This window comes from Arachis hypogaea, chromosome 3 (genome assembly GCF_003086295.3).
Source record: "Arachis hypogaea cultivar Tifrunner chromosome 3, arahy.Tifrunner.gnm2.J5K5, whole genome shotgun sequence".
In the NCBI taxonomy this organism is placed as follows: Eukaryota; Viridiplantae; Streptophyta; class Magnoliopsida; order Fabales; family Fabaceae; genus Arachis; species Arachis hypogaea.
In genome coordinates, this window is record NC_092038.1 from 133,096,166 (window position 1) to 133,162,721 (window position 66,556).

At 36.2% G+C, this 66,556-nt stretch overlaps 5 protein-coding genes and 1 long non-coding RNA gene across 6 annotated transcripts; 4 read left to right on the top strand and 2 right to left on the bottom strand.

Annotated features, from left to right (window-relative positions):
- Window positions 1-6,152: 6,152 nt before the first annotated feature.
- On the top strand, window positions 6,153-10,642 carry LOC112733916 (polygalacturonase-1 non-catalytic subunit beta). The gene is made up of 3 exons (XM_025783031.3): window positions 6,153-6,377; window positions 6,699-7,712; window positions 9,597-10,642. The coding sequence occupies exons 1-3, from the start codon at window positions 6,330-6,332 to the stop codon at window positions 10,380-10,382; spliced, it is 1,848 nt and encodes a 615-aa protein (XP_025638816.1). The 5' UTR covers window positions 6,153-6,329; the 3' UTR covers window positions 10,383-10,642.
- A 1,166-nt stretch (window positions 10,643-11,808) lies between these two features.
- LOC112735521 (uncharacterized) lies at window positions 11,809-13,980 on the top strand. Its single transcript, XM_072232087.1, has 2 exons — window positions 11,809-11,986; window positions 12,875-13,980. Exons 1-2 carry the CDS (start codon window positions 11,809-11,811, stop codon window positions 13,978-13,980), a joined length of 1,284 nt encoding a protein of 427 aa, XP_072088188.1.
- Window positions 13,981-18,575: 4,595 nt separating this feature from the next.
- LOC112735522 (uncharacterized) lies at window positions 18,576-26,029 on the top strand. Its single transcript, XM_025785056.2, has 3 exons — window positions 18,576-18,636; window positions 24,171-25,304; window positions 25,413-26,029. Exons 1-3 carry the CDS (start codon window positions 18,576-18,578, stop codon window positions 26,027-26,029), a joined length of 1,812 nt encoding a protein of 603 aa, XP_025640841.2.
- An 18,640-nt stretch (window positions 26,030-44,669) lies between these two features.
- LOC140181939 (uncharacterized) lies at window positions 44,670-45,347 on the bottom strand. The gene is made up of 2 exons (XR_011877610.1): window positions 45,303-45,347; window positions 44,670-45,198 (listed from the first exon to the last, which is right to left on the bottom strand). It is a non-coding gene; the product is annotated as an uncharacterized lncRNA (long non-coding RNA).
- Window positions 45,348-46,854: 1,507 nt separating this feature from the next.
- LOC112733919 (polygalacturonase-1 non-catalytic subunit beta) lies at window positions 46,855-49,833 on the top strand. Its single transcript, XM_025783034.3, has 3 exons — window positions 46,855-47,034; window positions 47,413-48,432; window positions 48,709-49,833. The coding sequence occupies exons 1-3, from the start codon at window positions 46,981-46,983 to the stop codon at window positions 49,492-49,494; spliced, it is 1,860 nt and encodes a 619-aa protein (XP_025638819.1). The 5' UTR covers window positions 46,855-46,980; the 3' UTR covers window positions 49,495-49,833.
- Window positions 49,834-56,425: 6,592 nt separating this feature from the next.
- LOC140183624 (uncharacterized) lies at window positions 56,426-61,551 on the bottom strand. The gene is made up of 3 exons (XM_072232088.1): window positions 59,240-61,551; window positions 57,390-59,134; window positions 56,426-56,985 (listed from the first exon to the last, which is right to left on the bottom strand). Exons 1-3 carry the CDS (start codon window positions 61,549-61,551, stop codon window positions 56,426-56,428), a joined length of 4,617 nt encoding a protein of 1,538 aa, XP_072088189.1.
- Window positions 61,552-66,556: the final 5,005 nt, after the last annotated feature.

Below are 66,556 nucleotides of genomic sequence, written 5' to 3' on the forward strand. Positions count from 1 at the left end.
CATGCATTATTATTACATCAATTTTAGTGGAGTTTAACTATAGTCTTTTAGTTTTCAATCTAGCATAGTGTATGTACTAGGTTACCTGGCTTAACTGACAACATTATCTAGTTCATTCAATTTAGACTTAGTAGTCGTTGGTTGGAGGATGATAAAGATAATCATTTGGGAAGTGTTTCAAGTATACCAGAAACACCGCTATTTCAATTGTTTTAACTGTTGATTTAAATTATAAAAAATATATATAATATATATTAATTAAAATTAACGAATAAAATAAATAGAACACCGGTGTTCTCAATACATTTAAAATTTTTCCAATCATTTGATACATACATACATTTATATAGTCACCATCTCCTTGGAATCCCATGTGAAGACCCTTCTTTTTTGTTGCATTTATATATTTATACTCATCATGATTAAGAACTTTAGTTGGCCAAAGACTGATGAATTAAAGTTTAACTGACAAAGTTCTTACAATACTATTGAAAAAAGACAATATATAAAAGAAAAAAAAGAAAGCTAAAGCGAATTTTCCATGAAAAGAAGAGATTATTTTTATACATGCTCATTGTTTCATTTTCTTTTTAAATAATTAAAGAAGTACTTAATAGAAAAATATTAGCAGGTTAACATTTTTTTATCGTTATTAGTTAATACTTAAAATTTAGTATTTGTTGGACTTTAATACAAAATAATTAATAAACTTTATTAATCATATAACATTATTAGTACGCACAAATAATAATAATGTCTCTTATATATATATATATATATATATGACTTTCCGGGTGGTGTGTGATTGCAGAAAAAGCATTGTACGTACAAAAACTAAAGCATGAATTATTTGTGTTCTGGTACTAATGCAAATAAAGCATGCATTGTGCATGATGAATAGAGTAACAAGAGAAAGAAAAAGAAAGCACAGAGATTTTATAGGCGAACCTTTGCTTTATTTTTTCTTGCCTCCTCACAGATGAGCATATAGATTTTATATTCTTTGGCCGGTTGTGATTTTCTTGTCACAAAATGTTTGTTTTAATTTAATTATTGCCATCCATTCTCCGGTTTTAACCCACCATGATCTATGGTGTTTGTAATAATTCGTGTGACGATCTCTTATATTAAACACGAATTTAAAAAACTTATAAGAAAATAAATTTGTATCACTTACTAATAATGTTTATAATTCTGAAAATTGATATTGTCAATTCTATTTTAATAATGAAGATATCCATTTATATATATATATATATATATATATATATATATATATATATATGTGTGTGTGTGTGTGGGCGCGCGCAATTGTAAAAAAAATTCTAAAAATCCAATATAAAATGAGTTCGTAGCGAATTTTTATTCAATTTGTGTAATGATTATGCATCAGTAACATTGTGTGGCTAAAAGCGGTGTCTTTCGAAAATTCAGCTACCAAAAATGTCATAGTTATCTCCTTAAAGTACTACCTTAAATTCAACGTCGGTGTAAAAAACCAAACTTAATTAGTCGTTGAACTTTTCACCCCTCGCAAGAATTACCCCTAATTTTAACACTACCAAAAAAAGAAAGAACGAGATTGTGAGATAAATGACTGAAATAGTACGTTAGAGATATATCCATTAGTGTTATCTTCTTCTATCAGCTTAAGTTTATAGAATGAGTAGTTTCATGACATGGTATCAAAACTTTATGTCCAAAAAATCAAGAATTCGATCATAAAAAAATAACAAATCAAGCCCATCAGCTTAACGAAAAGAAATTGTCATATGAAAATACTCTAATTTAGGCTAAATCACTTTTTTTTTTATATAGTAGAGATCGATGAGTACTCGATAGATATATAATTGTATATGTTTTTCTATCAAACAATTTAATTATTAGTTTTTAGAACAAGTTATTTTATATATATAATATTAGAGTTTATATGATTAAAGTTTAAACTTGAATCCTTTAATTATTATTTCTGTAAATAATGCTCCTTAAACTTGAAAATATGTCTGTAATTTGATTATTTTACGTAGCTGGACTTTTTACCCAAAAACATTGTGGTGGCCACCGGTTGAATAAATTAAATGAAGTGTATTGAAACCCAACCAACCACTTTAAAAGCTGTCCTTCTCTAATTTGTGTAAATGTGTGTTCACGTTAGCGTCGTCGTCATTATCTTATCAACTAACATCATAATAATTGTAGCCTTTCATTCTCATTATACATAAACTAATACCCTTCCATTACAATATATATATAATATTTGCAATCTTATCTGTGATTGTGGATTGAAGTTGAACTATATGGAAGATAGTGATGATTGATTTATGATGGATGATGTGCCATAAAAGGAAGACTCATCCATGATATAATTCATGGTGACTTTCTTAAGGTATAGTAGTATTGTTGATTATATTATAAATTATTTTTTAAAAAAAATTAAACTAATAAATAACAATATAAGAATAATTATTATTGAATCAATAACCACCTTCAAGAGTCGACGAAGAAGTTTAAATTTCAAAAATTATATCTATAATATACCATACGATTTTACTATGGTAGCGTTTGGTGAAGAGACAGAAACTGAAAAACTAAGATTGAGAGACAGAAATTAAGAGACAGAGACAGAAATAAATTTTAGTATTCTGTTTGGTACAAAGTAGGAGACAGAAATTAAAATAAGAATGAAACTCTAATTTAATTTGTACAAAAGCTAAAATTAAAATTAATTAATTCAAATGAGGATATTTTAGGTATAAAATGTTATTAAAGTTTCAGTCTCTGTCTCTGAAAATTTCAGTCCCCTATGTCCTCACTTTTTGGAAGTACTGAAATATTGAAATTTTAGGAATAAAGACAGAAATTTAATACTAGTCTCTGAACGAACAAACATGATACTGAGTTTCAATCTCTCAATCTCTGTCCCAATACCTCAAAAAAACGCTACCTATACGACGAGTTAATTAACTAGACAAATAATTAAATAATGTCATATAGGAATGTTCCCTTATAGTCTTAGATATGGAGAGATCGACATACTATTGATATGAGTAGTTTTATAATTTTTTCAACATGAAAAATGATTTACTATAGTTATAAGTACGTACGCTGTCATTTCGGTTTTATCATGAGAACCGAATCAAATTTGTTCATTTCAATTGGATTAATCAAACTAAAAAATTCAATTGCCAAATTTAGTAAGCTGATGAGTGACAAAAATATCAGTGAATTATTGAATTGATTTATTTTTTTTATTGAAAAGCCCATTAAAATTTATAAAATTTTTGAATATATATTATATCTAATTAATTCTGATTGAAATTATTTTAGTTAAACTTTTAAATTTTAAAATTATTATTATTGTGCCAGCTATATATCCATGTATTTTTACCCATATAATGCAAGGCATAATGTTCCATTGTTATGTATAGCAGTAGATGTCAATCAACTATAAATGTTTAACAGTAATAATAATTAATATATTATTTTAATTTCCTTCATATATACGTTCCTTGCTTTATCGTCCAACATGTGTGCTTTTACCCGGCTTTCGGCTAATAAATATCATACATCTATTATATATTATTAATTTTATAATTAAAATATATTATATATTATTTTTTATTATAATTAAAATTATTTTTTTTTAAATTAAAAAATTATCTCTTCTTTTTTTCTTTATCTTTCTTATTCTTTCGATCATTTTACTTTTATATATTATTATTAATAACTAATTATAAATTTAACAACTAAAATATACAACGTTACATTCTCTAATTATATTAAAATTAAACTAAAATTAAAATATTAATATAGTTATATTATATATTATATATTTATATATTACTAACTAAATTTGATAACTAAAATATTTTACATAGTATTTTTTTATTAAAATTAAAAAATATATATTTTTTTTAAAATTAATAAATTCTCTTCTTATATTCTCTCTTCTATCTTTCTTCCTTTTTATATTTCTCTTTATTTTTTTCATTCAATATATAATTTATATTTTATATTTTATATTAATAATTTGACAAATTAAAATATGTCACTAAATATTTTGTTATTATAATTAAAATATTTTTTTTTAAACTAACAAACTCCCTCTCTCATTCTTCTACTTTATCTTTCTCTCTCTTTTTTTATTCTCTATTTTTCTTTACCTTTCTGTTCTACAAAAAATAAAATTAACAAAATAATATAATTAAAATAAAAAATTATTATTATATATATATTTTTTTATTTTTTATTTAATTTTAAATGTTCAACACTTATCTTTTAAATTTTTATTTTTTAAATATTTATTACATATAATTTAAAAAATATTAATATTGTGATTAAAAGTTAGAATCAAGATTTAGTTATTTAAAAAAAATTATTTTAAATTAATTTTATAATTATCAATATAAATATTTTTATACTAATATCTAATTATATTTTTATATACTTAGAGAGATAAAATATAATTTTTAAATAATAAATATAAAAATTAATTATTTATATTTGTATAACATACTTAATATCTAGTCAAATGTAAAAGTGTACACGTTAAATTATTTCAAATTTTAGATAACAAATATTAATAATAAAAAATTAAACTTTTTTCACATGAAAATAATAACTAAAAGTCTTATTATTTGATTTTTTATCTAAAGAGACGCGGGTCATTTCAATCGACGGAAATTTTTATCCTCTATAATCTTTTTGTAAAAATAATTTGATTTTATAAATTTTTTATGTCATAATCTATAATGTGAAGACAAAACTAACATAATTTTAAAAAATTTATATTTTTATAATATTATTATAAATAAAAATACTAATTCTAATTAAATACGTTATTCAAAATATATGTCGTTGTTTAAGACAATTAATAAAATAAAAGCCATTGGCTATTAGCGACTAATTGCGTGTTGTCAACGCTGTTTTATTATTGAGTGAATGTAATTATTAAGGTTGGTCACAACTTTGATATTCTATCCTTAAATTTTGAGCACACAGGGTTTCACAATTGAGTTTTATTACTTAAAACTTTCTTCTTATAATCAGGATTGTTGTATACATAATATATTGAGATCTCGGCCAGTATTTAATAATGTAGGCCACCTTTTGGTTTAATTTCGTGTGCCATAATTTTTTTGGTTTTCGATGCTACTATGCCAATCTTAGGATATCATAGTTTAAGAGGTTAGTAACGGCGAAAAACAGTCATATATATATGAGGCACGTGCAGCAATTACTCGATCGAATTCTTATAGATCTGAAAAAAATTATGAAAAGTAAAAGTTACTATTTTTATATATACTAATACATTATGTATGTTTTGTATTCATATGTGTTAGTTTATTTAAAAATATATACTATATACTAGTCAAACTGTATATTACTATATATTATATTAATAAAATGTTTCTTTTCAGTTCACAATATTTTTATTTATTGTTCTCCTATTTTGATAAAATAAAGTATTCTTCAATTACCTTATCTTTTACACAATTCTAAATTTAAATAAATAATAAGATAACAATACAAAAAAAATTAGTTAATTATTATTAGTGTATTAAATTACCAAAGTGATGGATACTATAAAGAATAGCATAGTATTAATAACAAAAGATCCAATGGGTAATCTAACTAGATTATTATTACTCTCTTTAGTGATAATCATTCTGCTATAAGAAATTATAGGTAACTAATATTTTTCATTGATTTTATTTTATTTTTTATACTAAAAGTGTGGACCTTCTAGTATTATCTCTTTATACTTACTATCTCTATAATAGAATATATTTAAGAAGATTTTTCTTATTAATAATGTGCCATTTTTTAAAAATTAATTATTTAAATACCACTTTTTTTTAAGATGGCAGATGATTTATTATATTATAATTAATTATAATAACATAAAAAGGGTGATAAGTAGATAACTAATTTTAAAAGAGAAGTATTTTAATATTAAGTTTCAAAAAAAATAACATATTAATTAAAAAAATTTATTTAAGATATTATACATTAATATAGTATCTAAGTATATTTACTATTAGTTATTTTATATTTAATAAAGAGATATTAAAATATTATATTAATATAATATCCACATATATTTCTTACTAATTTGATATAAACACTTCTTATTATTATTATATATTTTTATCTAAAATCAGTATAAAATATATCCTAGATACTATATAAAATATATAAAATGTAAATAGATTATAAGCTTATTATAACACTCCACAGTCCACACTCCCTCCTATAAATTCCTTGATACAATAACCAAACCAAACCACCAATTTGAAAACACTCTCTTCCGCCCCAATCTGGGCAACATGATGAGCCCCCTTTTTCTCCTCATCCTCCTCTTCTCATCCCTCACTGTAAGCTTCTCTACGTCATAATTTTACATATCCACTTTCATCTTTACATAATTTAGGCTATTATCATTTCTCCATTATAATTATTATTTTGTAGCTCACGTCATATATATTTTGTAGCTAGTCTTATTAAATTCCTAACTTCATTTACCAACATAATTGTTATGCATCATAATTAATTAGTAGAAAATGTTTATATTAATTTGCAGTCTAACACATTATTTGATGAAAATTCAAAAGTGAGAATGAAACTAATAATAAAAAAGATAAAATGATAAACACATTTCTAATAACATCCTTCTCATGAAACGGATTACCACGCAGGTTGGTTTCTCCGGCAGCAGCGGAGATCAAAATCCGTTCACGCCAAAGGCGTACGCGTTGCGGTACTGGGACAAAGCCATTCAAAACACGCTTCCAAAGCCATCCTTCCTCACCTCCAAGGCCTCACCACTAACCGCCATTCAAGCCGCTAAGTACGCCAAACTCGCCGCCACCAACGCCCTCACCACGCGCCTTCCCGAGTTCTGCTCCGCTGCGCACCTCCTCTGCTTTCCTGACATCACGCCCAATCTCTCCAAGCGAGACAAGAGCCAAAGCTTCACCGGCTACGAAGACGGCCAGAACTTCACCAGCTACGGAATCGGCGGTGCTGGAAGCGTCAACAACTTCAAGAACTATTCCGACGGCTTTTTCAACCCCGGGGTGAACGAGTTCCGCTCCTACAGCCGAAGCTCCGGTGGCGGCAGCGAGACCTTTACGGGTTATGGAGAAGACACAAACGTCGTCGAGGAAGGCTTCAACACCTACGGCAAAGGTTCCGGAGGCGGCACCGGAGAATTCACACAGTACGGAACCAACTCAAACGTCCCAACCCTCCGGTTCTCGTCGTACGGCGAGGCAACCGGCGGCAGGCAAGAAAGTTTCTCCAAGTACAGCGACGACAGCAATGCCGGAGATCAGACGTTCTCGAATTACGGCAAAAACTCTGCGGGAGCCGTGAGCGAGTTCGACAGCTATGGTAACAACTCGAACGTGGCGTCGTCGACCTTTGGTAGCTACGGCGCCGGTGGCGCGGGACAGAACGAGACGTTCACGAACTACGGGATAAACATGAACGTGCCTGAAGAGAATTTCAATAACTATGGGGCTGGAACCACCGGAGGAACTCAAACATTCACGAACTATAGAGATCAGGCGAACGTCGGTGATACCTCGTTTTCTTCGTACGATAAGGGATCGAACCAAGGAGAGGCCACTTTCACCAACTACGGCCACTCCTTCAACGAAGGCACCGATACCTTTAAAGGCTACGCCCTCAACTCTACGGCGGGCAAGGTTAGTTCTATTATTTCTTTTCTACCTTGCTAAGGATTTTTTTATTTTAATAAATAAATGAATTATAATAGTTATCTAAATAAATAATTTACATATATATATATATTTAAAAAAATTAAAAATAATAAAAATATTAATATTATCAATAATTTAAACTTTTAAGTATGCAACTAATATATAAAAAGATTAGTAGAAGAGATTAAAGTAGATATATTTGATCAATTAGTACTCAAAAAAATTGGTAAAATAGTGGGAAGAGAATTGAAACGGTTATCTCTAGAGATAACCGTTTCAATTCTTTTCCTACTATCTCATAATCTCTCATAATAATTGGCAAACGGTTATTTTTATTTTTTAAATTTAAATCAATCCAATTGAATCATAATTTAATTTAAAAATTTTTTAAAATGGATATCTTTGATCAAAATTACATAAAAAATTTTAGTTTAAATTATGATCCAATTGGATTAATTTAAATTTGAAAAATAAAAATAACCGTCTGCCAATTACTAAGAGAAATTGACGGGGATACTAGGAAGAGAATTGAAACAATTATCTCTTCTACTATTCTCGTCAATCTCTCTTAATAATTAGCACACAGTTATTTTTATTTTTAAATTTAAATCAATTCAATTGGATCATAATTTAAACTAAAATTTTTTATATACTCTTTTGATCAAATATATATCCATTATAAAAAATTTTAAATTAAATTATGATCCAATTTGAATGATTTAAATTTGAAAAATAAAAATAACCGTTCTTCAATTATTATGAGAGATGAATGGATAATGGGGAGAGAATTGAAACGGTTATCTCTCACGTGGATAATGGAAGATAACGTGAGAGATAACCGTTTCAATTCTCTTCTGTTATTCCATCAATTTTTTTGAGTATTAATTGATCAAATATATCTATTTTAATCTCTTCAACCAATTTTTTATATACTGCATGCTAAAAATTTAGATTATTAATAATATTAATATTTTTTAATATTTTTAAATTTTAAAAAAAATATGTACTAAACGAGATATGATAAAAGAAGAATATTTATTTCGATAATTATTTTTTAAATTATTTATTTTGATAATTATTATATTTATTAAATTTATAAAAATAAAAAATCCTACTAACATCACTTACAAAATTACTTGCAAATAAAAATTTAACTATTTTTAATATATATATTTTATATCATTAATTTATTAATTAATTTTTAATATATACGTAGAATTATTATATTTGTGTTATATTTAACCTTTTATATTGTCAACTTTTTTTATAATGAAATTCTATCATGGTTTTTTTATTTATATTTATGTAAATTTGTAAGTAAATTTTTTAATAAAAACTAATTAAGTTTATCGTTAATTTTTTACAATTAGCATAGTTAATTGATTTAATATGATATCTTAATAATATGAAATTATTATATAATTATCTAATCACGTTAATTGTTTTGATAACTATTTTAACTTTTTTTATATATACGGTATTGTCAAATATAATTATATGTGTCAGATTCTCTACGTGTGTGTAAAATACTAAAATACTAAATATTTTAAAAAATATTAAAATTATTTGATATTTAAAAATTATAAAAATGTACATACAAATTATCTTTGTATAAAATTAATAAAAAAATAATTAAATAATTTAATAAATTTAAATTAAATTATCATCTAATAATTATTAACTATTACTTTGATATAAAATTAATCACGTATAAATTTTTATCTTTAAAAATTTAGCCTATAAAAATTAGTTATTTATTTAATTTTGAGCGGGCATATATTCTTTCTAATATTTTTTACTTTGTTACTTTGAACGCACGTAAGAATATTTCAGTATTTTGAGTATTATTAATTGTTGGTTGCATAAAAGGCTGGGTTCAAAGAATACGGTGTGAACACGACCTTCAAGGAGTACAACAAAGACGGTGTCTCCTTCTCCGGCTACACCAACGCCACCACTTCTTCCGCCCACATTAGTGGCAGTCTGGCCAAAAAATGGGTGGAACCAGGCAAATTCTTCCGCGAAAGCATGCTAAAGGAAGGCACTATTATGCCCATGCCAGACATCAAGGACAAGATGCCAAAAAGATCATTCTTGCCCCGCTCCATTTTGACCAAATTACCCTTCTCCACCTCCGAGCTCAAGCGCATCTTCAAGGCCTCCGATGAATCCTCCATGGACAAGATGATAAAAGACTCCATGGGAGAGTGCACCCGAGCTCCCAGCGCGGGGGAGACAAAACGATGCGTTGGATCTGTGGAGGACATGATCGACTTTGCAACTTCCGTTTTGGGGCGTGACATTACCGTTAGAAGCACCGAGAACGTTAACGGGTCAAAGAAGAATGTGATGGTGAGTAAGGTCAAAGGGATCAACGGTGGGAAAGTAACCAAATCTGTTTCTTGCCATCAGAGCTTGTTCCCTTACTTATTGTATTACTGCCACTCGGTTCCTAAGGTTCGGGTTTACGAAGCGGATCTTTTGGACCCGAATACGAAAGCTAAGATTAACCACGGTGTTGCCATCTGTCACTTGGACACCACTGCATGGAGCCCAACCCATGGTGCATTCTTGGCCCTTGGATCGGGTCCTGGTAAGATTGAGGTTTGCCATTGGATCTTTGAGAATGATATGACTTGGACCATTGCTAATTGAGGAACGACGGATAATAATTGATCCGATCAAAGCAACCTCCATCATCAGTTATTAAGATTTTAGTGGTGCTTTATTATTAGTTTTTTTTTTTTCCTTCCTGTCATGCATTCAGGGTTTCGGTCCCGATATGGTTTATATAGTTGTTAAAAAATAACGAAGAGATTGCCTTTTTAAGTGTGTATTTTATGGCTTCTATCTCATGGTAGCTGTAAGCCAATGCAACGAATCAATCAATCAATCAAATGTGCATTTTGAATTTACATAACAGCAGTAATAAGTATTACCCAACATCTATTCAATAAAAATTGAATTTTATGGTGACTATACGAATCGTTGACAATATTTTAAAAAAAATGTAATTCACATTAAAGTTATATTTGTATCGTACCCTGTAAACTCGGAATCTTACGACTTATATCTCGGTTATATTGAGCAATTTAAACCTGTAGTTGAACAAAATCTTATCACGTAAACGTCACTCTCAAACTAACTCCTAAACAAAATCAAAACTCAAGACTATAAAAACGGTAACAACGTCAGGAAGTACACACAAGTTACAGAGCAATAATTCGATTATACTCATAAGCTTTTAGAATATATTCTTAACTGACTTGGGCGTTGGAACCATTTTTGCAGGTACCATGCTCGAGTTCACGTTCAAGGCAGATACTCCCTGTAACAGACAAGGTCATCTCCTCTGGAACTAGGGGTGGAAACAGGCCAGGCCAGGCCAGACTTTGCTCTTAACAGGCCTGGCCTGTCATACAGTTGATTGGCCTGAGCCTGGCCTGCAGCCTGTTATAGGCTCTTTATAAAGTACTAGGCCTGGCCTGTTATTCAGCCTGACCTGGCCTGAAGTCTGTTAAAAGGCCTGCTAATTTTTTTTACAAAAATAAAAATATTATTTAAAAAAATTATTTTTTAATAAAAATAGTTATATGTAATATGTCATATATTTAATATTTGTAAAAAATTTTAAATTTTTAAGATATTTAAAATATACAAAAATATATATAATAAAATATAATAAATTTAAAATATCTCATAATTTAATTAATAATAAATAATTATTTATATATTTAATTATATTTTAACAGGCCCAGGCAGGCCTGACAGGCCTATAAGGCTAATTAGTGAGCCTGGGCCTGGCCTATTAATGTATTAAGGCTTTTAAAAGAGCCTGAGCCTGTACCTATTTTATAACAGGCCAGGCCAGGCCAGGCCAAACACAGGCCAGGCTGCAGGCCCCTGGCAGGCCGCCTGGCCTTTTTCCACCCCAATCTGGAACCGACGTATAACGCGGAGAAGAGTATCCTTGCTAGAACATTTGGCGCCCACCGTGGGCTCCACCCTCACTTTCTTAGTATTAACTTAACAAGAATTTTCTTGTGCAGTTCTCTTGTCTTTGCAGGAACGCCGCCGAATCATGACGGATCACTCAGTGACCCCACAACACAATCTCTCCAATGCCGAACTCTTGGCGGCTAATGCTGCCTTATTAGCAGAAGATCAGCGTATGGCGGAATTATTGGCGGCAAAACAAAATGATGATCAAGAGGGTAAGGACAAGAAGAAGGTCAACAGTCATCCTCATGAAGACAACTGTTCTTGCTGAGATTGGCCAGTGTATAACTCGTTTGCCGGTGAATACTTGTAAACTCTCCGTCAAGATGAGGTATACGTCGGCAATGAGAGAACAAGGGGGTGGGTACCTGCAAAAGACACTCCGACGCTCAAGTCAATAAATGTTTAAGAGGTATAAGAATAATTCTATGAATATAGAATGTAAGACATGAAATAGAAGTTATCATGTGTTGTGTGTAATAACTAATAATTCTATAAATATAGAATGTAAGACATGATATAGAACTTATAGAACTTATCATGTTGCCTCTTGAGATTAGATATAGAAGGTTCCTTTTATAGGCATAGAATTGATGGTATGACTGTTGATCATTAAGTCAGAATAATGGTCATTAAGTCGATAATGAAGGTGTCAGTTACAGAATGAATGATAATTAAAGCCGAGTTATAACTCATAATTCACAATAAAGACCGAGTTATAAGGTGACGGATCATATGTTATCATGTGTTGTGTATAATAATTCTATGAATATAAAATGTAAGACATGATATAGAACTTATAGAATTTATCAACAACCAAGCGGAATCAAACGTAAAAACAGGAGAAACGCCTCCGAAGGGGGAAAGACGACAAGGTCCTTTTTCCAAAGAGATCATGGATTTCGAAATGCCTAAAAATTTTACTCTCCCGACGATCTTAAAATCGTACAAGGGGATTGGAAATCCCAAGATTCATGTTACAAAATTCGAATCCATGATGTTTCTCAACAGTGACTCCAATCCCATCTTGTGCCGATCTTTCCCTACTTTTCTGGATGGCGCCGTATTATTGTGGTTCTCTAATTTACCTAAAGGATGCATCTCGAGCTTTGACGAATTTGCAAAGCTATTTACTAACCATTTTGCAGCTTCAAAAATCTATGTGCGGGATTCAGATTACCTCAGCACAATTAAACAAGGGCAACACGAAAGTTTAAAGGAGTATATGACGCGTTTCACAGAGGTAGCCATGCAGATCCCCAATCTTAACCCAGAGGTGCAGCTACATGCCATAAAAAGCGGACTGTGTCCTGGAAAATTCCAAGAGGCGATAGCGGTGGCAAAACCAAAAACGTTGGAAAAATTCCGAGAAAAAGCTACAGGCCAGATAGAAATCAAAGAACTCAGAGAAGCTCGGAAGAATGAAAAGCCGACTAAAAAAGAAGACGAAAGGCATCACCGACCCTTGAACAGAGATCATAGGAAATCATTCAAGTTGGCACCGAAGTTCGATTCATATACGAAATTTAACACAAAGAGGGAAGACATAAATAAAGAAATTCTGCACAACAAGCTGATAAAACCGCCGAGCAGAGCAGGTTCGTACCAAGATCAAAAGTACGTGGACAGAAGCAAACACACAACAGATGAGTGCGTGGTGGCGAAAGATTTGCTAGAAAGATTAGCAAGACAAGGCCTTCTAGACAAGTACATTGCCTCCAGAAAGCATAGAGAGTCAGCAAGGGATGCAGAGAAAGAAAAAGAGTCCTGGCAGAAGCAGGTGGAAACACCCCCGTCCAAAGGGGTAATCAACTACATTTCAGGTGGCTTTGCAGGTGGCGGAGCAACCACCTCTACAAGGAAAAGAAGCTATCGAGCAATGATGACGATGGAAGGATCTCGTCCAGAACCACATACCTCGGCCCCGACATCCCGCATCGATTTCAGCATGGCCGACTTCAAAACACCATGCCCAAATTTAGATGACCCAGTTGTCATCTCAATCCACATGGGAGAGTTAACGGTAAAAAATGTCCTACTCGACTCGAGAAGTAGCGCCGACGTCTTGTTCTACTCAACATTCAAAAAAATGCACTTCAGTGACAACGCATTACAGCCATCACCTGGGGAATTGGTAGGGTTCTCCGGAAAAAAATGTATCAGTATCTGGATATATTTGGCTGAGAACAACAATTGGAGAAGCTCCAAACTTCAAAACATTGGATATTCAATTCCTGGTGGTGGATTGTCCTAGTCCTTACAACATTATCCTAGGACGACCATCACTAAACGCGTTTGGGGCCATCATTTCGACGGTCCACCTTTGTGTAAAATTTTCATTGCAGGATAACAGGGTGGGGACGGTATATACCAATCACAAGGAGGCTAGACAGTGCTACAACGCATGACTCAAAGCAGTAAAAAAGGAGAGCACACCTCGGATTCACTCAGTATACAATTTGGAAAACATTCCAACTATGGTCGATCTGGACCCTCGAAGTGAAAACAGTCGTCCTACACCCACTGACGACCTAGAAAAGGTACAGTTAGGACAAGATGAGCAATTCACTAACATCAGATCCGCTTTCCGTGCAGGAAACAAAGAAGACCTTATCAGAATATTAAGGACCAACGCCGATCTTTTTGCATGGACACCGGCAGGCGGCGGATATGCCAGGAATCGACCCGAGCTTTATCTGCCACAAACTGGCAGTCAATCCCAACATTAGACCTGTATGACAAAAGAAAAGAAATATGGGGCGGGAAAGAAGAAAAGTAGCCGAAGCAAAAACACAAAAGCTTCTGGAGGCAGGATTTGATGCGTGAGCATCTTTCCTATATTTCCCTAGCGAATTTGCATTTAATTTATCGAGTTTAATCAGGAATTAATTATCTTTTAGCCACTATAGATGCTACTTTAAATCATGTATAATTCTGTTTATTTTAGGTAGCATTTGGCTGGATTTGATGGAGTTTCCGCAGAAAAAAAGAAGAAGGCGAATGATGTTGTCAACCCCGACCTTCTTGCACTCAAACAGAAATAACTTGAGCTACAGAAGTCCAATTGACATGATTTTAGTGGCATTGGAAAGCTAACTTTCAGGACTTTCCAACGATATATAATAGTCTACCCTTTCTCTTCATCCTGTATGGTCAAGGTGGCGCCTAACTTGGATTTCACCAAGTTAGGCGCCAAAGGAAAGCTCCACACGCCAGATGCACATCAAGTGACGAGTTATTTGCTGCCTCAACAGCGTCATGAAGTTAGGCGCCAAACCTAGCCAATTAACAAGGGAAGAAGTGGTCCCGTATCCAAATTTATGATGGCAGCGAAGATATTATTTATTTTTTGATCAAAACCTTATTTTAATTACAAATAGGAAAATACATTATTTGGTTTTAGAAACTATATTTTACATTAATTAGGATTAGATATAAAAGGGAAAAGAATAAGCCCTTCAGGCTCTTCTCTTATCTTCAACCTCATTTCGCACTTTACAGTTTTTAGAATCCTAGTTTTCTCTCTGAACCATGAGCAACTAAACCTCCTCTGTTAAGGTTAGAAGCTCTGTCTATTGTATGGATTGATAATATTATTTTTCTATTTTAATTCATGTGCTGATTTATATTTCAAGAATTGTTTTCGTTCTTTATCTTATGAATCTGGGTGGAACGGAAGTATGACCCTTATTCTAATTGAGTTCTTGTATAACTTGGAAAAGCTCTTTACTTGAACAACAGCTTGAAAACATATTCTCCTAAATTTCTAATTATCTGGACTTAACGGGATACGTGACATATAATCCTCTTATATTTGGGTAATTAGAATTTTTGTGGCATATAACTGGAATTGACCTTCACCCTCTAATTGGAATTAAGTGACCAAGGAATTGGCAGTTGATGAATTTTAGAGGAGACTAAAAAGGTCTAAGGAATTAGAGTTTAGTCACATATAGTTTGTCATGAATTAAATCTTGCATGATTAAAATAGTTAGTAAGAAAAGTCAATCTAGAAAATAGATAACTCTAAAGCCTTAACTGTTTCTCCATACATATTTCACAACCTGTTTACTGCGTGCTTTTCTGATTCTCTGAATTACTGTTTAATGTAATTGAACTCTCAACACTCTTTTCTATTTGTCTAACTAAGCCAATCACTCAATCATTGTTGCTTGATCCATCAATCCTCGTGGGATCGACCCTCATTCACTTGAGGTACTACTTAGTACGACCCGATGTACTTGCCGGTTAGTTTGTGATCATAAATTCCGCACCAAGTTTTTGGCGCCGTTGCCGAGAATTGATTGTGATTGACAACTACTCATTGTTTGATTGCTTAGATTAGATAATTTTTTCTTTTAATTTGTTTAATTTTAGTGTTATTAATTTTTATTTTTCATTTTTTCTTTAATTTTTTGTTTTTCTTTTCGTTTCCCATCCCCCTCCTGTCCCTGTCTTATCTTTTTTACTTCATTTAACTTTTGAATTTTTTTTCAAAACCTTCGTCGTTTTTTTTTATTTTATTTTATTTTTTATTTTTATTTTCTTTTATTTTCATTCTGTTTCTTTTCATTATTTTTTATCTTTCTATATTTTATTAGTTTTATTTTACTTTTGTCTTTAATTTCCAATAAAAAAAATATTTGCATCATATATTTTTTTTAATTCCTGAAATTAAGTTTGGTGTTACCTAGCTAATTTTATTTTAATTTTGCTTTATATATTTCGAATTTTTTGCTTAAGTTTAGTTATAATTTTTGAAAATTTCTATAGTTAAGTGTTTAGTATTTTTATTTTATTATTTTACACAGGTTATCTCACTGGAAACTCTCTACACTCTGACGTAGAGAATCCCATCTTTTCTTGTCTTATGTCTGTTCATGAGGAGGAATAGGGATAGGGAACCTCTTTTAGACTTTGATCCTGAACTCGAAAGGACTTTTAGGCAGTGTTTGCAACAAGCAAGACTTTACAAGGCTGAAGAATCCACTATGGATCATAACAATGCTGCTAATACCAATGTGGCAAATCCGAATGGGAATGAGCCTAGAAGAGTGCTTGGCTCTTACACTGCTCCTAATGCAGATCTTTATGTTAAAAGTATTGTGGTGCCTCCTATAGCTACAAACAACTTTGAACTGAAACCACAACTAGTTACTCTTGTTCAGCAGAATTGTCAATATCATGGACTCCCTCAAGAAGATCCAAATCAGTTTATTTCTGATTTTCTGCAGATTTGTGACACTGTGAAGACCAATGGAGTGAATCCTGAGGTATACAAAATCATGCTCTTCCCATTTGCTGTGAGGGATAGAGCAAAGCTATGGTTAGATTCTCAACCCAAGGAGAGTCTGGATATTTGGGATAAAGTTGTCACTGAATTTCTGACTAAATTTTTTCCACCTCAAAAGATGATTAAGCTAAGGGTGGAGGTTCAGACTTTCAGACAGAAATATGGTGAGACCCTTTATGAAGCTTGAGAGAGATTCAAGCTACTGACTAGGCAATGCCCTCCAGACATGTTCTCTAGATGGACTCAGCTGGATATCTTTTATAAGGGCTTATGTGAAATGTCCAAGATGCGCTTAGATAATTCTGTAGGTGGTTCTTTGCACATGAAGAAGACACCAATAGGAATCCTTTGCACTCTGAAACCTCTCAGAAGAGAGGCGTGTTGGAAGTGGAAGCTGTTAATGCTCTTCTTGCTCAGAACAAGCTTATGTCTCAGCAAATAAATCTACTTACTCAACAGTTGAGTGGAATGCAAGTTTCAGCTGTCAACACCCAAAATCCACCTCAAGAGGCCCCTAATGACATGACAGGTAATTTTATGCAAAATAAAAATTATGATTATGCTCAATCTTCTTCTGAACAGGTCAATTACATAGGGAGTGCTCCTAAAAATCCCAATAATGATCCCTACTCTAAGACCTACAATCAAGGATGGAGAGATCACTTAAATTTTGGGTAGAGAGAGCAATCTCAGAGGCCAAAAAAATTTAATAATAATTCTCAGGGTGGTTTTCAATAGAATAATTTTAATAACCATCAGTTTCAGTCATCTCAGTAAGCAACTTCTTAGCCCCAACAGAACAATGATTTGGAAGCAATATTGGCAAGTTTTAGACAGAAAACCAGAGCATCAATCAAGAACTTGGAGATTCAGATGGGTCAATTAGCCACAAAAGTTAATGAAATTGATCAGAGGACCACTAATAGCCTTCCTGGTAACAAAATTCCAAATCCAAGAGAGGAATGCAAGGCTATCACCTTGATAAGTGGACAAGTGGCAAGTACGGAAGCACAAGTTAATGAGGAGCCAGTTGAAAAAGAAGCTCCAGAGGAGAAGAAGGAAGAAGTAGAGCACGTCCCTTCAAAGCGTGCGGACAACCCATTCCCAGACTCTCTTGACACTTATCCTACATTGCCAAAGGCTCCTGAGTACAAGCTTAAAATGCCATATCCTCAAAGACTTAAAAAGGAGACCAAGGACAAGTAGTTTTCAAAGTTCTTAAAAGTATTTAGAAAGTTGCAAATCAATATTCATTTTGTTGAGGTTTTGGAGCAAATGCCTCTCTATGTCAAATTCATGAAGGAGTTGTTATCAAAGAAGAAGCCTTTAAAGGGAGATGAGATAGTGGTCCTAACTAAGGAATATAGTGCCATCATTCAGAATAACTTGCCAAGGAAGATGTCAGACCAGGGAGCTTTAAAATCCCATGTACCATTGGGAGCACCACCTTTGAGAAAGCGTTATGTGATTTGGGAGCAAGCATCAATTTAATGCCCTTGTTTGTGATGAAGAAGTTGCAAATCCAAGAGTCACAACCCACAAAGATAACATTACAGATGGCAGACAAATCTATAAAGCCTGCATATGGATTGGTGGAGAATGTCTTGGTCAAAGTGGGTAAGTTCTTCCTCCCAGGAGATTTTGTAATTCTTGACACAGGGGAGGATGCAAATACCTCTATAATTCTAGAAAGACCATTTCTAGCCACTGGAAGAGCTCTGATTAATGTGGAAGAAGGTGAATTAGTGCTTAGAGTGCATAATGAGCAACTATTCTTTCATGTTTTCAAAGATATACATTCAGCAGGTGAAGAAGAGAGATGCATGCAGACCGAGATAATTAATCCAAACCTTCAAGAACCCCCTGATGAATTCAATATTCCTTTTGCTGAGATTTTGGAGCAAATGCCTCTCTATGTCAAATTCATGAAGGAGTTGTTGTCAAAGAAGAAACCTTTAAAGGGAGATGAGACAGTGGTCCTAACTAAGGAATGTAGTGCCATCATTCAGAATAACTTGCCAAGGAAGATGTCAGACCCAGGGAGCTTTCAAATCCCATGTACCATTGGGAGCACCACCTTTGAGAAAGCGTTATGTGATGATTTGGGAGCAAGCATCAATTTAATGCCCTTGTCTGTGATGAAGAAGTTGCAAATCCAAGAGTCACAACCCACAAGGATAGCATTACAGATGGCAGACAAATCTATAAAGTCTACATATGGATTGGTGGAGAATGTCTTAGTCAAAGTGGGTAAGTTCTTCCTCCCAGCAGATTTTGTAATTCTTGACACAGGGGAGGATGCGAATGCCTCTATAATTTTAGAAAGACCATTCCTAGCACTGGAAGAGCTCTGATTGATGTGGAAGAAGGTGAATTAGTGCTTAGAGTGCATAATGAGAAACTAGTCTTTCATGTTTTCAAAGATATACATTCAGCAGGTGAAGAAGAGAGATGCATGCAGATCGAGCTTATTAATCCAAACCTTCAAGAACCCCCTGATGATGCACAGTAGAATTTGCAACTCAAACCTCCCTTGGTAACAATCCATAAAATTCCTCCTGACATCAAACCTAAGTTTGGTGTCGGGAATGCATCATCCACCAAGGCGGAGGTTCCCAAAAAGAAGAAAGTACCCAGGGAATGGAGAAACAAAAAGATCGCCACTGAAGGTTTCTCCCCAGGAATGAAGCTGGTGTTGACTAGCAATCCAGTGTGGACTTATACAGTAAACAGAATCCTCTCTCTGGAGCATATTGAGCTACTTTATGGAGACACAGGAAAGAAGTTCAAGGTGAGGGGTGAAGAACTGAGCCCCTATGATCCTCCTCCTTAGAGGAGCTGACCGTCAAGCTAGTGACGGTAAAGAAGCGCTTGTTGGGAGGCAACCCGATGTTTTCGTATCCTTAGTTTACTGTTGCTTTAATTTTATTATTTATTTGAATTTCATTGAGTTTTTACTGTTTTTTCTTTGTTTTATGTGTATTTTGATCATGCTGAATATTAAAAAAAAAAAATAGAAACAGGTTCCTAAATACAAAGTTTCGAACACCCGGGAGGATATTGATTCAAATTTGGGTGACGCCTAACTTGAAAATCTCAAGTCAAGCACCACATACTACGTATAGAGGAGAATTTTGCACTGGAGGGTCTACGCCTAACTTGAGAATTTTCAAGTTAAGCGCCGCATATTACGTACAAGGGAACGATTCTTTCTGTAGGGTCTGCGCCTAACTTGAGAATTTTTAAGTTAGGGCAAGCTGTGAAGACACACCTCAAATTAGGCGCAATCGAATTCAAATTAGGCGCAGGTGTTTGGACTCTCGGGAGGCCTCAAATTAGGCGCAACTTCTTTCAAGTTGGACGCAGCGGTAGCTGGCACTCACAGGTGGTCTCAAGTTAGGCGCGTTGAAATTCACGTTAAGCGCCAGGTTTGGGGTCTTCACTCCAAGTTGGGCGCAACAAAGCCTTAAGTTGGGCACCATTAGTGAAGAAAGCATAGAAGTTAGGCGCCCGGGTTTACAAGTTAGGCGCCAGGCCATATGTCCAACCATCAAGTTAGGCGCCGTATAAAACTATAAATAAAGTTAGGCGCCAGTGTTTTTTGTCTTTTTATTATTTTCTTGTTCTTTTGTATTAATATTTATTTTTATTCTTCCATACCTTTTTTTTTATGTCTCTCTATTTTCAGTTCTTCTTTACTTAAAAACAAGTAAACTTTTAAGTTTGGTGTTGTCGCTTCGCTTGTAGATTTTCTGTTTATTTTAATGGCATTAAAGGGAGGCAAATCATCTTCACGGAGGAGCACAGCCTGAAGAATGAAACGGCCACTAGGATAACTGAGGTAGTTGAGTTCCTTTCATTCTATATTTCTTCCCGTTCTTACTATGTTATGTTCATGTTTTCCATTGTTTTGTCTTAGTTATTGCGTGATCCTTTGTTACTTCAATTCCTAGGTTCTAGTTTAATCTGCTATTTTTTTCTATTATTTGCTTTAATTCTGAAAGGTGTCTCATGTATTGCTCACTGAACTTGAATTCAAAAGAAAATGAAGAAGAAAAAGATGTATTGCATGAGAAATAGAGTTTATGACAAAGAGTAGTCTTATTTACTTAATTGTGGTGGTATTCTCTTTGATTCTAAATGCATGACATGAACCGTGAATATTTGAATTTGAATCAAATAATGTTAATGTATAAGGAATAGGAATTTAGAGAACTATTATGAATTCTCTGAAGTTAGTGAAAGCTTAATCCTTGAAGCAAAAGAAACAGCAAAAGAAAAATAAAAGCAAGGTCCAAGGCTCTGAGCATCAATGACTAGGGAGGTCAAACATGATTAAAAGCTCAAAGAGTTGTTTTCCTAGTCATCTGCTTGTGGTGTGAATGTGTCAAGTAATCCTTGAGACAGAGCACTAAGAGTTGAGATCAAATGCATTTAACAGAGTATGCCAAAGGCTTTGAGCACCACTGTCTGGAAGTAACTGAAAGAAAATTTAGAACTTAAAGGGAGTTCCCCAGTTAAGTGCTTGTGGTGTTTTTTGTGTCAAGTAACCCTTGAGACAAAGCATTTAAAGTCACGGCTAGGCTCGAAGTGCAAAGCACCAAAAAAAATTTGCTGTGTTCAAGGATTAAACTGAAGTATAAAAAAAATAGAAAATTCATAATATTATCCGGATTCTAATTTCGAATGACAGTGACATCCTTCTGATTCAAAGAATAGTAAGATGCCAAAACTATTCAGGATTGCAGTCGTAAATCCCACTTCAAGAAGAGACATGAGCTTAATGGAACTCTCACTCTCATGCAAATTCACATCCTAAGCCTATGTTAGTTTTGGTTGCTTGAGGACAAGCAACAATTCAAGTTTGGTGTTGTGATGCGTGAGCATCTTTCCTATCTTTCTCTTGTGAATTTGCATTTAATTTGTCAAGTTTAATCAAGAATTAATTATCTTTTAGCCACTATAGATGCTACTTTGAATTGGGTGCAATTCTGTTTATTTTAGGTAGCATTTTTGGCTGGATTTGATGGAGTTTCCGCAGAAAAAGAGAAGAAGGCGAATGATGCTGTCAACCCCGACCTCCTTGCACTCAAACAAGAATAACTTGTGCTACAGAAGTCTAATTAACGTGATTTTAGTGGCATTGGAAAGCTAACTTCTAGAGCTTTCCAACGATATATAATAGTCTATCCTTTCTTTTCATCCTGTATGGTCAAGGTGGCGCCTAAAGGAAAGCTTCACACGCCAAATGCACATCAAATGACGAGTTATTTGCTGCCTCAATAGCGTCATGAAGTTAGGCGCCAAATCCAGCCAATTAACAAGGGAAGAAGTGGTCCCGCGTCCAAATTTATGATGGCAGCGAAGATATTTTTTATTTTTTAATCAAAACTTTATTTTAATTACAAATAGGAAAATATATTATTTGGTTTTAGAAAATATATTTTACATTAATTAGGATTAGATATAAAAGAGAAAAGAATCAGCCTTTCAGGCTCTTCTCTTCTCTTCAACCTCATTTCGCACTTTACAGTTTTTAGAATCCTAGTTTTTTCTCTTAACCATGAGCAACTAAACCTCCTCTATTAAGGTTAGGAGCTCTGTCTATTGTATGGATTGATAATATTATTTTTCTATTTTAATTCATGTACAGATTTATATTTCAAGAATTGTTTTCGTTCTTTATCTTATGAATCTGGGTGGAACGGAAGTATGACCCTTATTCTAATTGAGTTCTTGTATAACTTGGAAAAGCTCTTTACTTGAACAACAGCTTGAAAATATATTCTCTTAAATTTCTAATTATCTGGACTTAACGGGATACGTCATATATAATCCTCTTATATTTGGGTAATTAGAATTTTTGTGGCATATAACTGGAATTGAACTTCACCCTCTAATTGGAATTAAGTGACCAAGAAATTGGCGGTTGATGAATTTTAGAGGAGACTAAAAAGGTCTAAGGAATTAGGGTTTAGTCACATATAGTTTGCCATGAATTAAATCTTGCATGATTAAAATAGTTAGTAAGAAAAGTCAATCCATAAAATAGATAACTCTAAAGCCTTAACTGTTTCTCCATACATATTTCACAACCTGTTTACTGCGTGCTTTTCTGATTCTTTGAATTACTGTTTAATGCAATTGAACTCTCAACACTCTTTTCTGTTTGTCTAACTAAGCCAATCACTAATCATTGTTGCTTGATCCATCAATCCTCGTGGGATCGACCCTCATTCACTTGAGGTACTACTTGGTACGACCCGGTGCACTTGCCGGTTAGTTTGTGGTCATAAATTCCGCACCAGGATTCATCCGGGAGCTTTGATTTTTTGAATGGTTAGCCAACGTGGTAATGGTGCGAAAAAGCTCAGGGAAGTGGTGCATGTGTGTGGACTTTACCGACTTAAACAAGGCATGTCCGAATGATTGCTACCCACACCCTAACATAGATAGATTGGTGGATGATACCTCAGGATTCCCAGTACTCGGCTTCATGGACACTTATTTAGGGTATAATCAAATACTGATGCATCCAGGAGACAAAGAGAAAACATTATTTGTGACTGACCAAGGGAATTTTTGTTACAAAGTCATGTCCTTTGGGCTTAAAAACGCAGGAGCAACATATCAACGACTAATGGACAAAGTTTTCAAAGAACAAATTGGCATAAACATAGAAATATATGTAGATGACATGGTAGTCAAATAATGCTCGGAAGAACAACACAAGCACGACCTCAATGAGATCTTTAAACAACTCAGGAGACACAATATGAGGTTAAATCCGGAGAAATACGCGTTCAGAGTACAGGGAGGAAAATTCCTCGGATTCCTACTGACTAACAGGGGGATAGAAGCCAACCCAGACAAATGCCTTGCAGTAATCAACATGTAATCTCCTCGGACCAAAAAAGAAGTCCAGCAGCTAACAGGTCGGCTAGCAGCCCTATCCCGCTTCTTGCCAGCAGTAGCAGAAAAATCTTACCACTTCTTCAACACCCTAAGAAAGATAGACAAATTTACCTGGATAGAGGAGTGCGAAGAAGCATTCACAAAATTCAAAAACACCTTAGGGTCGCCACCTATATTGAGGAAACCAGAACAAGGTAAGCCGTTAAACCTATTTCTTTCCATTTCAACTAACACAGTTAGTTCAGTGCTTGTAACAGACAATGGGAAAGAACAACACCCAGTATACTTCGTAAGTAAGGTATTACAAGGTGCCGAAACGAGATATCCAATGATTGAAAAATTGGCATTTGGGCTTATCATTACAGCTCGGCGGCTGCGACATTATTTTCAAGGATACCGAATTATAGTTCGGACCAATCAACTACTTCGCCAAATTTTAACAAAACCAGACCCAGTAGGAAGACTTACAAAATGGTCCATTGAACTCTCAAAATTCGATATTACCTATCAATCCAGAGGATCTCCTAAAGCCCAAGCCCTAGCTGACTTTGTCTCTGAATTCACCGGCGAAACGGAGGAGGCCGAACAATGGGAACTATATAAGGACGGTGCATCAAATGACAACGGATGTGGGGTAGGAATACTACTAAAATACAAAACAGGGGTGCACGCAGAACAATCAATCAAATTCCTATTCCAGACAATAAATAACCAGGCCGAGTATGAAGCATTATTAGCAGGGCTCAGACATGCAAAGGAAATCGAGGTGTCGAAGTTGTGGGTGTACTGCGATTCCTTACTCGTAGTACAACAGGTAACTGGTAATTTTCAAACTAAAGATCCCCTTCTAGAAAAATACTTGAATCTTGTTAAAAACATGATAACGGACTTTCAAACATTTGAAATAAAGTATATACCCCAAGAACAGAATTGTAGGGCAGATATCTTATCAAAGTTTGTCACATACAGAGATGATCAACACTCAGAAAACCTAGTACATCTCACACTGACAAAACATAGTCTAGATATGCAATATGTTTTAAGTATGACACACGAACAAGATTGGCGAACTCCAATAGTCCATTACTTGAAGACAGGAACAATACCGGAATGGGAACCGAGGTCTTTCAAAAGGAAAGCACACAACTTCACACTGATAGGAGATAACTTGTATAGACGAGGGTTCTCCCGACCATTACTCCGATGCCTCGAAGAAAACGATGCCAAGGCAGCTATTGCCGAGATACATGAAGGAATTTGCGGACACCATGTGGGAGGACGAAGTCTAGCCATAAAAATACTGAGAGCAGGTTACTATTGGCCGACTATAAGATCGAATTGTGCAACAAAGGTGCAACAGTGCGACGCATGTAAAAAATGCTCGCCCCTAATTCACAGCCCGGCCGAAACATTACATACAACCAACGTCAGCTGGCCATTCCACAAATGAGGATTAGATATCCTCGGCCCTTTTCCAGTATCACCGGGACAGGTAAAATTTCTTTTGGTAGCCGTTGATTACTTTACAAAATGGATAGAAGCACAGCCACTGGCGAGGATAACCTCGGACAAGGCCCTAAAGAAAAATCTGACTAAGGCTAAAGGTCGGTGGGCAAAACTTATACCCGAAATACTGTGGAGCTACAACACAACTCCCCAGACGACAACAAAAGGAAGTCCTTTCAGACTGGTTTATGGATCTGAATGCATGATTCTCTTAGAGCTTAACCAAGGCTCGATGAGAACCGAACACTTCGATGGAGATAGCAATGAACAAACAAGGCGCGTCGAGCTTGACCTTATTCAAAAAGGACACTACGTTACAGAGCTAAGGCAAAAGTCAATGCAATTGGCTATGAAACAACAATATGACAAGATAGTTCGACCAAGAACCCTTAAAGAAGGAGACCTGGTGCTCATACAACTCGAAGACATCCAAAAACCTCCAAGACATGGGAAGTTGGCAACAACCTGGGAAGGACCTTTTCGGATCGCTAAAGTTATCGGCGAAGGGGCTTACTGCTTAGAAACATTAAGCAGAACAACCATACTAAACACATGGAACATCTCATCACTCAAATATTATTATAGCTGATCATACTGATGTAACAAGCAGGATCGCCAGGTACTCTTTTTCCAAACCACAAGGTTTTTTCCCTAAGGAGGGTTTTACTCGGGTAGGTTTTAACGAGGCCGACCATCCCGCAAACCTCAAACACGAGGATCATTCAAATACGAAACAAAGTATACATACTCTATACTACTCAGTTATATTCTACAATATTACGAACCAACGATATCAAAGTTGGAGTCATAAATAACAAAATAGTCATATCATAGTCAAATTCTGAAATCAGAATTCGGAAAAACAGTCAATAAAACCGGAACAAACACCGGCTACAGTACTTCAAAACATACAAACTTTTATCTACTTATAAAGGCATAAAAATTCAAAAAGGCGGCGGCACATTCTCGTCATGATCTTCGCCCGCCTCATCTTGCACTAGCTTTCCATCAATAACAATTTTTGTCACATCAAGATGACGAACATCAAACTCAGGAGCAAACAACGACACTTGAGAAACAGCTCGGTCGAAGCCCGAGGTAAACATCTCTATACCTTGTTTCTCCAGCTCATGAATTTGAGCAGTCATCTCACCTTTCGTCTTATCACTATCCCTTATCTCGCTTTGAAGTAAACGAATATGATCTTGAAGACAAGTGATTTCATCCTTTTTCTCCCCCAACTTAGCAGTAACATCAGTAACAGCCTCTTCCTTTTCCTTCATCTTCGCAGTAATATCAATAATAACCTTTTCTTTCTCTTTCACTGAACGTTCCAAAGCAACAAACTTTTCCAAATCAACTTGCTGCTCGGAACCAAGTAATTCCGTAGTGCAACCAACGCACAACAGGCGAGCAGCAACCACCTGGTACACAAAACAAAATAGTAATGAGAACAAATAAGTCCGACCAACAGTAGCACAAACGACACAATGATTACAAACCTGAACGTATTTGCCTAAAGCTTCCACACCAGCACGACGAGCAAGGAGCATGTCCCCAGGGTACTGAGAAACCCTATCTGAGAGTTCAGCCAAAGGAAACTGATCATTCTAGAGAGAATGCGGACTCGTTCCAGGAATAAAACCATGAAGCTTACGTTGACGATCAAAAATAGACTGAGATTTCGGTAGTATTCTTATCCCTCTCAGACAACACCTCTAAAGAGTTGCCTGAGACATCTCTTTTCCTCTTTGAAGAGGCCGGCTGTGCAGCAGACAAAGCAGCATCCCCATCACCAATCTTCGGAAACGCAGAAGTGCTCACACCTTTCTCCTTTTTCTTGTCAAGAAAGGACTGAAGCCTCGACGAACTTAAATGCGGCACTCGTCCTCCTGAGAAAACAAAGAAACAAACTTCAGTAATCAGCAGTATACTAACAGTAAAGGTACACAGGTGCATTACCTAGATAAATTTTTAATCCTTCCCTATCATTTTCTTTTTAAAACTGCAATATCTCAGAAATTGATAAGCACTCGCCAGAAGCAAAATTCCCAACCAAAAAATCAATAACCAAATCCTCCTCCTCAGTCCTATAAGCCTCAAGAATTTGCACAGGCTCGGAACACCAGAAAAGTGGATACCTCTCTATTAACTCATCATCAAGGTAAAATGGATATTCAGTCTCCACGGACTGGACCTTTACAAATAGAGATTTGAAGTTTTTGAAAGAAGATTTGTAGAGAAAAGAAAACGCTAAGAGAAGGAGAATATTCAAGGAAATCCATTAAACATTGGAAAGCTTTCAGGAACGCCCAAGAATTTGGGTGTAGCTGAGAAGGAGCACAGTTTAATTGGGTTACCACATCACATTCAAAAGAAGAAAAAGGAAACCTAACATGCAACTCCAAAAGGCAAGGAGTATACATGTAAAAATATCCCCAATCTCCTCTACGCTCACAAACCCTATCATCACTGGAGCAGGGGAGAAGTTCAATAGCAACATTAGAACAATCCTTAGTCAATTTCAGACTACGAAGCTCCCGAAGAAACTCATAAGTACAATAAGAAGAAGCACGAGTCTTGACATCATCGTTCACCCAGTGATAAGGGTTATCTTGATCATCCTTAACTACTTTCTATTTTTCCTTTAACTTCTCTTTTTCCATTTTAGTTACGAAGAAAAAGAAGAAGAAGAAACAAAACAAAGAGCGAAGACCTAAGCTTTGGAAATCATTCTCTCGTCAAAACCAGGTAAAAAGGAAAGACTTTCAGAAGATTTCCAAAGGAACGAAAGAAATTAAACTCTATTACAACCCACTAACTAAGTGGGAAGATGGTGCACGAAATTATTACTCTCTTACAATTTCGCACACATGACCAGCAAGTGCACTGGGTCGTCCAAGTAATACCTTACGTGAGTAAGGGTCGAATCCCACGGAGATTGTTGGTTTAAAGCAATCTATGGTTATCTTGTAAATCTTAGTCAGGAAGTCAATTATGTTTATCAATTGAATTGTGAGTAACCAGTAGAGCATAAATTAAAAATTACTTGTTGTGCAGTAATGGAGAATATGTTGGAGTTTTGGAGATGCTTTGTCTTCTGAATCTCTGCTTTCCTCTGTCTTCTTGTTCACGCACGCACGTCCCCCTATGGCAAGCTGTGTGTTGGTGGATCACCGTTGTCAATGGCTACCTTCCATCCTCCCAGTGAAAACTACGCTCACGTGCTCTGTCACAGCACGGCCAATCACCGGTTGGTTCTCGATCCGGTTGGAATAGGATTTACTATCCTTTTGCGTCTGTCACTAACGCCCAGCCTTCAAGAGTCTGAAGCTCGTCACAGTCATTCAATCCTTGAATCCTACTCGGAATACCACAGACAAGGTTTAGACTTTCCGGATTCTCATGAATGCTGCCATCAGTTCTAGCTTATACCACGGAGATTCTGATTAAGGAATCTAAGAGATACTCATTCAATCGTATATAGAACGGAGGTGGTTGTCAGGCACACGTTCATGATTTGAGGAAGGTGATGAATGCCACAGATCATCACCTTCATCACGGTTAAGCGCGAATGAACATCTTAGATAGGAACAAGCGTGTTTGAATGGAAAACAGAAATACTTGCATTAATTCATCGAGACGCAGCAGAGCTCCTCACCCCCAACAATGGGGTTTAGAGACTCATGCCGTCAGAGAATACAAAGTTTTGATCTGAAATGTCATGAGATACAAAATAAGTCTCTAAAAGTTGTTTAAATACTAAACTAGTAGCCTAGGGTTACAAAATATGAGTGGACTATGATGGATGATGCAGAGGTCCACTTCTGGGGCCCACTTGGTGTGTGCTGGGGCTGAGATTTAAGTGAGTCACGTGCAGAGGCCATTTGTGGAGTTGAACGCCAGTTTTTATGCCAGTTTGGGCGTTCAACTCCAGTTTTTGATCCTTTTCTGGCGCTGGACGCCAGAATTGGGCAGAGAACTGGCGTTGAACGCCAGTTTACATCATCTATCCTTGTGCAAAGTATGGACTATTATATATTTCTAGAAAGCCCTGGATGTCTAATTTCCAACGCAATTGAAAGCATGCCATTTCGAGTTCTGTAGCTCCAGAAAATTCACTTTGAGTGCAGGGAGGTCAGAATCCAACAGCATCAGCAGTCCTTTTTCAGCCTGAATCAGATTTTTGCTCAGCTCCTTCAATTTCAGCCAGAAAAATACCTGAAATTACAGAAAAACACACAACTCATAGTAAAGTCCAGAAATATGAATTTTTCCTAAAAACTACTAGGAATAGACTAAAAACTAACTAAAACATACTCTAAACTATATGAAATTATCCCCAAAAAGCGTATAAAATATCCGCTCATCACAACACCAAACTTAAACTGTTGCTTGTCCTCAAGCAACTAGACAAATAAAATAGAAGACTAATAGGTTGAGAAGCAATAATATCTCAGAGTTTTTGATTGAAGCTCAGATTCTAATTAGATGAGCGGGACTAGTAGCTTTTTGCTTCTGAACAGTTTTGGCATCTCACTTTATCCATTGAAGCTCAGAGTGATTGGCATCTATAGGAACTCAGAATTCAGATAGTGTTATTGATTCTCTTAGTTCAGTGTGATGATTCTTGAACACAGCTTCTTTATGAGTCTTGGCCGTGGCCCTAAGCACTTTGTTTTCCAGTATTACTACAGGATACATAAATGCCACAGACACATAATTGGGTGAACCTTTTCAGATTGTGACTCAGCTTTGCTAAAGTCCCCAATTAGAGGTGTCCAGAGTTCTTAAGCACACTCTTCTTTTTGCTTTGGACCTTGACTTTAACCGCTCAGTCTCAAGTTTTCACTTGACACCTGCACGCCACAAGCACATGGTTAGGGACAGCTTGGTTTAGCCGCTTAGACCAGGATTTCAGTCCTTTAGGCCCTCCTATCCACTGATGCTCAAAGCCTTGGGATCCTTTTTAATTGCCCTTGCCTTTTGGTTTTTAAGGGTTATTGGCTTTTTCTGCTTGCTTTTTTTTTTTTTCTGCAAGCTTTGTTTTTTGCTGCTTTTTCTTGCTTCAAGAATCATTTTTATGATTTTTCAGATTATCAATAACATGTCTCATGTTCATTATTCTTTCAAGAGCCAACATATTTAACAGTCTTAAACAACAAATTCAAAAGACATATGCACTGTTCAAGCATTCATTCAGAAGACAGAAAGCATTGCCACCACATTTAACCAATTAGAATTTGTTTTATTTAAACTCGAAATTTTATTGCTTCTTATTCAAAAGATCTACTATTTTATTCATGTTTAATGATAATGAGAAAAATAAACTATAGCTTAATTGGAGATAAAATCAAAATAGATACTAATTACTACTATATGACTTCTAAGGTACTTTTATAAGGACACTGTCACAGAGTTAAGGCAGAAATTGGAAATTAACAACCTTTATTCTGGGGGTATGGGGGTTCCTCTGATCCTTGGGAGACTTGGTATCACAGAAGATTTTTGGCGCTTCAGTTCCCTTAAGTCACGTCCCTGCTCCTCTTGTTCTTTAAGCATATGGGTCAGCATTTGACTGTGTTCCTTCTGTTGTTTTATTATTTGCTCCATAGCTTCCTGTATCTTGGTGACAGACGTCTCAAGATATTCCCAATATTCTGCTTGAGGAATCTCTGGGAGGAATTCCTGTGCTCTCTTCTTGATAGGATCCTCCTGTGCTTGTTGTCTCTCCATTGATGCTTTGGTGATTGACTTTTCAATTAGGATATATTCAGTTATTCCCATCTTGACTCCAGCGTCCTTGCAGAGTAGAGAAATCACGCTTGGATAAGCCAACCTGGCCTCTCTTGAATTTTTGTTAGCGATCTTATAGAGCTCTGTTGAAATCAGCTGATGAACCTCCACTTCCTTTCCCATCATGATGCAATGAATCATCACTGCTCTTTTAACTGTGACTTCAGAACGGTTGCTGGTGGGCAACAGAGAACGCCCAATGAAGTCCAGCCATCCTCTGGCAACTGGTTTGAGATCCTCCCTCTTGAGTTGATTTGGGACGCCCTTTGTGTTGGTGGTCCACCTGGCTCCAGGGATACAGATGTCCTCTAGAATCTTATCCAGGACAATGTCTGCTCTCATCATCCTCCTGTTGAAGGAGTCTGGATCATCCTTTAGCTGAGGTAGCTTTAGTATCTCTCTGATCTTGTCAGGGGTGGTATGAACAATTTTTCCTCTGACCATGGTCCGAAATTCGTAGCAGGCAGTTCCAGATAGTCTTTGCTTGTCAGTCTGCCACATATTAGCATAGAACTCCTGGACCATGTTCCTTCCTACTTTCGTTTCAGGATTAGCTAGGACTTCCCAGTTCCTGATTCGAATTTGCTCCTGGATCTCCGGATATTCGTCTTCTTTCAGATCGAATCTAACTTCCGGGATCACTGATCTCAGACCCATTACTTTAAGATAATGGTCTGAATGTTCTTTAGATAAGAACTTCCCTTGATTCCAAAGTGGTTTTGGAACGCTCTCTTTCTTGCCTCTAGGAGTGTATTGTTTCCCTTTGGGAGCCATGATCTTAGTGATCTCGGAAAAACACACCAAACTTAGAGGTTTGCTTGTCCTCAAGCAAAAGAAAAGAAAGGAGAGGGATAGAAGGAGATCGAGGTGCACTTGGTGATGGAGGAGGGGGGAGGCCGAACCCAATTTTAAAGGGGTGGGGGGTGGCTTTTCGAAAAAAAGAAGAGATAAGATAAAAAGATTGAGTTGAAAAAGATAAGATAGAAGATAGAGTTTAATTTTGAAAAGATATGATAGATTTTTGAAAAAGATAACTTTGAATTTTGAAAAAGATAATATGGATATTTGAAAAAGATATGGATTAGTTGAAAAGATTTTTGAGTGAAAAAGATAGATTTGTTTTCAGAAAAGATTTTGAAAAGAGTTGGATTGAATTTGGAAAGATGGATTTTTAAGGATTTTAGAAATCAGGGTTCTTGATATGTTCATGTAAAAATCATGCATTGAAGCATAAAATTTGAAATTAAAATGGAAATACGTGTGGGTTTACTGGATTTGGCTCCTCCCTGTCCTCCTGGCGTTTGAACGCCCAAACACTGCCTGTTTTGGGCGTTCAGCGCCCAAATGCTGATCTCCTGGGCGTTCAGCACCCAGTTGCTGCCATTCCTGGCGTTCAACGCCCAGTGGGTGGCCATTTCTGGCGTTGAACGCCCAAATGCTGCCATTACTGGCGTTCAGCGCCCAGTGGATGCCCATTTTGGGCGCTGAACGCCCAAAATGCCCCTTTACTGGCGTTTTCTTGCCATTGAGCTCTTTTACTCTGTTTTGTGTGCCGAGGTCTTCTGTAAATGATTATTTACCTTGTTGTCAATGAACTCTATATATAAAATAAAGATAGAAATAGGGCAAAATGCTTAGAGGATTGTTGCCCCATGGCTGGGTTGCCTCCCAGCAAACTCTTCTTTATTGTCTTTAGCTGGACCTTGCTGAGCTTTTAATCTAGCTTCAGCCTTGAGCATTCTTGCTCAGTGTTGCCTTCAAGATAATGCTTAATTCTCTGTCCATTGACAATGAACTTCTTATCAGAATCAATATCCTGAAGCTCCACATAACCATATGGTGACACACTTGTAATCACGTATGGTCCCCTCCACCGGGATTTCAGTTTCCCGGGGAATAGCCTGAGTCTAGAGTTAAACAACAGGACCTTCTATCCTGGTTCAAAGATTCTAGATGACAGCTTTCTGTCATGCCATTTTTTTATTTTTCTTTATAAAGCTTGGCATTTTCGAAAGCTGTGAATCTGAATTCCTCTAGCTCATTTAGCTGGAGCAATCGTTTTTCTCCTGCTAATTTGGCATCTAAGTTTAGGAATCTGGTTGCCCAATAAGCTTTATGTTCCAGTTCCACGGGCAGGTGACATGCCTTACCATACACAAGTTGGTATGGAGAGGTCCCTATAGGGGTCTTGAATGCTGTTCTGTAAGCCCACAGAGCATCATCCAAGCTCCTTGCCCAATCCTTTCTACGGGTATTTACTGTCCGTTCCAGGATTCTCTTTAATTCTCTGTTAGAGACTTCAGCTTGCCCATTGGTTTGTGGATGATATGGAGTGGCCACCTTTTGGCGAATTCCATACCGAACCATGGCAGAGTAAAGCTGTTTATTGCAGAAGTGAGTGCCCCCATCACTGATTAACACTCTAGGGACACCAAACCTGCTAAAGATATGTTTCTGGAGGAACTTCAGCACTGTTTTAGTATCATTGGTGGGTGTGGCAATAGCCTCAACCCATTTTGATACATAGTCAACTGCCACCAGAATATAAGTGTTTGAGTATGATGGTGGGAAAGGTCCCATGAAGTCAATTCCCCATACATCAAACAACTCTATTTCCAAGATTCCTTGTTGAGGCATGGCGTAACCATGAGGCAGATTACCAGCTCTTTGGCAACTGTCACAATTACGTACAAACTCTCGGGAATCTTTATAGAGTGTGGGCCAATAGAAGCCACATTGGAGGACCTTGGTGGCTGTTCGCTCACCTCCGAAATGGCCTCCATATTGAGATCCGTGGCAATGCCATAGGATTCTCTATGCTTCCTCTCTGGGGACACACCTACGGATAATTCCGTCTGCACATCTCTTAAAGAGATAAGGTTCATCCCACAAGTAGTACTTTGCATCAGTAACTAATTTCTTCTTTTGTATTCTATTGTACTCCTTGGGTATGAACCTTGCAGCTTTATAGTTTGCAATATCGGCAAACCATGGTGCTTCCTGAATGGCAAATAGATGCTCATCAGGGAACGTCTCAGAGATCTCAAGAAAGGGGAGGGACGTCCCTTTCACTGGCTCTATCCGGGACAGATGATCAGCCACTTGGTTCTCTGTCCCTTTTCTGTCTCTTATTTCTATATCAAACTCTTGCAGAAGCAATACCCATCTGATGAGCCTGGGTTTTGAATCCTGCTTTGTGAGTAGATATTTAAGAGCAGCATGGTCAGTATACACAATCACTTTTGATCCTACTAAGTATGATATGAACTTGTCAATGGCGTAAACCACTGCAAGTAGTTCTTTTTCTGTGGTTGTGTAATTTTTCTGGGCATCATTTAGAACGCGACTGGCATAATGAATGACATGCAGAAGCTTGTCATGCCTCTGTCCCAATACTGCACCAATGGCATGATCACTGGCATCACACATTAACTCAAATGGCAATGTCCAGTCTGGTGCAGAAATGACTGGTGCTGTGACCAGCTTAGCTTTCAGCGTTTCAAACACCTGCAGGCATGCTGTGTCAAACACAAATGGCGTGTCAGCAGCTAGCAGATTGCTTAGAGGTTTTGCGATTTTTGAAAAATCCTTTATAAACCTCCTATAGAATCCTGCATGCCCCAGAAAGCTTCTGATTGCCTTAACATTGGCAGGTGGTGGTAATTTTTCAATTACCTCTATTTTTGCTTGATCCACCTCTATTCCCTTGTTTGAGATTTTATGCCCAAGAACAATTCCTTCAGTCACCATGAAGTGACACTTTTCCCAGTTTAAAACTAGGTTGGTTTCTTGGCATCTTTTCAGAACAAGTTTCAGGTGATCAAGACAGGAGCTGAATGAGTCTCCATATACTGAGAAGTCATCCATGAAGACTTCCAGATATTTTTCCACCATATCAGAGAAAATAGAGAGCATGCATCTCTGGAAGGTTGCAGGTGCATTGCATAGCCCAAAGGGCATCCTTCTATAAGCAAACACTCCGGATGGACATGTGAATGCTGTTTTCTCTTGATCCTGGGGATCTACTGCAATCTGGTTATAGCCTGAATAGCCATCCAAAAAGCAGTAATAATCATGACCTGCTAGTCTCTCTAGCATCTGGTCTATGAATGGTAAAGGAAAATGATCCTTTCTGGTGGCTGTATTGAGCCTTCTGTAGTCAATACACATGCGCCACCCTGTAACTGTTCTTGTAGGAACCAGTTCATTTTTTTTATTATGAATCACTGTCATGCCTCCCTTTTTTGGGACGACTTGAACAGGGCTCACCCAGGGGCTATCAGAAATGGGATAAATAATCCCAGCCTCTAGTAATTTGGTGACCTCTTTCTGCACCACTTCCTTCATGGCTGGATTTAGCCGCCTCTGTGGTTGAACCACTGGTTTGGCATTATCCTCCAATAGGATTTTGTGCATGCATCTAGCTGGGCTTATGCCCTTAAGGTCACCTATGGACCACCCAAGAGCTGTCTTGTGTGTCCTTAGCACTTGAATAAGTGCTTCTTCTTCCTGTGAATTTAAAGCAGAGCTTATGATCACTGGAAAGGTGTCACCTTCTCCTAGAAATGCATATTTCAAGGATGGTGGCAGTGGCTTGAGCTCTGGTTTAGGAGGTTTTTCCTCTTTCAGAAGAAAGTTCAGAGGCTCTTTCATGTCCCCTGAATCCTCCAAATCAGGCTGAACATCTTTAAAGATGTCTTCCAACTCTGATTCGAGACTCTCAGCCATGTTGATCTCTTCTACCAAAGAGTCAATAAGGTCAACTTTCATGCAGTCTGTTGATGTGTCTGGATGCTGCATGGCTTTGACAGCGTTCAACTTGAACTCGTCATCGTTGACTCTCAGGGTTATTTCCCCCTGTTGGACGTCAATGAGGGATCGTCCAGTTGCTAGGAAGGGTCTTCCTAGAATGAGAGTAGCACTCTTGTGCTCCTCCATTTCCAGCACAACAAAGTCAGTGGGAAAGGCGAATGGCCCAACTCTGACAATCATGTCCTCAATCACGCCTGATGGGTATTTAGTGGAACCATCAGCAAGTTGGAGACATATCCGGGTTGGTTTAACTTCTTCAGTTAAGCCAAGCTTCCTGATAGTGGATGCAGGTATTAGGTTGATGCTTGCCCCAAGATCGCATAAGGCTGTCTTGGTGCAATCACCTTCCAATATGCATGGTATCAGAAAACTCCCAGGGTCTTTAAGCTTTTCAGGAAAGCTTTTCAGAATGACTGCACTGCATTCTTCAGTGAGGAGAACTCTTTCTGTTTCTCTCCACTCCTTTTTATGACTCAAGATCTCTTTCATGAACTTGGCATAAGAAGGTATTTGCTCAAGTGCCTCTGCAAAAGGAATCTTTATTTCAAGAGTCCTTAGATAATCTGCAAAGCGAGCAAATTGCTTATCCTACTCCTCTTTCCGGAGTTTTTGAGGATAAGGTATCTTGGCTTTATATTCCTCAACCTTAGTGGTTGAAGAAGCCTTTTTAGAGGGGTTGTTATCAGCACTTGTGTGTGTCTGATCCCTCACTGGCAATTGAGTACCAGAGTCAGAAGCTGGAGTGACGTTAGACGCCAACTCACTGTCTGTTCCTGGCGCCTGAACGCCAGAAATGTGCCTATTTTGGGCGTTCAACGCTGAATTATGCCCCTTTGGGCGTTCAACGCCAGATTCTTGCCCATTTCTGGCGTTGAACGCCAATCCTGCCTTGTTTCTGGCGCTGAACGCCAGTTTTGGGCATGGTCTGGGCGTTCAGCGCCAGCCTTCCACCCATTTTCTGGCGTTTTAGTGCCAGAATTAATTTTCCCTGGGCTCTTACTGTCCTCAGGTGAATCTTTGGTGGGTCGCTCATTTCTTGAATTTTTGATGCCTTGAGGTGGGGTATTTAATGTTTTCCCACTTCTTAATTGAACTGCTTGGCATTCTTCTGCTATTTGCTTTGATAGCTGCTGCTTTGTTTGCTTAAACTGTTCGTCCATATGTATATTAGCTATCCTTGTCTTCTGTAACCTGTCTTTGAATTCAGCTAGCTGCTTTGTTAGAAAATCTAATTGCTGATTGAATTCAGCAGCTTGTTTTACAGTACTGAATTCAGCAGTTACTGTTTTAACCTCTTCATTCATGGAAGGGTTGCTGCTTAGATACAGATGCTGATTCCTGGCAACTGTATCAATGAGCTCTTGAGCTTCTTCAATTGTCTTTCTCATATGGATAGATCCACCAGCTGAGTAATCTAAAGACATCTGAGCTCCTTCTGCAAGCCCATAGTAGAAGATGTCTAACTGAACCCACTCTGAAAACATTTCAGAGGGGCATTTTCGTAGCATCTCTCTGTATCTCTCCCAGGCATCATAAAGAGATTCATTATCTCCTTGTTTAAAGCCTTGGATGTCCAGCCTTAGCTGTGTCATCCTTTTTGGAGAGAAATATTGATTCAGGAATTTTTCTGTCAGCTGTTTCCATGTTCTTATGCTGGCCTTAGGTTGGTTATTTAACCACCTCTTAGCTTGATCTTTTACAGCAAATGGAAACAGTAATAGTCTGTAGACATCCTGATCTATTTCCTTATCATGTACTGTGTCAGCAATTTGTAAAAATTGTGCCAGAAACTCTGTAGGTTCTTCTTTGCTGCACCATGATAATGAGCTGAGGATTCAACTCAAAGCTACTAACTCCAATGGAGGGTATGCATATGCTACTCCCATACGAAGCAGTAGAGGGGTTAGAATATGACCCCAAAGTCCTCTTGGACTGTCCATCTCCACTTATGTCCATGATGGATATATGGATATAACTTGGACTGATTTATCTTTTTATTTATTTTATTTTATAAGAAGTAAATACTTAAATAAAATAAAATAACTAAAAAGAATTTGAATTTTGAAATAATAAATTTTTTTTTTCGTAAAAAAAATTAAAAATAATTAGTTAAAAAAAAAGGAAATTTTTGAAAAAGAGGGAAGATATTTTCGAAAATTAGAGAGAGAGAGTTAGTTAGGTAGTTTTGAAAAAGTTAAGAAACAAACAAAAAGTTAGTTAGTTAGTTGCAACAAATTTTGAAAAGATAAGAAGTTAGGAAGTTAGAAGAGATATTTTGAAAAGATATTTTTTTTTTTGAATTTAGTGAGGAGAGAGAAAAACAATAAGATAGTACAAGATTTAAAATTTTTAGATCTAATGATCCTTGTTTTTCGAAAAATTTGGAGGGAAAACACCAAGGAACACCAAACTTAAAAATTTTAAGATCAAGACACAAGGAAACTCAAGAACACTTTGAAGACTCACAAGAACACAAGAACATGAAGGAAGAACACCAAACTTAAAATTTTTAGAAAACTAAACCAAAATTTTCGAAAATCAAAGGGAAATCAACAAGAAAACACCAAACTTAAAGTTTGGCACAAGATTTAATAGAAAAAAAAAATATTTTTGAAAAAGAAGGTTTTGAAAAGAGTATAAAAGATTCTAACCCAATTACCAAGAACACAGATTAACGCTCTAGCCAAATGAGTTATGGGACCTTCGAAAATTTTTAGAAAAATTATTTTTGAAAACACCAAACTTAAAGTTTGGCACAGGATTTAATAGAAAAAAATTATTATTATTTTTTTTTTAAAAGGATTTTTTAAAAAATATGATAGCCAATTATTATGAACATAAACACCACGTTCTAAATAACTGAGCTATAAATTTAAAGTGTTTTAACAAGGGATAAATAATAAAAGACTCTAAACCAAAAAGAGAAAATTTTTCCTAATCTAAGCAACAAAATAATCCGTCAGTTGTTCAAACACAAACAATCCCCGGCAACGGCGCCAAAAACTTGGTGCACGAAATTATTACTCTCTTACAATTTCGCACACATGACCAGCAAGTGCACTGGGTCGTCCAAGTAATACCTTACGTGAGTAAGGGTCGAATCCCACGGAGATTGTTGGTTTAAAGCAATCTATGGTTATCTTGTAAATCTTAGTCAGGAAGTCAATTATGTTTATCAATTGAATTGTGAGTAACCAGTAGAGCATAAATTAAAAATTACTTGTTGTGCAGTAATGGAGAATATGTTGGAGTTTTGGAGATGCTTTGTCTTCTGAATCTCTGCTTTCCTCTGTCTTCTTGTTCACGCACGCACGTCCCCCTATGGCAAGCTGTGTGTTGGTGGATCACCGTTGTCAATGGCTACCTTCCGTCCTCCCAGTGAAAACTACGCTCACGCGCTCTGTCACAGCACGGCCAATCACCGGTTGGTTCTCGATCCGGTTGGAATAGGATTTACTATCCTTTTGCGTCTGTCACTAATGCCCAGCCTTCAAGAGTCTGAAGCTCGTCACAGTCATTCAATCCTTGAATCCTACTCGGAATACCACAGACAAGGTTTAGACTTTCCGGATTCTCATGAATGCTGCCATCAGTTCTAGCTTATACCACGGAGATTCTGATTAAGGAATCTAAGAGATACTCATTCAATCGTATATAGAACGGAGGTGGTTGTCAGGCACACGTTCATGATTTGAGGAAGGTGATGAATGTCACAGATCATCACCTTCATCACGGTTAAGCGCGAATGAACATCTTAGATAGGAACAAGCGTGTTTGAATGGAAAACAGAAATACTTGCATTAATTCATCGAGACGCAGCAGAGCTCCTCACCCCCAACAATGGGGTTTAGAGACTCATGCCGTCAGAGAATACAAAATTTTGATCTGAAATGTCATGAGATACAAAATAAGTCTCTAAAAGTTGTTTAAATACTAAACTAGTAGCCTAGGGTTACAAAATATGAGTGGACTATGATGGATGATGCAGAGGTCCACTTCTGGGGCCCACTTGGTGTGTGCTGGGGCTGAGATTTAAGTGAGTCACGTGCAGAGGCCATTTGTGGAGTTGAACGCCAGTTTTTATGCCAGTTTGGGCGTTCAACTCCAGTTTTTTATCCTTTTCTGGCGCTGGACGCCAGAATTGGGCAGAGAACTGGCGTTGAACGCCAGTTTACGTCGTCTATCCTTGTGCAAAGTATGGACTATTATATATTGCTGGAAAGCCCTGGATGTCTACTTTCCAACGCAATTGGAAGCATGCCATTTCGAGTTCTGTAGCTCCAGAAAATTCACTTTGAGTGCAGGGAGGTCAGAATCCAACAGCATCAGCAGTCCTTTTTCAGCCTGAATCAGATTTTTGCTCAGCTCCTTCAATTTCAGCCAGAAAAATACCTGAAATTACAGAAAAATACACAACTCATAGTAAAGTCCAGAAATATGAATTTTTCTTAAAAACTACTAGGAATAGACTAAAAACTAACTAAAACATACTCTAAACTATATGAAATTATCCCCAAAAAGCGTATAAAATATCCGCTCATCAGAAGACCAATACATTAACCGTTGAGATACCCTAGGGCAAAAACAGTTCATTCACGGTAATTAAGGAATTAATGGCAGCACTTTCCCCAAAACAGAATGTTTCAAAATATTTAATCAAAAACCCCGCGCACGCATAGTTGAGCTTGGGGGCTACGAGGTTCAACTAAAGCCGACATATAAGTCGTCCAAAAAGCTCAACTTGCTAAAACTCCGAACATGCAACTCAAGCTTGGGGGCTATATGTATCGTACCCTGCAAATTCGGAACCTTACGACTTTTATCTCGGTTACGTTGAGCAATTCAAACCTGCAGTTGAACAAAATCTTATCACGTAAACGTCACTCTCCATGAATCTCGGCCTTATCTGAGATTCACTCAAACTAACTTCCAAACAAAATCAAAACCTCAAGTCTATAAAAACGACAACAACGTCAGTAAGTACACACAAGTTACAGAGCAATAATTCGATCATATTCATAAGCTTTTAGAATATATTCTTAACTGACTTGGGCGTCAGAGTCTTTTTTGCAAGTACCACGCTCGGGTTCACGTTCAAGTCAGATACTCCCAGTAACAGACGAGATCATCTCCTCCAGAACCGACGTATAGCGCGGAGCAGAGTATCCTTGCCAGAACATATTTTTTATTATATTATTTGATAATATTTTTAATTTGGTCAATTTTTTATTTAATAAAATAAAAATTTGTTAAACAATAAAAAATATCAACTTAATTTTAGTTCAAATTTTATAGTAATCATATTCATAACCACTGCAATTATATCAAGTATAAAATATTTCTTAAAATTTCCAGTTTAATTTAATTTCTCTTGCGTTTGTTTCATTATCTAATTCTTAACCCACATCATTTATTTCATCCGCCGGATGTATAATTATTGCGTAAATAAAATATGAGATTGCTTCCTAAGCTTGTATTTTGTGGATAAACATATTATGTGCATATAAAAAATTAGTTATTAATTTTAAATTATATTTTATATAAGTAACTAATTTAATTACTGTTTTTTAGTGTATACAAATTATAATTGTTTATGGATTTGAATTAATGCAACGAATATTTTTTGGTGACCTTATAGTTTTTTGGTAACCATCAATGCAACAAATATAAATCACGTCTGACTAAAATTTCATTTTGGTCCCTGAGATTCACGCGATTACTCATTTTGGTCCTCGAGATTTAAAATTACCTATATTTGTCCTTCAGATTTAGATCCGGGGACCAATGTGGTCCCTCAACCCTTTCCGGTGATGACTCAGCAAACGGAGTGCCTTGGTGGCACCCTCCCTGCCACGTTGGACCCTGCAACGGCTAGCTGACGTGGCGAGGGTTGTATTTGTACTCAATTTAGTCCCTAAAACCTAATTTTCTCTCATTTATTTGAGTTAGGTTCTTCTTCAACTTCCGTCTTCCTTCCTCTTGTCTTCTTATTCTTCTTTATCTTCTTCTTCTTGTTGTTGTTTAGGTTCTTCTTCAACTTCCGTCTTCCTTCCTCTTGTCTTCTTATTCTTCTTTATCTTCTTCTTTTTGTTGTTGCTATTCTTCTTGTTAAATATTTGTCATTTGTCGTTATTAGTTGCAGCACCATGGTGGGTGGTGGGAGCACCGCAGCTAGAAACTCAATTCGCTCTCGTTCAAGCAGTAATTGGGCCACGTCACAAAGCCGGAACAGAAGTGTGAGAGTGTCGGAATGGTGTGGGTATGGTTACCGTCTAGTTCTGCGATGGTCTGGAACAGAATCAAATCCAAACAAGCCATTTTTTAGATGTCTCAATTATAATATAAGTTAAATATATGATATTTTGTTCATTTGTTCTTGCCTATTTCATCATCTTTTGTTGGTTCATTTCAAACAAGGGAAAAGACTTGGTGTGGTATGTTTGTTTGTGCTGACATTGAACAAGAGAAAAGTGCTAGAATAACAGATTCTGATAGAGTCAATGGTAGAATGAAGATGAACCTAGCATGGAGCGTTGGGAGGTTGTAAGCTTCGCAGGCGTTGTTACAGATGCTATTGTCAGAGTAGAGAATACAGAGACATGGAGATAGTTTCTTGAGCTACTTCATCAGGACTTGGGGTATTATAAAGATCATGACTGGTGTTTCATATCAGATATGCAAAAGGTGTGATCTTATATTGATTGTCTTGCTTTCATTTTATGTGATCTTATATTAAGAATTGTGTTGTTATGCTTACCGCGAAGAATTGTGCTTTCATTGGATATTGATGGTTAGTTGTTAGGGAAAGAATTGTGCTGTTATGGTTACTTGAAGAATTGTGCTTTCATTATGCTTGTATGCATTATATGGAGAACTTATAATTATTGGTTGGAATTGTGAGATCATTGGATATTGATGGTTAGTTGTTAGGGAAAGAATTGTGTTGTTATGCTTACTTGAAGAATTGTGCTTTCATTATGCTTGTATGCATTATATGGAGAACTTGTAATTATTGGTTGTCTAATTCATCAGGATGTCCTATAAGCATGTTATATACTTACTGGATCATTATATGTGGACTTGTATGGGTCACGACCTTCAATTGTAGGGACTATTATGGGGATAGTAATCAAATGTCAGGGACTATTATGTGTCAATATTATAATTTCAAGGACTATTATGTCTGTATAATGTTTATAATGTTTATTGAATCTGGCAGGGACTGATATCAGCATTGAAAGCAGTGATGCCTGATGTGCATCACCATTTTTGCGTCTGGCATTTATGGAAAAATTTCAACAAGAATTGGAAGGACTTACAGCTACAGGGACTTATGTGGGAATGTGCAAGGGCAACAACATACCAAGAATTCAGGGATGGAATGGACAAGATCAAAAGGTTAAATAAAGATGCTTGGGCATACTTAGAGAAGTGGCCGATGGATAAGAAGACAAGAGGAAGGAAGACGGAAGTTGAAGAAGAACCTAACTCAAATAAATGAGAGAAAATTAGGTTTTAGGGACTAAATTGGGTACAAATACAACCCTCGCCACGTCAGCTAGCCGTTGCAGGGTCCAGCGTGGCAGGGAGGGTGCCACCAAGGCACTCCGTTTGCTGAGTCATCACCGGAAAGGGTTGAGGGACTACATTGGTGCCCGGATCTAAATCTGGAAGACAAGTATAGGTAATTTTAAATCTCGAGGACCAAAATGAATAATCGCGTGAATCTCAGGGACCAAAATGGAGTTTTAGTCAATCACATCTACTTGTATTTTGTATTTTTAGGATAGTAAATATATAACAATTGCCCATTTCTTTAACTACTCCATTATTTGAATTGGACGTAACCCGTTATTAGTACCATGCATCATCGCAAATACTACAAGCCATTTCAGTTTTGTTTTGCTAGTATAATTGGGGAATATTAATTAGGGAAAGTACGAGGAGCCAATAGAATATAATCATTAGTGTTACTGTTTTTTATTAGCTGAAACTTTTTGGATGAGTAGTATTATGATATAATATTAGACACTAGATTCGAAAGGTCAAGAGTTTTAATCTTTGGTGAACCCCAAAATCAGCTTAAGCTTTTGGAAAGATGTTTATTATCGCTAATACTCGAATGGTTATTCTAGATAGTATGAGAGATGTTCATTTTGTAACTCAATAGCCCATTGTACACATTATACAAATAGTCCATTGTCTCCCTACCGGAATCCTTAATTAGAATATGCACAAAATTTTAGAATTAATATTTAAATTAATCTTTAAAATTTATTTTAAGTCTTAAATTACGCTTAAGAGGGCAATGAGTTAGACTTAGAAAAAAGCTATATAGTTATTTCAAAAATTCTTTGTCAGTTTTTTTATTTTATGTCATGATCTTGAGAAGATTCTCTTGTAAGTTGAGTTAGCATTTTGCTGTTGAAAGTTAGGTTTGAGTCCTAATCAAATTCAAATTGGGTTAGAATCTGAATTTATGAATTTATCCCAGATAAAATTGGGTAGATTCTAAAAAAAATTGGTGAATATAAATCTATTGAAAGAATAGTAAAATTCTAATCACTATTATGATAGAGACTGAAAAACAAAAATATCTCCTACCGTATTAAAAGACAAAACCAAAATTTCTCCTTTATTTTCTTAACAGATATCAAGTTTACATGAAAAAAAAAAAAAAAAACCAAAATTCAATCCTCTTTCTCTTACCTACTCATAACCATCAGGAATAATACAAAGATCAGCTCACATAAACAAAAACTTAAAAGATTAATTAATTAGAATAATTAGATTTTGTTTTTGAATTATTAAGAATAGGCGACACAATTTTCTCTGAACACACTCTCACACCACGTCTCTATTCCATCTCATTGCGTCAACGCTCCGCCACTCAGACGGACGCATCCCCTCCCCCCACAATGCGCCCCCGCCACTGGTGGCAGCTGTCGCACATCCTCTCCTCCTCCTCGTCACGTCGCCAATGTAAGAGGAAGGTGCGCAAAGTGACGCGATCGCGTGCAATCACCATCTGCACCGCTGCTGTCGTGTCACGCCACTCTTCACTTGTGCCGCGTGTTGCGCCATTCTTCTTGTGGAGTTGCCACTGTTGCGACACGCAACCTCTACGGCTTCGTCCCACGACGCGCCACACTACAAGAAAACAGACAGTATTGCATCAAAAACAAAATGGAACAACAAAGAATGCAAATGAAAGTGTAACAGAGTACGTAAATAGAATTTGGGAGGGTTATTACTCTTCTTAGACTACAGAAGACTTTGCCCCTCGAAACAGTTTTTTTTTTTTTTTTTTGGTTACTAGTCAAGAGTGGTTTATATATATAAATAATACTACGTGATCAAAAGAAATTATTATTTTTTATTAATATTAAGGATTAAATTTTAAAATTTAATAATATAAAAATAAAAATTTAATTTAAAATATTGACTAATATTAATTAAAAAATTAATTTTCTAAAATTTCTCTATGGGCCACCTTTCTCTATATATATGCTGTTTAAGTCAAATTTATACATGTGTTTGCAAAAATATGAGTGGATTAGATGCATTACAATTTAATGTGTGGACTAATTTAAGATAAAAAAAAATAGGCGGAGTTCAATCTTTTTTTAGTGTAGGCGACAAATCTGTTTCATTCATTTATTGTATGGGTTCATATACGTGTTAGTTTATTTATAAATATACTATAAACTAGTCAAACTATATATTATATTAATAAAATATATTTTTCAATTTACAATATTTTTATTTATTACATATTTTCATATTTTGATAAAATAAAGTAATCTTCAATTACTTTATCTTTTAAGACACCAAAAAATGAAAAAATTACTTATCTTTTACCCAATAATTCTAAATACAAATAAATAATAAGATGACAATAATACAAAAATATTAATTACTTAATTATTATTATTGATATGACCGTTACATATCGATTATACGTTATAATTTGACCATAAATATTATAAATTGTCTGTCAATAATTATCATTCAAACAAGTACTAAAATATCAAATATGTTATTATTTTTTGTTTAAAATACTATTACTCAAAGATACAACTGTTATTTTTCATTTTTAAATATAAACGAAAGCATAAAAAAATTGTTAAATTTATTGTATTATGTAAAATTTATTACTCATTTAGTGATTTGAGTGTCAAAAAGTTCAGAAGTGTTCACCGAGTAACGAATTATACACCAACCAACTTCAAAAAAGAAAATTATTATTATTATTATTATATTATGAAAACTCACATGCTATAATTATTTTTATGTAAAGTTAATAGTAAAAAAATATTAAATAATTTAATATATTTAATTTGATGACTAAATTATTATTTAACAATTATCAACTATTAATTTTACATAAAAATAAATTATACGAGTTTTTATTTATTTATTTATTTATTTTATTATTATTATTATTATTATTATTATTATTATTATTATTATTATTAGTCGTCGTCATAATTATTCTACTATGAGAAATTATAGGTAATTAATTTTTTTTATTTTACTTTACATTTACATTAAATTGACTAATTTTTTTAATTAGGCCTTCTTGTATTATCTCTTTATATCTGCTCCCTCTATATTAGAAAATGTTTAAGATATTATACATTAATATAATATCTAAATATATTTGTTATTGATTTTGTATATTTAATAAGAAAATATTATAATATATTCAAGATATTATATCTACATATATTCCTTATAATTTTATATCAGTACTTGTTTGTATAAAATCAATATGAGATATATGTAGATACAATATTAATATATAATATTCTGAATATATTATAACGTACACTCCACACTCCTATAAATTCCTTCATACAAACAAGTCAACAACCAAACCAAACCTCCCACCAAATTCAAAACAGTCTCTTCTCGCACTCTTTGGGCAACATGATGACGAGCACCCTTTTTCTCTTCATCCTCCTCCTCTTCTCATCCCTCGCTGTAAGCGTATCCTTCTCTCTACGTCATAATTTTACATATCCACTTTCATGTTTACGACTTTACGTAATTTAGGCTAATATCATTTGTGCATTATTACTATTATTATTATTATTATGATTATGTAACTTACATTATATATATATATATATATATATATATATATATTAACCACCGTAAATTAAAGTGGTCTTTTTCTACATACTATATGTATTATCCATCATAATTAATTATTTCGCTTGCAAATTGAAATCCTGTACATAAAATTTTTTTAAGTACAAGTAGAATTAAAATTTTAAGATTAATTTCCAGTCTAACACATTATGTGATCGAAAAAAAACTAATAACATTCTTCTCATCAAATGCATTATTCACACGCAGATTGGTTTCTCCAGCAGCGGCGCCAAAGGTGGAGACAAAAATCCGTTCACGCCAAAGGCGTACGCGCTGCGGTACTGGGACAAAGTCATTCAAAACACGCTTCCAAAGCCATCCTTCCTCACCTCCAAGGCGTCACCACTAACCGCCATTCAAGCCGCTTATTACGCCAAACTCGCCGCCACCAACGCCCTCACCACGCGCCTCCCTGAGTTCTGTTCCGCCGCGCAACTTCTTTGTCTCCCGGACATCAAGCCCAATCTCTCCAAGCAAGACAAGAGCCAAAGTTTCACCGGCTACGAAGACGGCCAGAACTTCACCAGCTACGGCATCGGCGGAGCCGGAAGCGTCAACAACTTCAAGAACTACTCCGACGGCTTTGGCAACCCCGGGTTTAACGAGTTCCGCTCCTACAGCCGCAATTCCGGTGGCGGAAACGAGACCTTCACGAGCTACGGTGAAGGCAACAGTAACTTCGAACAACGCTTCAATACCTACGGCAAAGGTTCCGGAGGCGGCACCGGCGAATTCACACAGTACGGAACCAACACAAACGACCCAACCCTCCGGTTCTCATCGTACGGCGAGGAAACCGGCGGAAGGCAAGAACAATTCTCCAAGTACAGCGACGACGACAATGCCGGAGAGCAAACGTTCTCGAACTACGGCAAAAACGCTGCCGGAGCCGTGAGCGAGTTTGACAGCTATGGTAACAACTCGAACGTGGCGGCGTCGTCGTTCACTAGCTATGGCGGTGGTGGAGCGGGACAGAACGAGACGTTCACGAACTATGGGATAAACATGAACGTGCCTGAAGAGAATTTCAGTAACTATGGGGCTGGAACCACCGGAGGAACGCAAGCATTCACGAACTACAGAAATCAGGCGAACGTCGGTGATACCTCGTTTTCTTCGTACGATAAGGGATCAAACCAAGGAGCGGCCACTTTCACCAGCTACGGCCAATCCTTCAATGAAGGCTCCGATACCTTTAAAGGCTACGCCGTCAATTCTACGGGCAAGGTCAGTTCTATTGTTTCTTGAGAATCACTTTTAATTATTAACTTAAATATTTTTAATTTATACTTTTAAATATTAATTATTAACTAATAAATATAAATAATAAATTTCTCATATTTTTCTTATTATTTTTACGTATACGTGATATATTTAACTCATTATATTATGATTTTTAACTTTGTTACTTTCAAAGCACGTAAGAATATTTCAGTATGAGTATTATTAGCAGTATTTTAAGAATTGAATTTATGATTTTGTAATTTGTTGGTTGCATAAAAGGCTGGGTTCAAAGAATACGGTGTGAACACCACCTTCAAAGAGTACAACAAAGACGGTGTCTCCTTCTCCGGCTACACCAACGCCACCACTTCTTCCGCCCATATTAGTGGCAGTCTGGCCAAAAAATGGGTGGAACCAGGCAAATTCTTCCGCGAAAGCATGCTAAAGGAAGGCACTATTATGCCCATGCCGGACATCAAGGACAAGATGCCAAAAAGGTCATTCTTGCCCCGCTCCATTTTGACCAAATTACCCTTTTCCACCTCCGAGCTCAAGCGCATCTTCAAGGCATCCGATGAATCCTCCATGGACAAGATGATAAAAGACTCCATGGGAGAGTGCACCCGAGCTCCCAGCGCGGGGGAGACAAAACGATGCGTTGGATCTGTGGAGGACATGATCGACTTTGCAACTTCCGTTTTGGGGCGTGACATTACCGTTAGAAGCACCGAGAACGTTAACGGGTCAAAGAAGAATGTGATGGTGAGTAAGGTCAAAGGGATCAACGGTGGGAAAGTAACCAAATCTGTTTCTTGCCATCAGAGCTTGTTCCCTTACTTATTGTATTACTGCCACTCGGTTCCTAAGGTTCGGGTTTACGAAGCGGATCTTTCGGACCCGAATACGAAAGCTAAGATTAACCACGGTGTTGCCATCTGTCACTTGGACACCACTGCATGGAGCCCAACCCATGGTGCATTCTTGGCCCTTGGATCGGGTCCTGGTAAGATTGAGGTTTGCCATTGGATCTTTGAGAACGATATGACTTGGACCATTGCTAATTGAGGAACAACGGATAATAATGGATTTGAAGCAACCTCTCCATCATCAGTTAATATAAGATTTTAATTTCATCCCTACTACCAAGTTAAGTCATGGTCGTCAGACCGTGGTCCTTTATTATTATTTATTAGTTCTTACTATTATTTTTTTGTGGTCATGCATTTGGATCCGAGTATATATAGTTTATATAGTTGTTAAAATATAATGACGAGATTGCCTTTTTAAGTGTGTATTTTATGGTTTCTCTACCATGGTAGTTGACTAGTTGTAAGCCAACAACGAATCAGATCTGCATTTTGTATTTACATAATAATAAGTATTACTCAATCTCTATTTATAAAAGGTAAATTTTGTGATGACTACTATGACATATTGACAATATTTTTGAAAACTTAGTTAAAATTAAAATTATTTTTTAATTTAATAACACTTAATTTAAACACTCTTTTTTATTATTTTTTAAAATTGAGAAGCGTTGCTACAAAGTAAATAAATAATGTGACTTAATTTTAGCTAAAATTTTATAATTATCATAACAACCATAATCATAATTATAAAATGCATCTTAATAAAAATTATATTTCCTTTTTTTTTTGGCATTTATTTCCCATTATCCAATCCTTAACCCATATCATATATTTCATCTATATCGGATGTGCAAGTATTACGTAAAGGAATTATGAGGTTGCTTCCTAAGCTTGTATTTTATGGATTCCAGTTAATGCAACGAATATAAATCAACTCCACGTATACATGGAGAAAAGAAAAAATAGTTCATACTTATCTTATTTATTATTTATTAATAATTTTGATAATTAATAAATATTAAATAAAATAAATTTAAATTATTTTTTTTTCTTTCTAAACATTATTGATTAATATATAATTATTAGTCATTTCTTTAACTACTCTATTATTTGAATTGGACGTAACTACGTAAGCCGTTATATATTATTGCCACGTAGCATCGCAAATACTACAAATCATTTTAGTTTTGATTTGCCAGTGGGTTTAGTATGGGCCTATGGGGAATATTAATTAGAAATGCTAGATCATCAATAATTAATGCATGAATAGACAGTGACATACTATAGTGATAGTATAGTCCACGTTCCACGTTTTAGAAGGGTGGACAAGAAGGAAAACCAGCTTACACATAAAAGTTTGTGATTATATCCACAAACAGCAGTCATGTCGACAAAATAATGACTACTTAAATAATGTCACCCATAAGCCATAATATATATGAACGGGTGTATGTGCAAAAGTTTACAACACATTTATATATACATAATATATTAATTAATGGACAGCAACTTTTTTATTAATTCTTTATATAAATATAATAAAAAATTTGAAATTAATTAAGATAATAAATAATACATTTTTATTTTATAAATTATATATATAAAAATATATTTTAGAAAAATAATTTGGACACCAAATATTTTCATATTTCTTGTATATAATAGATAAATAGATAAATAAATAGATTATACTACATATATATTAAAATCAGTTACTAATATAAAATATATATTAGAATATAAATATACACTAAAAATAAATTAAATCATATTATATATATATATATATATATATACATTAGTAGTTAACTTTTGTAGCTAATTTTAGTATAATATAAACAGTATTTTTGTAGATAGATAAATAATACCAAGATAGGAGAAAAATGAATTTATCTTTTTGAATTTTGATTTAGGTATTGTTTATTTTTCAGTTTATAGAATATGTAATTTGATACTTTTAAAGATAGCAAATAGTGCAAAAGAGTTTTTTTTTTTTTTTCACTTTTTTATTTTTTAAATAACCGTTTTATTTAATGAGTTTTATTGACATAATTAAAATATAGTTAAGATATCACCTCTATATCGATGATCGAGTAAATCATGATACTTTAATGAAAAGAAACCCTCTTCTGATTTCTATAATAAAAGCTGTAATTATTAATGATTATACAACGTGCATGTTAAAATCAGTCATTAGTATAAAATATATGTTAGAATATAAATATATATTAAAAATAAATTAAATTACACATATATTTATATATAAATAATATATTGATGGTTGATTTTAATGACTAATTTTAATATACGAATTGTATTTTTTAATTATTAATATACTAATAGTAAATATAATTTTACTAAATAATTAATACATATTGTTCCTGTATGAGAGTTGACTCCGAGGTATAGTACGTTCTGATAACACACAGACTGGCTTTTCTTAGAGTGATGGGAGAAGAACGTCGTCTTCTACTAGAGGGGCGGCGTTGGGTACCTGAAAAGGGACTCCGACGCTCAAGTAAGTATCAGTATGAGAGAGTTCAGGAGGAAAACTAGAGTGAATAGCGTACCTACAACTTGAGTATGTAATCCGTATATATTGGGGTTTGTTGAGGGTGGTTATGCAGATTTGTTGGAGTGGATGGAGCCTCCATCCATTGTGTCCTTTATTTTCGGAGTTGATGAGAGATTTGGGGAGGGTTCATGCGTTAGTTCAGTTCCGAGTTTGTTGTTGTTTGTTTTGCTTTACTTTAACGAACCATAGCTCCCAAGGTTGACCTGTTTCTCGATTTATGAACAGGTTAAGCTTATACTCGTGGGTTATAACTCGGAACTGGTTTTCGCGGGAATTTTTGGTTTTGTGTCGAGCTATAACTCGGAGCCCCCAAGCTTAACTTGTTCACTGCTTTTACTTCAAGTTGTTGTGATTTGAATTTTCGCGCGGAGTGCTTAGTAGGAGAGAGAGTTTTTATTTTGGAAAATGAAACTGCATTTAATGCGCTTTGGGTTTTGGAAAAGGGTGTTTAAGATCGGGCCGTTGATTGAATTTGATGATCCGCACGTTGGACGGCTAGGGTTTGGTCTGGGAGGTGTAACGCTTGCGGTAGGGGTAGTGGGCTAACTGTCTGGTTTTTTGTTCTATCCATTTGCATGTGGTTTTTCGTTTTTTCTTCTCTCTTGTTCGCGGAAGATGAGTAAAGGTTAGTTGTGCTCTCCCTTTATTTGCTTTGTCTTGTCGTTGTTCTTTGTCTTCTCTTCGATATTGTTGTTTGAAAATGGGAAAGGGGAAGAAGGTAGAGATAGGCGCAGTTGTGAAGACAGAGGTGAAACTAGTTGAAGACGTGTGGGTTTGGGATCCTGTTAATCCGTATTCGTGGGTTGCCGAATTGGTGAAGGGCTATGCTTCTGTGTTTGATGATGAACTTAGTGTTGCTCAATTAGGTTCTGTTTCTTCCTGGGTTAGAGAGGGTAGTGATTTGAAACTTAAGTTTCTTCCTTGTTCCGCTGACGATTGTGTATTTCATCGTGGAGAGGGGTTTGAGTTCTTTTTCATTTATAGTTGTATTTTTGTTGACCTGGGCGTTAGGTTTCCTTTTTCCGAGTTTGAATGTGGTGTGTTGATGCAGTTGAAGTGTGCCCCGTCATAGTTACATCCTAATTCGTGGGCGTTTGTTAGGGCTTTCCAGATTTTGATGAGTTGTTTGGAGGTTCAACCGTCGCTGGAGGTTTTCTTTACGTTGTTTCAGTGTAAGGGGGTTAGGCGGGGATGTTGGTTGAATTTGGCTAGTGTTCCTGGGCGCGCCATCTTTAGTTTGTATAGGTCCTCCTATAAGGGTTTCAAGTCAATGTTTCTGAAGGTAGGCGTTGTAGAGGGTGAGTATCCGTGGTTTGTCGACGAGTGTCTTTTGGAGAGGTTTCCTCTATTCTGGGTTCCGAGGCCTAGGCAGATACTTGGTATGGACAATATGGAGTATAGGAATGAAATGCTTGTGGAGTTTCTGGTGAATCATATTTCGTCGTCGAGCTTGCTGTCTATTGTCAATCTTCTTGACTTAGAGGGTGATAGTGATGCCCTTGATGGATATATAGGTAACTGCTTTCGACCGTTTCGTGTGTTGTTACTTGGTTATGAATAATGATGTATCTTCTTTGTGTTTTTGTAGTTGAGAAGGCGTGAAAGAACTGAAGATTGATGATTTAGAAGTTATAACGAATACTCGTTGTAAGTATAGTTACTAAGCCAAGCAATCAACCTTTCTTACAAACGTTTTGGTTGTCACAAGTAACAAACTCCTTAAAAATTGTTAACCGAGTATTCAAATCTCAGGTCGTCTTCTCAAGGAACTGCAAGGAAGTATGTTCTTATTATTGGCTATAAAGGTTGTAATTGGGGTTTAGAAGGTGAGAAGCTAGTGATTTAAATGACAAGTAAAGTAAATGGCAATTAAAATAAATAAAACTGTAAAGCAAACTTTGGCAAGGTAAGAGAAATTGGAAGTCTAACTTAGTTATCTCTCTCAACAATGATGAAAGTTGAATCTAGATTCCACTTAGTTGACCTTTACTAAAGCAAAGGAAAGTCAAGGGACTAATTAGTTTGGCCTTCGAATCCTATTTATTTCCTAAGAAAAAGTTAGGATTATTGAAGTTCAGTTCAATTAGCAAGATAACGATTATCAATTATGCTGAGTTGGTAACTGTTGAGTTACTGATTTCTTAACCAAGACCAAAAGGGGAAAAAGTAAATTGCTGGAATAAAATATCTTCAGATCGGAAACAATGATAACATAAATTAAAAAGAGCAATCATAAACTGAAAATACCTCAAATATCATTAATTCAAATAATAATCTGTAACATGGAATAATTCATAAATTCAATTATAAAAGTAAATACTCAACTCAAGTGCTGGAATAAATAAAAGTGAAAGGGAAGCTAAAACAAAGAAACGTAAAACCTGGATCGAGAGTCACTCTTACAAACTAAGAGAAGTCCTAAATCCTAAGAGAGAGAGGAGAGAACCTCTCTCAAGACTAAATCTAAATCATGGGAAGTAAAAATTGGCGAGCTCTCTCTAGAATGGATGCATTCCCCGACTTTATAGCCTTCAATCTGTGCTTTCTGGGCCAAAAACTGGGTCAGAAACAGCCCAGAAATTGCCCCCTGCGTATTCTAGTACGTTCAGGTCGCGGACAAGTGACGCGGAGGCGTCGTCCACGCGGCCGCGCGGATTGAAGTTCGCAGATGCGACACGTCCGCGTGGATCACGCGTTCGCGTCGCCTAGTGTCAGGGCAACTATGACATATTATATATCAAATCGAAGCCTCGGACGTTAGCTTTTCAAAAAAACTGGAACCGCGTCGTTTGGACCTCTGTAGCTAAAGTTATAGCCGTTTGAGTGTGAAGAGGTCAGGCTGGACAGCTTAGCAATTTCTCCAACTTCTTGTATTCCTTCCACTTTTGCATGCTTCCTTTCCATCCTCTGAGCCATTCCTGCCCTGTAATCTCTAAAAACACTTAACACACATATCAAGGCATCTAATGCTAATAAGAGAGAATTAATAATAAGAAAATATAAGATCAAAGAAGCATGTTTTCAATCATAGCACAAAACCAGGAAGGAAAATGTAAAACATGCAAATAGTATGAATAAGTGGGTAAAGAGTTGATAAAAACCACTCAATTGAGTATAAGATAAACCATAAAATAGTGGTTTATCAAGGCGCCGAAAGTGACCTCGTCCAGTTTGCGAGCTTTCTTCCAAACGAAGAATGTTGAAAAGCAAGGTTCTACCAGTCAAGCTATGGCCGAGAAAGGTGCTGAGGTCGACCAACCTTCGCCTAAGAAGGTTAATTTTAAAAGAAGAAGAGGAGAGGTGAAGAAGAGTAAGGTTATGGCCGAGGAGGAATTAGAGTCCGAGGTTAACTTGGATCAAGTGAAGAGGTTTACAGAGAACCAGAAGGTGTTACATAGCTATATGAGTGATGATAATTTGACGCCTTTATGGAGCGAGCATTTTCCTTTCACTTTGATGGCGGATGAGCATGTGCAGAATCCTTCAGATGTTAAGCTTATTCACGAAGTGGGTGAGGTTGGGGTTGCCCAGTATTTGCAGGTATATTTGACGGGCTTTCTTTTTGTGTTATATTTTGTTTTGCTGGTTTATATCTTTGTGTTTTTCTTTAGGTTATTGGAGCGCACTTGATGTGTGTTGGTCGGACTAAGGAGTTAAAGCGCTCCGGGGTTGTCTTTGACAAAGCTGCAATGGATCAGCTTATTCGTGAAAATGTGGAAAAAAGTGGTAAGCTCCGAGATGCATTGGATTTGGTGAACCAGCTAGGGGAGAAGCTTAAGGAGGCTGAATCGTCATTGAAGAAGTTTGGTGAGGAAAAGGCTGTGCTTGAGGGTAGGATTGTTGAGCTTGGGGTTGAAAAGAAATAAGCTGAGGATGATAAGGAAAATCATGGTCTTGAAATGTTTGCGGCTGGATTCGATAGGGCTGTTGAGCAAGCAAAGTTCTTGTTTCCGGATGGTGATCTGTCGAAGATGGACCCTTGTAAGGTCATTGTTGGGGGTGAGTTGGTTGAAGATGACGACGATGTCGAGGGTCAAGGGGAGAATCTTGCTTCATAGAGAGAAAAGAAAAGAAAAAACTTTGACTTGTGTATGTTAGTTTTTTGTATTAGGTTAGTGTTGCCTTTTTGAAGGCCAACTTTGTTATTTGAATGTTTTGATTGAAACTTGTTCCTCGGGCAGAGGTTTGGTTATTGTTGTTTTGGTATATTTTGAGTAAGTATTATGCCTACTATTGTGTATTGGTGCATTTGCGCAGGGTTTTAGATTGATTGTGTTTGCTTATTTGAGAGGTTGAGTTGTTGAGTTGTTATACCCGTGTTTTATCTTTGATAAGTTTTGCTTAAACATCGAAAATGTGACGTTTGCCCTGTTGGGACTTTGATAAAGTAGTGCAAATAGGAATAGAGTCATAGTATTAATATATTTGGAAAGTGCGGGGTGGTGTGCCTCATTAAAACCTCTCCAGCAAAACCCTCCTTAGGGAGAAAATCTGGTAGTAGGAAAAAGAGTGCATCACCGTGTCCAACTTATACATTAGCTGAAGTATAATTTCAGGGATGATATGTTCCATGTGTTTGGTAGGATAGTTCCATCGAGCTTTTGTATTTTGTAAGACCCTTGCCGACGACTTTGTGTACTTTGAATGGTCCTTCCCAATTTGCGCTTAGTTTGCCATGTCCGTGTGGCTTTCTTATGTCTTCGACCTTTCTGAGTATGAGGTCGCCTTCTGAAAATGTCCTTGGTTTGATTTTCTTGTTGTATTTTCGTGCTATAGCTCGTTTTGTTGCTAGCTGTTGTAGTGTTGATTTGTTGTAATCTTCTTCCATCAGGTCGAGCTCGGTCTTTCTTCTTTCTATGTTGTCATTTTCATTTGTGTTTGTGGTCCTATTGCTTTGCAGGGATACTTCGATTGGGAGCATAGCATCACCCCCGTACACCAGTCTGAACGGGGTTTCTTTTGTTGAGGACTGTTCCGTGGTGTTGTAGCTCCAAATTACTTCAGGGATGAGTTCGGCACATTCCCCTTTTGAGTCTTCCAGTTTTTTCTTAAGGCCCTGCAAAATTATCTTATTGGCGGTCTCTGCTAGACCGTTAGTCTGTGGATGTTCAACTGAGAAAAATTGTTGGGTTATTTTGAAATTTTGCAAAAAGTTGGTGAATCGTTGATCTATAAATTGTCTTCCATTATCAGTGATGATGGATTGAGGTATACCAAAGCGACACAAGATGTTTTTCCATACGAAAGAAATCATTTTTTCAGAAGTGATTTTGCTAATGGTATAGCCTCTATCCATTTGGTAAAGCAATCTATAGCAACAATTAAAAATTTGACCTGGCCCGGAGCTGGAGGGAAGGGCCCGAGGATGTCTAGTCCCCATTTGTTGAATGACCAGCATACCTCGGATGTATGTAATTGCTCGGCTAGGTTGTGGATGATTGGTGCATGGCGTTGGCATTGGTCGCAGTGGGTTACTTTGCGCATGCAATCTTGTTTTAACGTCGGCCAATAATAACCGGCTCGGAGGATTTTCGCGGCTAAGCTTCTGCCGCCAATGTGAGTGCCACAGACTCCTTCGTGGACCTCGTCCATGGCCAATTTTGCTTCGGCGGTGCTTATGCATCGGAGGAGGGGTCTCGTGAATCCCCTCTTGTATAGATCGGTTCCCAATATGGTGTAGAAGCTAGCCTGTCTTTTGAATTTCTTTGTGTCTTTGATGTTGTCGGGCATTATTCTTGTTTTCAGGTAATTAACTATCGGTGATCTCCAGTCGTCTTCCTGCATAACACTTGCAACTGTTGTTAGGGTAACACTGGGCTCATCCAGTGTTAGCTGTGATAATATGGGGTTGTTGTATTGACTTCTTGTTGTTGACAATTTGGAGAGAAGATCTGCTCTGTTGTTTTGTTCCCTTGGTATGTGAAGAATATTGAATATATCGAAGTCCCTTATGAGGTTGTTAACCATTGTATTGTATTTTTCAAGGAGGGGGTCTTTTACCTGAAACTTACCCATCACCCGTTGCACCACCAAGAGGGAGTCGCATTTGACGTTTATTTGTGTTATTCCCATGGTTTGTGCTAGGCGTAATCCTGCTATTAAAGCTTCGTATTCTTCCTGGTTGTTACTTGCGTGGAAGGTGAATTGAAGCGATTGTTCGAGTTGTATTCCTTGGGTGTTTTCGAGGAGTATCCCTGCTCCGGAGCCTTTGCTGTTTGAGGCCCCGTCGCCGTATAGCGTCCATGGGTTTTCTTTAGAAGCTTGGTCTTCTTGTGTCAGCTCGGCGACGAAGTCGACTAATGTTTGTGATTTGATGGCACCTCTGGACTGGTATTGGATGTCGTATTCTGATAGTTCGATGGACCACTTGATTAGCCTTCCTGCCAGTTCGGGCCTCGTCAGTATCTGCCTTAGGGGTTGTTCTGTTCTGACTATGATGGTATGGCTTTGAAAGTAGTGCCGTAGTCGTCTGGCTGTCATGACGAGTGCTAAGGCTAATTTCTCCAGCTTTGGATAGCGGGACTCGGCGCCTTGAAGTGATTTGCTGATGAAGTATACCGGGTGTTGTTGTTTGTCTATTTCTGTTACTAAAACAGAACTGATAGCATGGTTAGTGATTGATAAATACAAATATAATGGTTTACCTGTTTCTGGTGTTTGGAGGATTGGAGGTGTTGTGAGTAGGGTTTTGAGTTCTGTGAAGGCTGTTTCACATTCTTTGGACCAGTGGAATTGTTCCTGTTTCTTCAACTTTTTGAAAAAGTGATGCGATCGTTGTGCTATACAGGGTAGGAACCTTGCTAGTGCTGCATGTCGGCCGGTTAGTTGTTGTACTTCCTTTATTGTCCTCGGACTTCGCATATTGAGAATGGCTTGGCATTTTTCTGGGTTTGCCTCTATACCTCGGCACGTGAGCATGAAGCCGAGGAATTTCCTACTTTGTACCCCGAAGGCACATTTCTCCGGGTTGAGCTTCATATTATATCTTCGTAGTTGTTGGAAGATCTCTGTTAAGTCTTCAGCATGGTTTGATGTTTGTGTTGATTTTGCCACCATATCGTCGACATAGACTTCTATGTTTCGTCTGATTTGTTTTGAGAAGATCTTATCCATGAGGCGTTGGTAGGTGGCGCCTGCGTTTTTGAGTCCGAATGGCATGACCTTGTCGCAAAAGTTGTCGTTGTCAGTGATAAAGGCAGTCTTGTCTTGGTCTCCTTCATGCATTAGTATTTGGTTGTAACCGGAGTAAGCGTCCATAAAGCTTAAGCATCGGAAACCAGAGGAATTGTCCACGAGTTTGTCAATGCATGGGAGGGGGTAGGTATCCTTTGGGCAGGCTTTATTGAGGTCTGTATAGTCGACACACATCCTCCATTTGCCATTATTCTTCTTTACCATCACGACATTGGCCAACCATGTTGAGTACTTGAGTTCCTTGATGAACCCGGCGGATAATAACTTCTGGGTTTTCTCCAAAGAGGCTGTCCTTTTGTCAGTTCCTAGGTGTCTCTTCTTCTGGGCTATAGGTCGGATTGACGGGTTGATCGCTAGTTTGTGGCAGATAACGTTTGGGTCTATTCCAGGCATATCTGCTGGGGTCCAGGCGAATAAGTCGATGTTTTGTCTTAAGAGCTCCACCAGTTGAGTTCGTTCTGCCTCCTTTAGTGTGTTTCCGAGGTATGTGTATCTATCTTTGTTGTTTGCCAACTGCACTTTGGTGAGGTCATCAAGGGGCATAGGTCGTTCCTGGTTGTTGGTTCTTGGGTCCATGTCTGCAAAAGGAGGTAGTTGATCCGAGTTGTATACTGCTTGGACATATTGCTGGTCTAGATGTTTCGGTTGTTCATTTTTTAAACTGGCGTTATAGCACTGTCTGGCTTCTTTCTGGTCACCATGGATTGTCACCACTTTGTTGTCCTGCGAAATAAACTTGACACACAAATGTACAGTGGAAACGACAGCGTTGAACGCGTTCAATGACGGTCTGCCTAGGATAATGTTATGTGGACTTTTGCAATCTACAACCAAATATTGTATTTCTAAAGTTCTGCTGTTGGGGTAATCCCCGAAACTAGTTTGTAACCAAATGTAACCTCGGATAGAGACTCGCTCACCTGAGAAACCTACCAATTCCCCGGATGACAGTTGCAGGAGTTTGTCGCTCAGGTTCATCTTTTGGAAGGTTGAGTAGAATAGTACGTCGGCGCTGCTCCCCGTGTCCATGAGGATCTTTTTTACCAGGGGTTCTCCGACTTGTGCTGTGATGACTACGGGGTCGTCTAGGTTTTGGTCGGCGGCCTTGTAATCTTCGGGGCTGAATGATATTCCTGGTTTGTCCACGTTGGTTGGCCGAGGTATTGTTGATTCTGTCATAGTCATCATAGCTCGGTATGACCTCTTTCTTGCCGAGCTTGTGCATCCTCCACCTGCAAAGCCACCAGAAATACAGTTTATTATTCGGCGGGGTAGATTGTTATCATTGTCTACCTTTCTCCCCTTGTCTCGGGGGTTGTCGGTTGTTTTTTGTTGGTGGCCGAGTTCTTCGGTGTTTTTTCTTCGACTTCGCGTGTCGATATAATTGTCCAACAATCCCTGGCGTGCTAATTTTTCGAGGACGTCTTTTGCTATCACGCAATCGTCTGTTGTATGGCCGTACTTTTGATGGAAGGCACAGTATTTGGATTTGTCCACGTGCCTCTGGTCCTGGTAGGTACCGGCTCTGCTTGGGGGTTTGATGAGTTTAGAGTGTAGTATATCCTTTACTATGTCCTCTCTTTTTGTGTTAAAGGGGGTGTATGTGTCGAATTTAGGTGTTAGCCTGAACGGCCTTTGGTCTGTCCTGCTGGTTGGATGCCTGCTTCGTCTGTCTTCTTCCCTGTTTGGGGTGGATTTTTCGGCCCTCCGGAGTGCTCGGAACTCTTCTACCTCGATTTGAGTTGTTGCTTTTTCTCGGAATTCGGCTAGAGTTTTGGGCTTTGCTATGACGATGGACTCTTGGAATTTCCCTGGGCGGAGGCCACTCTTTAGAGCGTGGAGATGGACTTCGGGATTCAGGTTGGGTATCTCATTAGTCGCTTCCACGAATCTGGTCATGTAATCCTTCAGGCTTTCATTCGGTCCCTGCTTGATCGTGTTGAGATAGTATGAGTTGTGGACATAGATTTTTGAGGCCGCGAAGTGGTTGATGAATTGGTCGGCTAACTCATCGAAACTTGAGATAGAACCTTCAGGTAAGTTGGAAAACCAGATAAGTGCGGCCCCGTCTAGGAAGGTTGGAAAAGTTCGGCAGAGGATGGGGTCGGACTCTTTATTCATGAACATCATGGTGTAAAATTTGGTTACGTGGACGTTTGGGTTTCCTATTCCTTGGTAAGGTTTTAGGGTTGAAGGTAGGGTGAGGTTTTCGGGCATTTTGAAGTTCATAACTTGTTTTGTGAAGGGGTTGGTTCTTTTGACTATAGTCTTTGTCGTTTTGGGGGTGGTTTGTTTGGTTTCGGAGGAATGCTCGTCATTTTCCTCTTTTTGTTTGGTGTTTTTGTGTTCACCCTTTGCACGATCGTGCTCCATTTGCCGCAGGAGTTCGGCCATCCTTTGGTTCTCGGCTCTGAGGGCCTCATTGATTGCTAACATCTCCGGCTGGTTGATGTCGGAGGGAGTGTGGCTTTGTTCATCCGCCATTGTTTGTGTCCTACAAGAAAAGGGGATAAAAAATGCACAGAGTAGAGGAAAAAATGGGGTTAGATAAATCGGGCCCCACGGTGGGCGCCAAATGTTTCTGTATGAGAGTTGACTTCGAGGTATAGCACGTTCTGATAACACACAGACTGGCTTTCCTTAGAGTGATGGGAGAGGAACGTCGTCTTCTACTGGAGAGGCGACGTTGGGTACCTGAAAAGGGACTCCGACGCTCAAGTAAGTATCAGTATGAGAGAGTTTAGGAGGAAAACTAGAGTGAATAGCGTACCTACAACTTGAGTATGTAATCTGTATATATTAGAGTTTGTTGAGGGTGGTTATGCGGATTTGTTGAAGTGGATGGAGCCTCCATCCATTGTGTCCTTTATTTTCGGAGCTGAGGAGAGATTTGAGGAGGGTTCATGCGTTAGTTCAGTTTCGAGTTTGTTGTTGTTTGTTTTGCTTTACTCTAACAGACCACATATATATATATAATTGAAGTGATTGACATTTCTTTATATAATTGAAGTGACTGACATTTGTGAAAGAAAGAAGAAAATAACCAAGAAGGATACGTAATAATGAATAAAGCAATATTAATCTTATCCTTTATTCTTCTTTTTTTTTTTTTTTTTTTTTTTTGTATACAGCTCACATCCTTTATTTTATAGTGCAGCATTTAATCATTCACGATGCCCTGGGTTGAAAGTAATTAGAACATTCTTATTTAATGTGATAATTTTGACCCATCATTTGCTCTGAGTTATTCTTTTTTAGGTTAAGTAGCTTTGAGTTATTTCGATGGCCTTGGCGAACTACTATTATAGTAGTATGCTTTTCCACTTCCCCCCTCTTCTCTAGTACAGAATTATAACTAAGTACTACTATATCATTGCCTTTAGAAATTGAATTGAGACTTGCTTGCTTCTTTCAATGTTAACGGCACTGAAAACGTATAAATTATAAATTAACGGTCGGCCAACTAAATTACAATTGGTTTCATCACTAGTTTTAATAAGCCATCTTCAACTACGTCCTAATCATGTGTCATTCTAGTGATGCACATAAATTGGGTGACGTCGAATTTATCTTAATTCGGATTTGATCTTACATAATAATTAGACTTATTTTTTAGATTTTATATGATTTTAAATACGGTAAAATCATATTATTTTTGGAGTTATATTAAAATTAGGTTTACACCGAATAAACTTTAGATCTTAATAAAATTTATCTTAAAAAATTATGATGCATTTATTTATCAAAAAAAATATTAAAAAAATTATATTTATTATCGAAAAGTTGATATCCATATTTAAATTTGAATTTGTTTATAAATTCTAATTTTATACTTCTTTGATATATTTTTCTAGTTCAACATATGTGGCTAAAAATAAAATAATAAACTTATAATTAATATAACATAATATTAGAATTAATTTAAAACATTAATACTTTTTAATCTTTCAATCCTAAAATTCATATAGATCGAATGAAGCTAAAATCATCTTGATCTAAACTTAACTCTTTAGATATATTTTTGAGATTTTATCTAACCCTAAATCTAATGAAATCGCACCAAAATATTCGGGTCAAGACCAAATTTTCGTGTCGAGTGGATCATATATACCCTATGTCTTTTGATCAAATATGTTAACGGTACTTATTTGTCGTTCCAACAACGATTAATAATTAAGGATTAGATTATTTTAGTATACCCTAAATTTAGATATACCTCATCAATCACAATTATTATTTGATTATTATTATTATTATTATTTCAGGAAAAATAAAAATGATTTTGTAATTTTTAATTCAATTAATCAATTAAATTCTCTGGTATAACTATTTGCATCTTAGCCGTTGCGCTTTCGCTTTCATGATCGCACATCCACTAATAAGACTTCGCTAGTTTTGCATCCAGTGAGCTAACTACACAATTTCAAACGACGTTTAAACTACTACGCCAGAAAAGTCAAGATATTGTAACAGTCTTATTATAATTAAACATATACATAATTAAGTTAAGGAAAAGTATATGAAATCAAAAGGTGATCAGTCAAAAAGTAAACAAAACCGTTTAATTAGAATCATTTTTTGAATAATATGTTTAAAAACTGCTCCTCGGATCACGGAGCACAAACCAAAATCCGACTTTTTATGGAACTCAAACACATTTTAGCTAGTTTTTTGCTGATATGGTTTTGGTTCCTAGTTGTTCTCTTAAGTTAATTTTGAATATAATGAATATCAAGGTTCTCTCGTTGCGGCAAAAAGGTTATATTTGAGGTATTCAAAAATATGCTAATGATTAACTTTCATCAGGACATGATATATATCTTATCTCCGGCCATATATATACATACTAGCCAGTGCAATTATTGGAGTAAATAAATATGTTGTCGCTTGTTGAAAGAGTTTCGTTTCATTAGGACTTATTAGGAGCAGTAGTAATCATATCATCTTTTCTATATATATAATATAGGTGAACTCTACCATACTCTCTCTAAAATAAAAGGTAAATTATTCTTTATGATATATTATATTGATAATTTTTATCAGAACTCCAAAATTCACGTTATCTTCTCTTTTCTTTGTTTCTCTTGAAATTTAATAACAATGTCATTTTTATTATCTCCACTAAATACACCTCTTTCCTAATTAAAAAAAAATAATGTATTGGTGAGAGCATATTAAACTATTATATTGTCACAAAAAAATTAAATTATTATTCAGATAACAATAAGACAAAATAGAATAAGTATTTTAATATTCACATTCACCTCAAATATTAATTAATTATTTTATTATTCATGCCATTAATTACTTACAAGAATTTTATTTATGGTGCTAATTCATATCTGTCATACGAACCCATATTCTCTTGCTTATCTCCAAATGTAATATCTTCTAATACGAAAAAATTTTTTAGAAAGAATAGAGCTGAAAAATTGATAGTTGTACTCGTTGAAATTGGAGATTAAAAACGTAAGAATAAGTTCAAAATCCTAATTTAATTGATTGGAAATGGTGATTCGATTTGAAAGGAATTAGAATTTTAAAATTGGAGAAAAAGAAGTGCATTTGGTGGGATGATGAAAATCACATTGTTATCAAGTATCAAGTGAAACATAGCGTTAATTGAAAAGAAAAGAGAAGATAACGTGAATTTTGAAATTCTGGTAGAAAGATAATTATCAATAATCACTGTATATATCACAAGGGATAATTTACCCTTTATTTTAGAGAGGGTACGGTAGAATTCACCTATAATATAATATTAGTTTTCGTATCTTTCTGCCGTCAAACTAAAATTAAAATTTTTGCGAACTATCTGTATAGCATAGTTTCAGTGAATTGATGAGGAAGCTTCGAGCTGAGTGACAAATCTTAAATTTAGATAGCGATATGATGGAGGGAGACACACACATAATGTAATGGCAGTAGTACTAATTAACCAACTATATATATATATGTATAGTATGCTTCAACAACAAATTTATTACGTTCATTAATACGGTCTCCAATAATGAGGATAACAACCAGTTGTAAAATCGGAAATATTTGGGAGGTAATAAAAATCAGCTTAAATTAATTTAAAATTAATAAATATGTAATTTTAAATATTATATATATAAAATTATAAATATTAAATTAAAGTAAATAATTTTATATTATTACTTTTTTTAGCATTATTCTCTTCTAAAATATGTTTCAAGTTCACCCCCCATCATAATACAGCTCATCATTGTAAAATGTAAACTATTTGAGTAACATTTATATCACTGCATATCCAGCGAAGAGTTATGACACTTTGCAAACTTAGTCTTCCCACTCAGCAGTCTTATCCCAAACAACCAATTATGATTCAACCTATATATATAATTTTTTATTAACAGGTTTTGAATAATTTAATTTGTATTCATTATACATAATTTTCATATATAAATGGATGGAGCTATGTTGAATTTCAGAGAAAAGGACCAAAAGTTAAGTTTACAATAAAATAGGAATTAAAATAAAGATTTTAAAAAAGTTACTGACACATACAATATAGAGAGTAAACAAATTATGATAGGTTTTATTGTGTAATTTAATTAGTACGAGACTGATATCTCACATTATTAGTATGCCTAAAGTCATTAGGTGCATACTTAATTACGTAAGAAAATTCGCGGAAATCATGTAACAGTAGTATAATATGACATTATTTTTTTGTGTTTGCTACGGTACGACGATAAATTCATACGTATCGATACGTTTAAAATATGGACAAATAATAATAATCCACGTGAAATTTATTTTCCACATCAACATTTAATTTTTGTTTTTTAATATATATTATATCACCACTTTTACTAATACACCCCTTTAATTAAATAAAAATAAAAAATATTTGATTAGACAAAAATATCCTTTTAAATTAACGAAATTTTAGAATTCAATTAATCCTAATTTTATAGTTTCAAATAATTTAAACAACAAAACAAAAACATATTAAAAAAACAAAAAATCAAAATTTCTTCATCTTCTCCAATTTCTCTAATCATTCGTGCCCCTTCTAATCAAAACATATCAAAGAAACAAAAAATCAATCGTTCTTCATCTTCTCCAATTACCCCTGAAGCAAAGCAGTGAAAATCCCAAACCAAAACCCTAGTTGCCTTGGGGTATTTTGGCTGATGATCAGGTCATCTTTTATGTATCTAGTCAATGGCCCTCGATGTTTTACATCTTATTGCTTTTAATTGAACACCAAACCCTTATTCTAACAGGGCCTTGGCAAGACAGTTTCAATGATTGCCCTCCTCCTAATGCAGAGGTTACTGCTCTCAAAATCTAAAACAGACTATGCATCCAATCATAAAACTGAAGCTTTGAATTTGGATGATGAAGATGATCGTGTTACTGTTGATGTGGAAAAGCTTGAAAATAAAGAAGAGTCTGATGATGTAAAACCTATTGCAGAACCTAGGAAACGGCCAGCTGTTAGTACACTTGTTGTTTG

Coding starts and splice junctions, on each gene's coding strand:
- LOC112733916 (XM_025783031.3), top strand. CDS start 6,330: ATGATGAGCCCCCTTTTTCTCCTCATCCTCCTCTTCTCATCCCTCACT. Junction 6,378..6,698: donor TCCTCTTCTCATCCCTCACT/GTAAGCTTCTCT, acceptor ATTACCACGCAG/GTTGGTTTCTCCGGCAGCAG. Junction 7,713..9,596: donor TCAACTCTACGGCGGGCAAG/GTTAGTTCTATT, acceptor GTTGCATAAAAG/GCTGGGTTCAAAGAATACGG.
- LOC112735521 (XM_072232087.1), top strand. CDS start 11,809: ATGACGGATCACTCAGTGACCCCACAACACAATCTCTCCAATGCCGAA. Junction 11,987..12,874: donor TCATCCTCATGAAGACAACT/GTTCTTGCTGAG, acceptor ACCATTTTGCAG/CTTCAAAAATCTATGTGCGG.
- LOC112735522 (XM_025785056.2), top strand. CDS start 18,576: ATGGCAGACAAATCTATAAAGCCTGCATATGGATTGGTGGAGAATGTC. Junction 18,637..24,170: donor GAATGTCTTGGTCAAAGTGG/GTAAGTTCTTCC, acceptor CAACTAACACAG/TTAGTTCAGTGCTTGTAACA. Junction 25,305..25,412: donor GGTGCAACAGTGCGACGCAT/GTAAAAAATGCT, acceptor GCCCTTTTCCAG/TATCACCGGGACAGGTAAAA.
- LOC112733919 (XM_025783034.3), top strand. CDS start 46,981: ATGATGACGAGCACCCTTTTTCTCTTCATCCTCCTCCTCTTCTCATCC. Junction 47,035..47,412: donor TCCTCTTCTCATCCCTCGCT/GTAAGCGTATCC, acceptor ATTCACACGCAG/ATTGGTTTCTCCAGCAGCGG. Junction 48,433..48,708: donor CCGTCAATTCTACGGGCAAG/GTCAGTTCTATT, acceptor GTTGCATAAAAG/GCTGGGTTCAAAGAATACGG.
- LOC140183624 (XM_072232088.1), bottom strand. CDS start 61,551: ATGGCGGATGAACAAAGCCACACTCCCTCCGACATCAACCAGCCGGAG. Junction 59,135..59,239: donor AATAATGGCAAATGGAGGAT/GTGTGTCGACTA, acceptor CCGATGCTTAAG/CTTTATGGACGCTTACTCCG. Junction 56,986..57,389: donor CGCGAAAATCCTCCGAGCCG/GTTATTATTGGC, acceptor AATTTTTCTCAG/TTGAACATCCACAGACTAAC.